The following is a 69505-nucleotide window of genomic DNA, read 5'->3' as shown; positions in this document are numbered from 1 at the left end:
CCTAAAAGCACGAAACAACACTCAATCAAACAAAAAGCCTGGTGATCCAAAAAACCGACTCATCTAGCAAACTTCTTTCTTCCTTCCTGTCTATTTCCTACTTTATCATTTTGGATTCGGGGATGCACAGCTGCGCTCCTCCCACAGTGATACTTTCACCTGCCCTGGCTCTTTGTCATGCACATGCACACACGCAAATATCCTTCAGAGAGCTCATTAAGCAAAATAATTAGGTTTCTCCAGCAGGAACCTTTTGTGTTAACCAGGTTTCTCCTTTGCCCTAAACCTGCATACAGAGTGAAACCGGTTTCTCATTGTCGTGCTTGTGTTAAGGTCACAACTCTCTGTTCCTGAGTTATGGTGTTGAATAATGGCCAGAAAAGTGTTTTTAAAGAATCCAATGAGACATTTGTGTGACGTTTTGTCACAGCATATGAATTCTTGTGTTGTGTGAGGTCACACTGACCTTTGACCACCAACATCCAATCACTTTATCCTTCAGTTGAAGTGAACGTTTGAAGAAATTACCTCAAGGCGCTCCTGAGATACCAGACGAGCCATACATGGCATAAGCGTCATGTTGCTGCCAAATGTTGGAGAAGATGAATAATAAGAATTCCCATTACAGGACTAATCAGATTTCTTAAGTGCGTGTTGAGACAACCTATGCATGTGTGGGTGGTTTACTGTGCAGGTGGTGCAGTGTTTGTGTACCACCCAAGAATACTGCCCTTCACACCCTAACCCTTACCTGAACTCTCCAGTGCAGAACTGCCTGTAAGAGATTAAGAAACGGTCAGGGACATCTTTGAAAACTCACCAAAATCATGTTAACTGTGATATATTTTGTGATCCAACGATCTGTGAGGCAGACTTCCTCCTTACCGGAAATTCTCCGCCGTCTTTGGAACCACATCAGCAAACAGCTCGATCTTCATCCGTCCGACATCCTGACAAGCAGTTGAGAAATGTGTGTAAACAGCTGAACACACAAACATTTCAAAAAAAAAAAAAAGAAAAAAAAAAGAAAGAAAGAAAGAAACGCATTTACACCTAAAAAGACGGGACAAACCATGTTGCCTCAGGCAAAACGGGTGAGAGGGAACAGAGACAGGTCACTCTACCTGACACAGACGGCCTGATCTGGACTAAGCAGTTACACACAGAGACCTGGCCACATCATTTAGCGGCTGAATAACTGGTATAGGATATCTTCTTGTCTTTCTTGCGTCTTCTTCTGGCCTTGAATACAATGGCGCGTTTGCTTATTCCTTTCCCATCATTCAGTTCTCTGAAAACACCAAGTGCACTCTGTTTCATCTCAACAATGAAAGCTATTTTGTCGCAGTTCTGGCCATGTTTCCCAGTGGTCAAAGCATACATAATAGAAAGATATGAATGACAAGAACACAATAACTTGATGTAGCACATTGCTGGACATTAAATCCTCTATGAGCTGTGTGTTCATGTGTGCGTTTGGCAGCGTGGGCGTCCGTCCACCCAGGACTCCCTGCCACGACCCTGAGGGGCCGATTGTTACAACAATGGCCGCCTGCCTGTATCTGTGTGTGAAACCAATCTGTGTGCTGGTGTAAAAAGACTGGTTTGTCCCCATGACATCACTGCACAACTCTCCCTTTACTCCACGCAGTAAGACAAACAGCCATTCGATCTGGTCTTTCATGGTTTACACAATACAGTACATGTATGGTTTCCAGGCAATTAAATGAAATGCAGAGGCTAAGGGTTGGCAGTGAACAAACAAACACAGGACGTCTGCTGAGGGTGAAGTCCACTGAAGTCAGGTAACAGGTAAGACAGCTTCTCACAGGCATAAGAAGGGCCTCTCTTACGAGTCTAGTCTCTTTATCTTGATGAATGTACACTGCTGAACCACTTGTGCTGTGATGCTTTTCATCCATGAAAAACAACTTTAAAAAAATGCAATAAAGATAAGAAAAGGTATGAAGTGCACTGAGGTGATTTCGATTGTCTTCAGTCAGTGTGACAGCCACACCTTTTTTACCCAACCTGTAGCTGCCTGTACCTTAAAGTATGTGGATGTTAATATTCACACCGAGAGCAAACCGTCACACAGCAAATGAATGTTTGACTAAACACTAAGAAGAACCATATCACCCGTAGAGGCACATGTGGGACATTTCTAACTATTAAAAAAAGCTCATTATTTAACTATCTTACAGGCTGATAGTTTTGTTTAAAATGTTAGGCCATTAAAACAAGTGCTTCAACGCTACGTTTTAAGCTAATTTATGTTGTAAGACGCAAATTACTTTTACTCACTAAAGAACTGTTACACTTTTCAACTTGTACCCTTGTTTTCTGCATATGTAATTAACCCTGTTAAGTAAAGAGGTCAAGTACACTCTAGCCGCTCAAACACCGTTGACTGTGCTAGCTTTTCACCAGTCGGAGGATTTCATTAAAAGTGTTACTGAACAGCTGTTTTTAATCACAGTCAGGTATGTGAGTATTTCTAGTAACCAACCCGAGGCCTCCAACCTTCAACACTTGATGCTGTTTGGGTTTCTGGTTATAGTGCAGGTGAACAAAAGGAGTCACCAGATTCAGTTTCAGCTGACAGGCATTGTTATCCAGCTGCGTGTCCAACCTGGTTATCTGTTATAAGATGCAAATCAGCATAACAGGAGGACGTCACCTCATGGACGTACAGGAAAGAAAAAAGGCAGGTCTTCTTGAGGGCGTGGCCAATAAGTTCACAGCATTCACAATGTGAAGGTGGAGCCATAAAGAGCTGCCTAAAGGGGAACACCTCCACCCAACAACATTCACAGATGAGTCCCGCAAGAGTACGGCAAGAGTTTAGCAGCTGAAACCCACAGGACCTGAACAAGCCTGGGCAGAGAGGTACACACTTCTTAGGGTTAGCCTTTGTTTTATTCTTTATTTTAACCTCCTGAGTAAAGGCTACTTGTTTCAAATAACATCTGTTTTACCCGTGCTCAATGACACAAATCACGTGAGAATGCAATCCTGGACATTCAGGTTGATGCATGTGCTGCTTGAATGAAAACTACGGCTGTAAGGTGTAAACACGGAAGTGACTGCATGTGCAAAGAAAGGGGAAGTTTGACTTGAAATAACGACGCGTTTTTGTTTGAACACAACCCCCGTTGAAGAAGTGGCAGCGAGCAACATTAGAATTAGCCTCGTAGACATGCCTCAAATGCAAAGTTTGATTTGTTTGATGTGGAAGACAAACATGGGGGAGGAACAATCCTGTCCACTGGTGACAGACCTGTTTAACTTTTAACTGCAAAAAGGTTGAGGTGTGATAAGAGGCAGGGCTATTAGTTGAGGGATAAATGACGTCTGCTGATAACACGTAACCAGATCCAAACGTGACCTCTCAGTGCTAAACCTGCACATCTGTGACCGACACTTCAGTTTCAAGTTTTATGAAATGAAAACAATGGCTGAATTTTGTCTGTGAAGCCAAAAGAATGCGATTTAATGTTTAGAAATTACACCAGGAAAAGCCTGGTGCTGACTTAACCATCTCCACTACTTCATGCCTGACCAACTGAAAGTTGCTGACTCATGCATCCATACGTTTTTTGTAATCTCTTCAAATTATTAATTGCAGTATATTGTTCATACAGCCAATGTTCCTAACTGATATTATCTTGTCTTTCACAGCCTTTCCCCGAAAACTTTGATACGGAGGTGAGAACTGCCACAGTGACATCAATGTTGCCCGAGTCGGCAGCATCTCACACCGTCAAAATGCTGGCTATCATCGAGGAATGGGACGTGGGCTCTGACTGTCACACAGACAGCACTGTGAAGTATCTGTTACTTGTGCTTTTCAAGCTGGGACTGGACGCAGCGGTCTTTTACTTATGCTGCCGGAAGGTGCACACGTCTTTTTTAAGCATGTGCAGCCTGTCCATCGTCCTGGCTGACCTGGTGATGGCGGCTTTTTTGGCAACTGTGTGGTTTCTTGGGACTGAAAGGTCTCCTGTGTCACCCTGCTCCATCTTAGCTAATGCCTCAGCGACATATGGAGCACTGCCGCTGCCCATCATGTTCCTGGGTTTACTGGACTACTGTTTAGAAGACACCTTCCTCTGCAACCAGAGCACCTCATGCAAATTCTTACGAAACTCAGCCCTGACATTACTCGGGTGGATGCTAGCTGTCATTTACTCCTTTGCTTCTGTCAAAGCTGAGCCGATGGAACTGAAGCACACGACATGGAAAAAGGTCAAAGTGTGTGAAGTGCAGGAATCTCTCGTGATTACCTACTCCACTTTGGTGCTTTTCACAGCAGTACTTTGTGCAATGCTGCCCTTTTGGTCAAGTATTCCCCAGTGGCTGAAAGAGGCTGACACGTTGGCTAAAATGAGAGAAGAACAACAGAACCAGAGGAGCGACTTGTTGTTCATCTCAACCAACTGCACAGATGCAAAAATCAAGGACAATTATGAGGAGGTGACCACCTCACCGCGACCGCCTCTGTGGCTCAGCCTAACAATGGCCTTTAGTGTGTTTTGGATATCTTATCTCGCTACATGTGTGACCTGTCTGGCCTTTGGCTTTGGAGTACCTTCCTATATCTCTATAAACAGTCTGTGGTTGGAGTGCACCAACAGTTTTTTGATGGGTGTGGTGTTCTGGGCAAAGAGCAACACGCTCGGGCCATATAGCAATCTACCAGAAAATGTGTGCTTATGGCATGTTTACTGGCATTTGACCAAAGCGACAGGCCAGCAGCAACACCCTATAGCTGTGCTCAACCCATCCAAAGGGAAGACAACCACACTCCTCTTTGTGTAATACAAGGTAGAAGAATAAGACTTCATGGAAACAGCCGAGCATCGATGCATGGTGGGTTCACCAAGTGACTCATGCCTCATGACGGTTAAAAAGCCTGGACACTGAAACACATCTCTCACCTCTCTATCAGAAGATGCAGAAGTGCCTTCAAACAAAGGATTTGACTACAAAATGCTGCAGTTGGCAAGAGACTGTGACTCCACTTCCAAACGTAACTCTGTGAAGAGTTGTGGAGCAAAGTGCTGCTGAAAAATGTGGTCATTAAGTTAAGCTTTGGGAAATATTTACAGAAATCAACATAAATTTTCTATTTTCTACACCGGTTGTCAGAAATATACACAACTTCACTACCGCAGTCAAAGTATAGATACTCAACATCAAATATTACTCAAATGTACGCACTTTAGTAAATTTCCTTTTTAATGTCAGTGCATTGATGTATTGTGGCCACGATGCATTTTGAACATAATGATTCAAACAACATGTGACTTTCTTGTAGAACCTGTAGAACAAAAAGCTTGTAGAGTCTGATGTATGCTGACTTCACTGTGTGTGTTTGTGTGAATGTTTTTTTTTCCTACTAATAGTCCTGTTAATAGAAAAAATACCTATGGATGCTGTTCTCAGAACTTTATGGACATTGGATGACGAGTTGAGATCTTCCATGTTTCAAAGGGACATCAGGTCAGACTGAAGCCTTTACTGCAGGTAAAGAAACAAGGTCACCGAGCTAAATTACATCAAAAAGAAAAAAGAAAGATATTAAAAAATTGCCACTCCGTAAATGATCATTAAAAAAATCATGGCAAACTTTGAATGAAAGAAAATCTAAGAAGTGAGGAATTCTCAAAAATATGTGAATCGTGCAGGTCAGTTTGTCATCAGGCCATATGATGTTGCTCATTATTTTGACAAACTGTTTATCAACAAGGTGGACAGTGTGAAATATTGCATGCCACTGCACGATGTCACCTTAACTTGAAACCATGTTAACACCTAATGAGTGATAAAAAATAGAGTTTTGCATTTGACGAAGTTAGCCAGGCCAAAGTTGAGGAAATGTTGTCTCTTTCAGATGATGCACCTCCTGGTACACATAATATGGATGGATTTTATTTTATTTTATTTTTTTTGCCTACTCAGTGGAACCTTTCCAGAGCTTTGTAAAGAGTCTAAGATCATATCTTTACCCAAAGATGGACGAGCAGGTCTCATTGGCTCAAATACCCCCTGTGCTGAGTAAAATACTTCAGAATATAATATTCAATTACATGCTAAAATTGTTTAGTAGAAATCGACTACTTACATCAGCACAGCATGCTGGTAGACCAGAGCACTGTATGAGCACTACATTAGTACACATGACTCAGTCACTCAATGGTTAACACACACAGAGGTCAGGATGCCGTTCAGTCACTTGTTCCGTGACACCTGGAGTTCTGCTAGTCACCTGCTCAAATACTGCTTAGAAACATCTAAAAAACCTTCAGATGATGCAGAACAGTACTGCCAGATTAGTACTTCACTGTTCTTAACATACGAATGTGTGTGTGATGCATAAACGACCATCTTTGCTAACGATGTGGGCCAAATTAAAATCAAGCCTGTTGTTATTGAGTCAAACTATCATATGGAATAATATACACCACACTTCTTCTGTGAAAAACGAATAGATAGCGGTCTTGTCAAGGGTAAGGGACACAACAAGTGAGTCCTTGTCACTTGTCATTTGTTTCAGCTGTGGGTTACTATAGTTGGTTGCCTTATGTGTACAGTTATTTCATGTGTTTTCTGATTTTTACACCAGGTTCACACAGCATTTTTGGTTTTCAGTGGACGGATTCAGTGCAATTTCAATTTGTATTTTTTTGTTGACATACCATTAAGGACCTCTGGCAGACGAGGGGGGTCCTATAAAGAATAAAGGCAATCCAAACTTCTTTCCTCCACATATCTTTTCACCAGTCATCAGTCACTCCACCAGCACCACCTGCTTTCCCCCTGGAGCAACAACAACTTTCCTTCTGTGAGTCATATTAAATCTGTCAGACTGGATCGGAAGATATAAATGAATATTTATCGTACATGTGGGAAGATTTGGGAAAAACACCTGCAGGGCTTGAAAAGTGTATTTGACTGTGGGTTCAGGTTTACTTGGAGGATCTCACCGTACTTGATGTAACTTTCTAATGCCTGAGATGGCCTTTGAGACAATATCTTCAAATAATATACTAATGCGTTTTCAATGACGTGTTGGGTTCAGGTTCAGAGGGCAAGTGAATGTCTTCATTTCACTTGTGAATAGCCACTTATGTTTCAAAAAAAGGTAAGATTATCAAATTTGCTGCAATGGGAAAGCTTTACCTGTTGCATGAAAAGGCTTTTGAACGCAACTTGAACGATATCTTGATATCTTACATTGACACCTGAACAAATCTAAGAGGCATTTTCAGTCAACTCAAAATGTCTAACCACGTAAAGCTGGACGGCCCTGGTGTCATCTCATCTTATAAATCGCAAACCGAGTTAAATTTGCAGTAATACAACATCACTGACCGAAATCATGAACGATTCAACACCACAAACACCGCGAGCACCGTTTCCACACTGAACGTTCAACCGTGACGTGCATTAGCTTAGCGGTGCAGTTAAACACGCTACAAAGAGCAAAGGATCGAAGACAGAATCTGCATATTGTTCATTGTTTAGAGTAGCTGATGTGTGTTAAAATGAAGCCGTTTACACAGCGCAGATTTAGTTAACTAGATCTCAACTTTTAATCCAAAATATATCATGGCGGCATTGTGAGGTATGTTGCGTTAGCTGCGAACTTAAGTCAGCGCTAGCTTAACTGTTTGTACTCACCTGCCCAGCGATGGTGATGTCGAAGAACACGATCGGGTTGTTGGGGTTTGATGGTTGAACAGACATTGCTTCACTTTTCTCGCTTTTGAAGACTAAAACATGCTATTTGACCGATTACATGTGACTTTATTTGAATGTCCAGCATATGCACTGTTAGGACCTACGGTGGCTCAGGAGAGACGTGCTACGGCTCGCAGTTGGAGACAAAATAGTTCCGACGGGCAAAAGCGCGATAGCGAAGGGCTGGATAGATTCAACGGAGCATTTATTGCTCATATGTAATGTAACAACAAACCTTTACATTTGTCCTTCCTACTATGTAACCAATCACCTACACCTGATGTATTATCTCACAGACATGAAGGTTTTTGGTAATGGATTTATTTCCACAATAAAACGCAATTTACAGTTTAACACAAAGCAATATTGGCTCCACAAAAAAAAAAAAAAAAAAAAAAAGGCAAACAGACTATAATAATTTGTCAAAGCTGTACTAAAGCACCATGAGCAAAAAAAAAAAAAAAACATTCAGCAATACAATCTAGTGGGTCAGCAGAGAGAGGAGATACAACTAGCAAAAGCAAAAAGCCTTAAATAAAGACAGTTCTATGTAAAGTAATATGGTTTCTTGACATTGATGCCATATTCTGTGAGGGCAGGAGTCAGGTCCTCCATAGTAAGAGTGTACTTTTTATCCTATGCAGAGAGAAGAACAAAACAAATAGAAACACATTGATCAGAGCACTTTAAAGCAGTACCTCTGTCTCCATCTTCAAACAAGACTCTTCTTTTCTCACATACAGCACTGTCAAAATATTGTACAGCGGTATTACATTTAAAGAACATGCTAAAAATGAGAGAAGCACTGACCTTTGTCTTGCTCCTTGAGCTTCCTGAAGCAGTACCCTTCATTTTACAGTACTGCAGCGCATCATTGGCAATGTCAGAGATAAACTTTTGAGAAGCAAGAGAGATCAGACGGATTCTAAAGAAATGAAAAAAACAAACAAATTATTAGTTTTCACAGTCTGTACACAGTCAGCTTGTGTCTATTGGTGTATCATGAAAAAAAACAAACCTAATAGTTCAGTTATGTATACTGCTATATAACCCTGATTCCAAAAAGTTTGGACACTGTGTAAATTGTAAATAAGAACTGGATGCAATCATTTGCAAACAAACTACTGACTACAGTTTTACAAAGTGTTCCTGAGTTCATGTACTAATATCCTTTATGTGTGTTCACAAAGTGAACCTCTCTCCATCCTTGCTTGTGAACGACTGAGCCTTTCCAGGATGCCCCTTTCATACCCAATCATGATACTATCACCTGTTACCAATGAACCTGTTTACATGTGGAATGTTCCAAACAGGTGTTTTTGGAGCATTCCACAACTTTCCCAGTCTTTAGCTGCTCCTGTCCCAAATGATCATATTCTGTTGAACTCATGTTTTACACAGCAACCAACTTTTTTGATCTTCAGGGTTGTACAACAGCTCTGTGTCTTTAGAAAAAAAAAACAAAAAACCTTAAAACCTCATATGATATGAAGTCAGACAGGAACAGCAGTCAATTTTTCTTAGTTTGCAAAACAAAGTTTACATTAGGATTTTCACTCAGCAAACCACATTCTCACATAATTATATAACCTGACTGAAAGCTGTTCACCTAATTTCACACAACACTGCCGTCATCATGAGCCATAATTAAAACTATTTATCCAAACTTCTTTAGCTCATGAAGCTGATTTTGTTGCCCTAACCCATAAGCAGAAGGAAACACTGATCAAGTTAAAAATGTGGTAAGGATGCAATACTGCAAATATTAGTTTATCAGTTTTACCAGATGAATTACTGACAGACTGCCTTTATTATCTCATCTTGTCAAACATAATTCTAACTCTCCTGTCTCAGTTGACCAGATGGTTAAACTCCTAAAAATTATGTTAGTGAAATCATGACTGAATAAGATAAAAAGTCTGGTAAATTGTGCCTGCCCCGTAAGTTGGTGGTTAGGACGCTAAAATTGTAACGAATAATAAAACTAATAACTGCACTGTCATTTGTGTCATTTGGCTCTGTGTGGTATGAGGCAGACCCACTCACAGTGAAACCTGAGGGTAGTTTATACTTCAGAGTCATTGTAGAACTTACATTCTTGGATCAGAAGCCTCAAAGCCAGCCCGGTTGAGGTAATAACCTGTAACTGCATCAGGAATCTGAAAGGGGAAAAAAGAAGAGAGAAAAGAGCAGATCAACATCCGCATAGCCTGACATCACTGCTACTGGCATTTAGTAGTAGTAACTGCAAGTCTGCTAGTCAGTGATGATCAGCCATGTGAACTGTAGCAAGAAGACTGCTGCAGCCTCTGACCACTGACAGAAACTAACAGCACTGACTTTCAATAAGGGTAGGGAATATGAAGTTGCTATGAAGGTCAACTGAATGCTGACCTCTATTTTATGATTTTATTAAACTTAACCAAAGCAAATTATTCAGCAACACTGTCTTATGGCAATACTGGACTTACAGGATTCTTGCATGAATGAGATCGAGCAACATGATTTTTTCAGTTATTTAATTTACTGGATAAGTGAACTGGACAAGAATTTAGCTGTTAATAACTTGAACATATGTAGTTTTTTGACCTTCTGGTCTTTATGACAAGGTTTCTCTTTCTGAAAATACAGCATATAGTAAGCTGACTGGCAAAACTAGACTCACTGTGGGAGTGTACTCTTCCAGCTGCATGAGGAAATCTGCCAAGGGTGTGGTGGAAATGGCAGGCTTTACATCTCCATTGGTGATGCCACCAGGAACATAGACGCCATTGGAAACAGATGTGTCTGCTGACGGTGTCACCATGGCCACTGAAGCTGAAGCTGTAATACAAATATTTGGGATGACTTCATGTTGAAGAAACAAAATTGTACACCGATCTCCTTTCTGCTTTTGCTGTCTTTCCTACACTTCGGTTGTGCAAAGTTCACAAAGCTGTTGCACAAAATGCCAGGTCCACACCCGATGGTACATCAACAGTGTTTACTGTACTGGCACTCATAAGCAATCTCCACTTGAACGTGGCGTGGTAGTTGGTGCCAGATGGGCTGGTCTGAATACGTCAGAAAATACTGGTGTTTGACCACCATAATGTACCCATCGTCTAATGTCTACTTCCAGCAGGATAATGTGCCATTCACGAGCTCATTCCATTTCAAATTGGTTTCTTGAACATGTGAACGAGTTTCCTGTACTCAAATGGCACCCACAGCACCAGCTCTCACACACAGATAACCTTGGGGATGTGCAGCCGACAAATGTACAGCAGCTGCGTGATACTATCATGTCAGCATGGACCGAAATCTCTGAGTAATTGTTGTTGAATCATTGCCACGAGGAATAACGGCAGTTCTGAAGGCCAGGTGCCCGGTAGTAGCAAGGAATACCTACTAAAGTGGTCGGTGTCTACTGTGACAGGCAAACAAATCATCCGTCTTCATTGGAAAAAGCTAGCAATCCCCCCCAGAACTATGCTGAGTGTTGAGCACAACAACATGGACAATGGCATGAACTTCTAACCAAAGTCATATAACGTTACCATTACTCGTCACCGACGGAATGCTGCTGACGTTAGTTGTGGCACTATCATTTGCGATGCAGTTGTTTGAAGTTGAAGATGTCGTGGATGGCACTCCAGTTGTGACAGACTGATTAACGTTGTCAATATTCATGGTGTTAGCTAACGCGCTAACCTCGGCTAGCTAGCACAGAGAAATGCCCAAATGTGTCCAAAAGAGCGAGTCCGTGCTATACAGCTCCAAAAACCGTCTTCTACAAAATACTGTGTTGTGAAGTAAAGCTACTTTTGTAACTCAAATGATATTAAAAGCAAAAAATCAGGCGCTAGTTGATATCAGAAATGTCCGTACAGCAAAAGGCTGAGCTCACACTGCAGAGCTAATCGCGTCATGTGACCGAGCTGTATGTATGGATCGGATTCGTCGAAAGTAGCCGAAGATTTTCGAGGACTCCCCACACATACGATAGAGTCGATACAGATAGGTGTAACTTCGTATGTCGTTTGTTTGTTGAATTGTAGCCTCTCTTGATTTAGTTGTGTCAGCAGCTGACAAGGCTGGTGACTGTATCGCTAGGAGATAACGAGTAATCCTCTTTAAGATGTCTCTGCTAGCTGCCAATTGTGATACTCTGAACAGGTAGCGAAATGTTGCATCGGGGTGCTGCTGGAAATAGTTTGTAATCTCTTTCGGACGGCGTGTGGTAAATGAGAATTCGCTGGGCTGGCCGGTTTGGTAACCAAATAACAAAAGACACTGAGCAGAGCACTTTTTGGATTGCGAGGGAGATCCTCGGCTGAACCATGTTTTATTTATATCACTATAGGACTAATATTCGGCCTCCGTGGCCATTATATGACATCGACGTGTCCCTACCCAAAGAGGTATAAATCCCCCCGCTTAACCAATTTAGTGGTTAAGCGTATTGAAGGAATGATGGAGTCTTTAAAGCAACAGACTCAAACGTGAGTTATGTATTACAGTGCATTTTTCTCTTTAACCCAGCAACAAGGTTTTCAAACGCGGAAAAAACACATTACGAGCAGGCAGTGAATGCCGCATCCGCAGTACCGCGAGCACACTGTAGGGGGCGTCAGACTCGTTTCTGGCTGCTTTGCGTTTGGCTGCCTTATTCGAAGAAGTGAAACACTTGAGCTGTTGTAACCAGTCGCCCACCAGACGTTTTTGTTGTCGTGTCTGGACAATAGTGGACTAATGCGGAAGCAGGACAGACGGTTTTGACACTCGTGTGGGACGAGACAGGTATGGAGCCAAATAACTACAAAAAACTATATTTTACCACAAACTCTGTTTACACATTTTAATGGGGTACCGACGCTTATATGCTGTGTTGGGGTCTCTATTCTATGACATTGGGAAGGATGAGATGTTTACATTTTTCACTTAGTCCACATTCAAATGTTGGCTAATCTATAACCAGAGAGCTGTAGATGTAGTGAGCATTAACCCAGATTATATGATGTCCCCGATTTGTGTCAAAGTTCACAGGTTCACAATTCAAGAATGACTTCCCCAGTCCGTGTGATCGTGGTGGGAGCTGGCTGTCGAGGGGAGATTTACGCCCAGTTTGCATCCATCCACCCTGAACGAGTGAAGGTCAGCAGGTATTGCCCTGCAGGATGATGATGTCAACCAGGGGACAGTCATTTTTGTGCATTTGATTATTTAGTGATGTATATTTTAAGTCACAGTGCAAGTGGATCCTCAAATCCATATTTTCTGTAACAATGTAAAGGTTTAAAAAGTGAATTGAGTTCATTTTGCTGATACTTTTTAAAGTTAATATGGAACTTTAACTTGTAATGGAGTATTTTTCCCTGCTGTATTGCGACTTCACTTCAGTAGATAGTTTGAATACTTTTCCCACCACCGCCCAGGCACTAAGCTCTAATGTCTAACTCAGCACTTCCTTTACTCACCATTTCAGGTCGTTGGAGTTGCTGATCCAAGGAAATTTGCTCGCACTAAGCTTCAGCAGCAGCACAAAATTGTAGATGAAAACATATTTGAAGGTGAGCATCAAAATAAAAAATAAAAAACATTTAATTGTTGATAATTATCTGCCTCATTCTAAATGGCTCTGTGTTTCAGACTGGCATGGTATACTTGAAAGAGAAAAGTTTGCAGATGCAGCCTTAATTTGCACTCCGGACCGCCTTCACAAGGTAAACGTGCAGTTTACTGTGTGTTTATATTCTGTTTGCATGTGTCGCTCAATTGTTAGTCTTCTGTGCACACACCTCATTAATGGTCGGCTGTGTTCCCCAGGAACCTGCGGTGGCTTTTGCTAAGAAGGGCTACCATGTTCTGCTGGAGAAACCCATGGCAGTGAGTGTTCTGTTAATAAACACGAACCAACTAACCAGCTGTGGGTTTTTACTGTCACATTGAGCATTTTAGTTTGGTATTCTGCATTGTGTTTAAAAAAAATCATGCACACTGTATTTTTCCCTCATATTTCAGTGTGATTTCATTTATACAGCATAAAGATTTAAAGAATATTGTACATTTTTTGGGGAAAAAAAACTTTTTTGACTTTGAGGGTCATTTTCTGAAATGCAAAACTTTTCCTCTCCCTCTTTTCCTTTCTTTGACTGCATTCGTGTGACGGTCATGCCCTCCTCGCACACTAATGTGTTCACATGACTTTTAGACATCTGCTGAGGACTGCACAGCGATTGTGGAGGCCTGCACTCAGAGTGGTGTGATGCTGTCAGTGGGTCATGTCCTCCGCTATGATCCCGTCATCCACAAGATAAAGGTGAACGCTTTGACTCACACTTTGTCTTTATGAAAATGTTTCAGTTTTCTTACAGTTTTGTGTTTAAAGTTATCAATTTCGTTGCTTCAACCTGCTGATTTTCATAAAATATTAATGAGATTTGTGCTTGTTTTAGTTAAAAAATGAAATGACTTTTTGTAGGAACTGATAGATGCTGGAGTCATCGGTGATGTGATCCACATTCAGCACTTTGAGCCAGTAAGAAAATGATCCTGGAAAACACTCAGGGTTCCTCTTTAACAGCATTTTTTTTAAAATTGAGGCCCAACTGTTAACTTTTACAGATTAGTCTTATAATCTCTTGTTCCAGGTTGGGTTTTACCACTTTGCTCATTCATTTGTTCGGGGGAACTGGAGAAATGAAGCAGAGAGCTCGTTTGCTCTTTTGGCCAAGTCTTGCCATGACATTGACCTAATGCATCACTGGGCTGGAGCACGCAGGTAAACCAACAGACAGCAGTCAATAATCAACTCAAAGCTCATCTGATGTTCACAAATAAGATTTAGTTAACACTAAAATAAACAGGTCGGTGTGGTCAGTGCGTCAGTTTGTCAAACGGTACTAACAGGAACTGGCGGTTTTGTTGGACCACCGTCTGTTTTCAGGGCGATGAGTTGTTTTCTGTGAGTTCGTTCTGTTTTTCTTAAAATTAATCATTTACTTTGCTGTTTGTACATGGCAGGTGTGTGAAAGTGTCGTCTTTTGGATCCGTCAGCCACTTCAGCAAAGAAAACAAGGTGTGTGTTCTGTTTACAGTGTGTGGCCTGATACAAAGAAAACACCACGATCACAAAGGAAACCAGAGGAAACCGCCGATATGAACACGCTGTTGTTTTTGCCTGTATTTTGTTCTGTGGTTGTAGAAATGAATCCTTCTTACTGTCGATCCATGAACGCTATGTGAAGAAGCACGTAACATTACAGCACTGAAACACTGCTGAGCTGTGTTTTTGCTCTCCACTCTATTACCAACAGAAATCTCTTTACATAGCATGAACAGAAAATATGACATTGCTCGTTTTTTCCTCAGCCAACAGGTGCTGCAAGTCGCTGCCTGGATTGTTCAGTAGAAGCAGGCTGTCCATACTCAGCATGCAAAATCTACCTGGATAGAGTGAAGCAGGTGAACCATTTCAACACAGGAATTTCAGTGATTATCTTCTACACTTTACCATCTGTGAATATCATACTGAAATTGCTATACAGAGTTTTATATGTACTGTATGTGTGTATGTAGGGTCACACCGGCTGGCCTGTATCAGTCATATGTCAGAGCTCGTTACCAGACATCGAGTCGGTAACTGAGGCGCTGAGGACTGGACCGTACGGCCGCTGTGTCTACGAGTGTGACAATGATGTCTGCAGTAACCAGGTTAGAAAAGACTGGCTTTATGACACACTCAGGCCTGGCTGTTCATCTCTGTGTCTCACCTGTCTGCTCCTCACTATTGTTCACACTGCCTCTGTCTGTCTGTCTGTATTTTTTTGCATTCTTTCCTGTTTCCAGAATTTGTGTTGTTTACTTGCAGTATGTAACATTTGTCTTTTTTGTAACTCTTGTCTAATATCTTTGAGATTTTCCTCCTGTTCAAGCATAGTTATTTAAACAGGAAATTCATCATTTACTTTCTTCAAAAGTAAAAAGGTTATTATTTTCATTTTGTATCTCTTGTTTATGTGTTCTGTTTTCCAGGTAGTTAACATGGAGTTTGAAGGGGGTGTGACAGCAGCCTTTTGCATGGTTGCATTTACTGAAGAGATATGCAACCGAAAAACGACCATCTACGGCAGCAAGGTAGGTCATGTCACTGAGTGGTACAGCCTCAGACCTGAAGGACACAGAGTATGTGGGATATACTACTATTGGCCGTACGCAGAGCGTACCTTCATGTTAATGTGTAATTATCAATCCAGTGTGGCACAATTTTAGGAATAACTGATGTTTACACACCTGAAAGTTTCAAGAAAGAAGGTTGTCAGTGTGTAGATATGACAGCCAGAGAAATTCATTATTAATTTAAGATCATCTTAACTGCAATGCTGCCTTTAAGACCAGGAAAAAAAAACACTAATTGAAGCTCCTGTGTCACGGTGGAGCCGGACAAAATCATATTCTTATGAGCTGCCTAGCTCTGACTGTGCTTCTATGATGAATGCATCAGTTAAGTGGTACCTGTGTAATGAAGCGTGTCTTCACAGGGGGAGCTGTCATATGACGGCCATGAGGTACGCGTCTTTGATTTTCTGACCCAGAGATCCACAAAGCACACAGCACACAAGAATGTTCCCAGGCTCTTTGGCATGCATGGGCATGGGGGAGCAGACTACCACCTTATGGATGCCTTTATTTCTGCTGTTGAGGTGAGTGCTGAGTACTTATAAATAATAGAATTTTGAATTTAGTATTTTCGCATTAAGGAATGAGGACATATTAAGAACGTTGACTGTATTTACATGTTTGTACCTGTAGAGGAGGCAGTGACACTGAAGTTTCTTGTGTGGGTGTGTCTGTGTGTGTGTGTGTGTGTGTGTGTTTTTGTGAGTGCAGAACAATGATCCATCCCTGATCCGCTCGGGTCCTGAGGAGACGCTGCTGAGCCATTTGCTGGTGTTTGAAGCTGAGCGTTCGCGGGTGGAGAGCAGGGTGGTGTACTGTGGAGACACCAACCAGAGCTAGACGATGAACAACACGGATATGAAGGGATCTCACCTTAAAAATCAACACAACCTGCCTGATGAATGGCTAAAACTTAGAACAGAATCTTGATTATATAGATAATATTGCTCAGGGATTTTAATAGTGTGTGTGTGTGTGTGTGTGTGTGTGTGTGAGAGAGTGAGAGAGAGACAGAGACTAACTGACTGAGTCAGTGTACCTGCTTAATTTTTAAATTACATAAGTACTGTGCCAAAAACTTGATCGTTCATAATTCACCATAATGTGATAAGGTTAGAATTGAAGTATTCACTGAATTGGTACTTACATGGTGAAAATCTGTGTAATTTAAATTGTCTTTGAATCGCTGTTTGTTTTTAATGTGCATCTTAATGTCATCACACACACACAATTGTCAGTGTGCACACATACTGTATGTTGATCTGTCATTCCAAACGGCTTCTTTAAATACATTTGTAAAATTAAATTCATTCAGATATTTTTATTGAATTCATAAGTACCTTTTAACATACACAAATACACACTTACTTTCAATCCAAGGAAAGTTTTATTTAAAGCAGGTTGGAAAACAAATACACTGAAGCTTCACAGCATATAATGTCTATCTAAATACTGACTAAAAAAGCGTACAGTATAACGTGGCTTCTGGAAATTTGAAAAGCTCAGCACAGACCAGCTTCCAGTGGCTCAGTGTGCGATTACTCATGGCAGCTCAAAGGAGCGGCGTCGTCTGCAAACATCAGGTCAGTCTGTCGTCTTTCTCCGCTGAATCTAAGGGATAAATAATAGAAAACCTACTTTCTGTCTTCTCTGCCCATAAACCCAATGAAATTAGCTATTGGCTGATAGATTTAACATGGAAACTATAAAGTAAATGCAGTTGTTTCATCTTCAGCTTCATGTAAGCACTGCAAATGTTCTGCATATAAGACAATACACATTTTAGGAAAGTGCTGTGCTATGACTACACATTTACATAAATCCTACATTTATATATGACATGCATGTTTTCTCAGTCTCTAATCAGAGCTCAGAAAGGTCTAAGAATAAATAACAAGCAGCAGTAGTAAAACCTTCTCTTTTTATCCTCTTCAACCTGATGATTCTCAGTCAAGAAGTAACATCTTTTGAACACAAGGTGTCACAAGTGTGTTTGATTAGAGGTCTACACTCCACCAGCATGGAAAGATTGGAGCTCTCATGGAACAGACTGATGTTGTTCCTCTGAGTCTTTCTCTGTCACATTTTAATAATACAAAGCTGCCTGTATGGAAACATCTGAAAGAAAGTCTCACACAATCTTTAAGTTAACTCCAGGTTTAATATTTGAAACACATATACTCAAAGCATTCAGCCAGTTCACTCAGCAGCAATTAGTGCAAACATTTGAAACCGCTTTGAGCAGTACTACTTGTATTATGTACAAGTCCAAATGTTCTCTCTTTACGTTCTTTGTTAATATAAAGCTATATACATGTTGAAATGGCTGTGAAGCCTCTGTTTGCGTAACTAAGTATAATGGACCTAGAGAGACTTGCAAATGGTCGATATTTTATTTGACAATAATCAGCAAATATTTGACCCATCAGTGCTAAATAAGCAGTGGAATCTGAGAATACATTTCTGCTGCGATATGTGTTTTAGGTGATTAATATAGAAGCTTGCTCAAAGATCTGTGGAGCGGTGACGTCTCCAGTTTGTGCTGATATTAAAAGTGTGTTGCGGACTCTTTCATCGCATGTGGTGTTTTCTATGTCACTGTGATCTCCTCCAGCAGATCAGCAGGGAAGTAGCCCAGCTTGCGTCCAGTGCTGACCTTCAAGTAGCCGCCTTTCTCATCCCCCTTCTTCACCACAATCTGAGGCACAGAGGCACAACAGCATAACTAAGCATCTGTTCACACTGGACACATTCTCACTGAGGTATCTTCAGACTGTTTGATGCACATGCACCATTTTTATGCTGACACTGAGGGTGCAACAGTGTTGTAAAACATTAACATATTTTTGCAATATTTGGGCAGCAGATGTAATGATCTTATCTGTCCGTTGCTTCAAAATGTTAGATTTTACATGTTCAGTTAAGCACACACTCACACACGTCAGTGCAGTTACCTGATCTTTCTTCAGTGTGATTTGTCCCATCTCTCTGTTCCCTACAAAGGAGCGCGTCACCTTGAAGACCCTCTCTGATGCACGCACTTTTATGAGGTAGTTGGTGGGGAAGTAGCCTGTTTTCTCCCCCATCTTTCCCTGAAAACAGAGGGAGAGCAGACTTTGAGTTCATCCTCCACAGAAGTAAAAAGGGCACAGCTGAAACTGGTTTACTGCAAACTGAAACAGCACTAATGAAAAGTTAAAGAATCAAAGACATGATGAGGTTAAACTCACCCTCCACCACTCCTCGTTGGAGTCATCCAGAACTGTGATCCGGTCACCAGGGCTGATACACAAACACGTACACAATATATGTTTTATTAATGAAAAAGAAAAGAGTGTTCACTTTGTGAAAATTAAGGTAGGTTTAATTGAATGAATAAAAGGAGAAATGTTTGCATCTTTAGAACGTACTGGAAGTCAAGGTCGTCTTTCTCTATGGCCTTGAAGCGGTACAGAGCCAGGTAATAGTGGGAATGGGAGAATGTACCCTTATTCTGTTGACAGAACAGCACAGATTTGATCAGAATCAGCTGCATTATATCAGAAACAAGCACACAGTACAATATTATAGCTGGTGGTTTGAGGCAGGGCTTCCAGTGGCTGCTTGAGAGTAAAACATTAATGTCAGTAAACATTTCCTACCTTGTCATCTGCTTTGTCTCCTCCTTTCTCCTTTTTATCATCAGGCTTCCCTGTATGAACATCAGACGTCAGAGTCATCATCAAATTCCTCGCTTTTGATGAAGCTCAGCTTAAAAATGAACGAATCATTTCATGTTATCTTCACTATTTCAGGTATGCGGCATCCCTGTTGAATTTATCGCTTGTTTATGTATTTTTTTCTGCACATTTAATAAAACACATCTTGTCAAGTGTTTTAAATTTTTTTGTAATGATCACAGCTAGCCTAGTATATACGACAGGGAACAACACAGAACATCTAAGCATCATTATAGCTTCTGTGCACCTTCTGCTCCCTCCTCATTCTCTTTGGGCTGTTGGTTCTCCTCTTCTTCTTCCTCCATCATCATCATCATCTGGACGAGAAACATTGTTGATCAGAACTGTGCACAGATATCATATTTCATTTCTTTTGGCTTTCATATCGTTATTTCGGGAACAATTTCCTCTACTACTCTAGTACGACTTTAATGAATGAGTGTACACGTTTTGTTTGTTGTTGTTATTTCACAGTTTGATTAAAAGTATGTTGCACACTCACGTTTTTCTTGTCATTTTCGTTCTTTTTGCGCTCCTTATTAGCCATGATGACACCGACCCGCAGGGTGTCAAAGACGGGGTCGTTCCGGTTTGGGTTGTCTGGTTGAGGACCGAGCAGTCAGCCACATAATTACATATTAGTAGAGATAATTCAATTATGCACTTTGACAAATAGGCTGGACTCACTTCACTCACAATAAATTGATGGATAAAAAGACTTAGAAACCAAAATACATGTTGTCATTCAGTGGACTCACTTGGATCTGGTTGGTCACTGCCGTACAGGGGGGAGCTGTAGGCCCTCCTGAAGCCAGGTGGCTAAAGGAAACATCGTGTTTCAGTATTTTCAGCCATTTTGGTTATGGACATCTGCCACAACGTGGGTGAAGCCATTGTATCTATACATTTTAGTAGCCTGCTGTACTGTAGACACAGTGTACTGTTTGAGCATGAGAGCAGAAGGAACAGGACTTACAATTTTACCAAAGCACCTCTGGAACTCGACATAGGACTGACATGAATGGTGGATGTTGGTCTTGCAGTTTTTACACCTCAGAGCAAACTTGTTGTTCACTGAAAAATGAACAAAGGAAGAGCAGAGAGGTGAGTCAGAAACCAAGATGCAGCATTACATGTACTGTAGTAGTGTTGTTGATGTTTGTGTATGTTTTCCTGACATGACTTCGGATACATACAGACTATCATGCGAGCGCAGACGTCACAGAACTTGGGTTTCTTGCAGTAGTGGTCCTTGAACTTGTGGGGTTTGTCATTGACCCGGACGACAGGCTCTGGAGGTTCTGGTTCCTTCTCCTCCACCTCAACCTCCTCCTCATATATGAAATAGACCTGAGTGCACAAAGGTCATATCCCAGTCATTTCATAAGTACAGTATATGCTTCTAGGGAGGCACTGGCTGCAGGGGGGAAACAGTTTGATAATGAAGGCTAAGTTCATGTGAATGATATTATGTGTAGCGTGCAGATAAAAGTACTGTTAAAATGAACTAACATTGGCCCAAATTGCCTATATTTTATCATGGTCATGAGAAAGCTGCACTGATTGTCAAATTTCTATGAAATATGTTTGGACAAGTCACTGTTGCCTGCTTTTTTCATGTCCCTCTTGTGTAAAATCATGACACACGTTTTGCATTTTGTAGAGTTTTTGTTCTGTAAAAAGTGTTGGTTTGAAAAGTCATGTTTAATTCAAAGATTGTGCTCACCCACCTGAAATTGGGTGAGCACAATCTTTGAATTGAACACCCTTTTTTATTGGATTTTACCATCACAGCACTAGGATTGTAAGGATGTGCACACACAGCCGTCTAAAGGGTCACTTTTCTAAACCTGAAGTGATCGTACCTCACAGACTTTATTGCACGAAGTACAAAAGACATAAACACTAAAGTCAAGGTTCATGTTTTTCCAACTGGCACTGCACTGCGTTCCTGCCCCAGCTGGTGGCTATTTTAAACTGCCCGGGAATGGCACTGCTAACAGAAGGGGGGTTGACATGGTCCTGTCACTCACAGTGTCTCCGTCCTCTTTCACCACGTTGTCAGGAGCTGGAGGGTTGTCATGGATATCCACAGAGTTTTTGTCATCCTCCCTGACACACAAACACACACAACAGTAAGATCGAATCAATCATCAAATCTTTTTAAACCTGACTTCTTGTTTGTCAGGTGAACATGTAATCTTCAATCCGGACACATGAACATAAAAACGTCCAAATTTGGGGTCATGAGGTTTTCATAGGATAAACTCATGGAGTGACCTGATGTTACCGATGTGATTCACAATGATCAAATTGCCATTCCACCTCAGAATAGCTGAGTTATTTATTCCAGGAGACTCCTATGATGCATTTTCTCAAATGACCATGGAGCTGCTTTATCATTATTGCATTTGAATATACTGTAGAAAGACATGGATGAAAACTACAGTGGTTACTCTTTTCAGTCTGGACTGTTGCACCACGTAGCTGGAGATGGCAAAGAGGTGCAAGCAGGCAAAGTAGGACAAGCAACATATCTGGAAATATACTCACTGGTCCATGGTGTTGGATAATGTCAGTACTGTCCTTCCTACAAAGATATAAATATATTTGGGTTTTTTCTTTTAGATTTGCAACAAGCAGTGAAATTCTCATGATATAAGGGATAAATGGCAAGGATTTAGCAAAAATAGTGCATAAAAATGTCTTTTTTTGAACAGTTTTTGCTTATATTAACTGTTATTGTCACAAGTTGGTAAATCAACAAGCACCACAAGCCACATGTGCACATTTCTGAATCTTCATAGAAACAGAACATAATAAAATTAACCGATCTTTAGTATTTATATTTGTCAGGTATGAATGTTGGCCTTCACATGGCACCCAGTCAAAAAGCATCAGATAGATTTTGGCTCAGTGTTTTATCATCCTTCATCTTCTGTAAGAGGATGATAAATGAAAACGTACACAGCAGAATTACATGTGGTATTTGTGATGAGGAAACTATGGCACAAACACTGTTGTTTAAGGCACAACACGCACACAGCGAGTCCAACAGATACACATCTTGTGCCTGCATGAACACTTAACAAAGAAAGTTATCAATGCACTTGCATTCACACACAAAGACACGTCCTGTAGGAGTGCACCTGTCCACTTGACCCAAACTATTCAAGGGTTGTGAAATTCAATCTCATCACAGCTAAATTTGGGCTCTTCTGCCAGTCAGGAAAAGAGAAGCAAAATTCTAGAAAGTATGGCCGCAGTAAAAAACAATCTTTGTGAACCAGCAAAAAAATTCTCTCTATCTCCACTTATTCAGCTCATATTTGAAAGCTTTAAGTAACTGTCTCGCTGAAATTAAATTGAATAGACTGACTTACATGCTTTTATCATGCAAACACATTTTGCAGTGGAATCAATGGAAACTTCAAAATTATACCAGGTCGTACCTCTTGTCAAAATTCACTCAGCTCAGAGATCAAAATCCAGCGTGTGAGTGAATCTCTGTGAATGAGTCCGTCACCTGCTGCCGTTGACTGGAGTGCTGTACGGCCAGTAGAGAACCTTCTTCGGCCAACCTTCCTGCTCACCTCAGGCCCTCAGGATTCAGTGTCCACACTCTCACAGTCCGGGCCCTTTCTTTATTCCCTGAATTGTCTCTTTAGGTGATTTCCAAAGTGCTCGGGTGTGACCATATGTCTGTGTTTATGTACTTACATACGATTTTGTATGTGTGTGTGTGTGTGTGTGTGTGTGTGTGTGTGTGTGTGTCTCTATGTGTGTTTGTGTGCGTGCCAAGCTGAGCACTCATGTGTCAAGTTGACTGTTTGGGACAGCTGGGGACCTCAGGCCGAGCAAAGATGACGAGGGGAAATCAGATACTTTTTCTCCCTCTGTCCTTGCACATAGACGCACCTCTTTCTCTTGTCCCACTTGTTCACAGACAACAGAAACACAGACACACATAGGCCTTCATACTGTTCACTGTCCTGTTATCACTTGGAGAGCAAAGACAACGCACAATGCACCTGTGTGTCACCTTTTTATTAAACATTGTATCTGATAATTCATGTCAGTGCTGGATTAAATGTGTGTAAATGAATTATGATGAATGTTCGATGATGATTCAAAGCACTGAGATGATATGCTCACTATTCAGTAACGTATCTGGTAATTTGGGGGGGGGGGGTTAAAGATCTGAGGCTGAGCTTACACAGAATTACACACATATTTGACAAGTTAAGCTCACTGAAACATGTTAATCACAGACAACACCAAACACACACAAACTAGGCAATGACTTTACTGCCTTGGCATAGACTACATCTATATAATGTAACACAGTGTAATTGAAGTATAATGTAACGTATGCATCATGCATTGTCTTTGTCAATATAAATCCTGCATTCTACACATAAAGTATATAAATATGTATACATGTATATCATCCAGTCCACTTACACATATACATTAAATATTTATTTCTTTGCACTATTTGTAGTGTTTGCAACTAAGAATGCTTGACTTTGCTATGTTATGGTTTTAGCTATAGTGCTAATTCCTTTAGCTATTGTGCTAATTCCAACACATTTACATTGTTGCCTAGTGCTGATATGTTGATTAATGTGCACTGTCCCAAATCAATAAATAAATAAATGAAATGAAATGACTTTTATTTATGTTGGTGATCACTGGTGATTTTCATACATACACATCTTTTTTACATAATAGAGTACATTACAGTCCTGACCATTTATCCTCTACTCATCTTTACCTTTAATCGCTCAGTATTTGCTGTCTCTGCTCTTAGCTGTATGGCTATTCCTGTGTTACCAAGATGAATTGACAGTGATGGGAAACTGGAGTCAACATATATTTGGCCTGTAAAGCCAACTCTGAGATCAAATTAAGCATGGAATAATTATTTGAGGCAAACAGGGCATGAAATAGTGCCCTGAGCAGCAATATGGCATGTGATATACATTTATAAATTGTACACTTAAAAAAACACATAAGTGGATATGTGTTATGTTTCATTTCTGTGTATTGTTAAACGATGTGGCCTCAAATTCAGTGTAGAAAACTGCTCATGAATCTATTATTGTGAACTGCCGACATGTGTCCCAGGCCTTTTACTATTCTGTCATTATCATGTCCTCTATCAAGCAGCTCCGCACTGATGTCTGTCTGGAACACTACAAAGGTCCCGTTGCATGTCGGGTACAATACTCCCTGGGCGGTAAGTGCGCATGCGCGACAGAAAACTCCATTATTTTTTTTTGCTCGGAATCTGTAAGAAAAAAAACAGTGGGAAACTGTGAATTTGGGATTACATGGGTCGTAATGGTTGTCGGAATACATTTGAATGCCAGACGGTTTAGCGGAGCAGAGACCAAAGCAACGGCTGGATAACTGTGCACCGGGAGCGGGACATCCTTCAGTCTTGGGACACTCCAGAATCAAGTAAATTTCAGTCAGTTAGCTCTGCTAGCCTAGCTGGTAGCGTTAGCCCCGAGATCCCAGGCGCAGTAAAATGAAGCGTTATTGCCCTTTGTTTTTAAACCGGACTGGCAGACGTTGCATAAACGCTGAGAGCTGATTGATCGCGCTAATGCGTGGTTAGGGTGACGGAATTATTTATTTTACGGCCATTTATTAAAGTATCAGCCGTTTTCAAAACATTATCTGGCTAGTCCGTTAGCTAGCCAGCTAACTCTTGATTCTCCCGCGAGCCAGAAAAGCGAAGACTCCAAAACTTCGCCAACACTGAGAGCCTGACGCAGAGAAAGGTTGATAGGTCCTGCTAACATAAACGTTTGCTAACGGCAGTCACTAAGTAAGTGAAATCAGGTGATCGAGTTTTTTTGGGAAGCAGTATTGTGCCTGACTGGCTTCTTGTTACCATAGCTAACACGCAAGAGTTTTGCATCGGAGTGTTTTGTGCGCCTGACAGCTGTCACGACAACATAGTACAAAGTAGGGTAGCTTGCTAGCTTAGCTGTTAGCCTAGCTGTTAGCCTGCCGTCTATCAGTCGTGTAGTTTGTAAGATATTGTTCCATGCCTGCACACTGCTGAGATGTCGACTGTAGTTCAACTACGAATTCCATTAATATTTTATTTTATGCTCCTTTCAAGTTGTTAGCTTGTTTGTTGGAAAGGTAGCTGCTTATGTTGTGGCTAAACAGTCAGTCAACCCCGGGCCTATCTAAACACACCCTCCCACTTCAAAGTCGCCACAGCTTGCTCTGAAGTTGTATTCTTTTTCAGAGAGTAATGCATCTCATGTAATCATTTGTACGCTTTACGCTTGGATCACATTAATTGCAGGAAATGGCTTATTACATCAGTTATTTACCCTGGTTCGCCCTGTCAGATTACATAATCCACCTCCCCCATTCTTTGCAGGCTCACCATCTTCATCCAAGACCCTATTCTCATGTGAACTGAACAAATAAATCTGCAGGAGTCATCCTCTAAGTTGAGGATCTGCCTCAGAGCTGAGGAAAGTCCAGGTGTTTGAGCATCAAGTCAGGTTTTACTGGCAGTCTGTGCGCTTCTCACCCACCAGCATGTACACTGGACAGTGGATACCTTAGCCAAAACAGATCCTGGCTTCCCAAAGATGACAAGGTAGGCAAAATGTGCTTCAGTCATTCCTTTTTTTTCCCTTTTCTTTTCTTTTTCTTTTCTTTTTTTTTTTTTTTTTACTGTACATCCAAAACTTTTTTTTCTTTTGGCATGGCCACACCCTGTAATTTTAAGTTTACATCATATTTTTGGTATTAAATGTTGGAGAAAACATTCAGTAGGGGCTTGAATTGTCAGGGGCACATACATTAGGAAAGTAAATGTTGGGCTCTTTGCCAGACCTTTTTGGAGATGTAGAGGACAGCTAAGAAGTACATTCTGACATTGATATCATGCAATTTATTTACAACCCCAATTCCAAAAAGTTGCGATGCTGTCAAAATATGAATAAAGCAATGCAATAATTTGCTAACCCATTCAGACATGTATTCGATTGATAAATAATGCAAATATAATACTTTAAAATTTCCGTCATCAGCGTCATTGATTTTTGTAATTATATGCTTGTTCTGAACTTGAAGTTAGGACAGGAGCAGCGAAAGACTGGGAAAGTTGTGGAATGGGGGGGGGGGGGGGGGGGGGGGGGGGTAGTAACCAGAGTCTGGGTGCCGAGCAGGTGAAGGCTTGAGCACCCATGGTACTCAGGCATGACGTGGGGATGGTTAGCAGTCCAGCAGAGGTTGAACGGAGGGTGCGGGAAGGGGTGTGTTCATGAAGGAGGTCACAGAGGTAAGTGGGGGCTAGGTTATGCAGAGCTTTATAGGTGAGTAGAAGGTTTTTATAGTGGATGCGGTATTGCACAGGGAGCCAGTGAAGGACAAACAGGTTCATTGTGGTTCAGTAGTTCAAAAGCCCGGATCAGACGAGGTTGAAATACTGCATGGGCATGTAGTCCAGCAGTTTAAGAACAGCATTTCTCAACACACAGTTGCAAGAAATTGAGGGATTACACCATCTACGGTCCATAATATCATCAAAATATTCTGAAAATTTGGAGAAACCTCTGCATAGAAGGGGCAAGGCCAAAAACCACTGCTGAAAGCTACATACAGGTTTTGGAGCAACATATGCTGCCATCCCGATGACATCATTTTCAGGGACGTTCCTGCTTATTCCAGCAAGACAGTGCCAAGCCACATTCTGCACCATTTACAGCAACGTGGCTTCGTAGTAAAAGAGCACGGGTACTACACTGGACTGCCTGCAGTCCATGCCTGTCTCCCACTGAAAATGGGTGGTACGTTATGAAGCGCAGAGTCCAACAATGGAGACCCTGGACTGTTGAGCAACTGATGTTGTGTATCAAGCAAGAATGGGAAAGAATTTCACTTTCAAAACTTCAACAATTCGTGTCCTCAGTTCCCAAACGTTACTGAGAAAATATGATGTAACAGTGGTAAACGTGCCCCTGTCCCAACTTTTTTGGAACATATTGCGGACATCAAATTCAGAATGAGTGTTTATTTAAAAAAACAAACAAACAATGCACTTAATCAGTTTGACTATTAAATGTGTTGTCTTTGAACTGTTTTCAGTTTAATATACGTCAAAGAGGATTTGCAAGTCATTGCGTTCTGTTTTTATTCCATTTTACACAGCATCCCAACTTTTTTGGAATCTGTGTTGTAACGAGCAGCCCTCATTGTCTGCATTCTCTGTGATTCTGTTAAGCCTAGGCTGATTTGATCATGGTGCCGTTTTATGTTTGACATTGACATTTGGTGTTGTGTCATCCGATGAATGTGGCTCACACATTTTGCATGCAGGTTCCTTTAATTAGAACATTGATACCCCGAAGACTTCACTGCAGAGACATTTGTTCATCCATTTTATGCATGCATGTGTTTACTCATTCAGTGACTCACAGTGAGGCACAATAAATGCATGGAACAAAATAGATGCATGCATATGTGCATTTTTAGCAGAGGTTCAGCTGTGTTGGCAGCCTTTTCCGAATTTGGATCATAAAAATAAGCTTGACTATTTCACAGCTCTGGTAAATTGTCATTCCAAATTGACATTCAGGTATGATACTATAGAGACTATAGATTTAGAGATTGCAAAAGTAAAATTCATGATTGAATACTAGTCATGATGTAAGATGTTTTTAGCCCAGAACTTAAAAAAATTAAAACCCTAGAAATATTTTAGACAATAAGTTGACTTCAGCAAAATGACTCTCCAATAATTTAAAGCAAAACCAGTGGGTCTTTAAACACATTAAACTTCATTTTATGGCATTAAAGAAAACATGTATTTATTCCCTGCTCCTTTTCCAAGGTGCTGGCAGGCCGCAACTACAAAATGATGGGAGGCAGTGAGACTGTAAGTGGGGACAAGGATGGCGTCCACACCACTGCAATACACGTCCCTATTGGCTGGCAGAGGAGAGTGGAGGGCGGGCAGGTGATCTATGTCAGGTGGGTAGTTTCAGTTGAACAAAAAGCATACGCAGACTTGTCACTGATGTTTATTCATATTTTGGACAAAGGATTTTGATGTTAAGGCAGACGAATGTGTACATGTGTGAGCTATATGATTTATTGTGGAGAAATGACAATGCTGGTTTTGCCAACATATTTGGAAGGATATTACCCAGAAAGATGACTGTAGCTTCTTTGGATTTGTTTTAGAAAATTTACATTAAAATGCAAGATTTCCCTTTTCCTTGTTTTCCTTGGCACACTCAGGGCAGAGTTTATTTCAGTTTTTATGCACATAGATCATTGAACAGTGGTTTGAATCTTGCATGAAATGAATGTGTGTAAAATATGACATTTAGTTATGAAATTGCTTTGTACCCAAGGCTATCAGGACAAAGTTCTTTTTTAAGAATAATTTTCATGTTATAAGCAGCCATGGCCTTGATAATATAATGTAACAGCACCTTATGCATATGTAGGCGATAACATAGATTTGTGATCAGTTATTCATTAATGTTACCTAGCAAGCCAGGGAACCACAGTTTCTTCAAAAACACATAAAAGCAGATGGCAAGGAGACAGTAAGCTGAGACCACATTGAAATGAAGTCCAAAGGTGTATAATAAGGTTTATTTTCAGTGTCTCTAATACAGCAGGACTGTCTAAAGCAGCTATGTAAAACACACCATCCTTCAGTCTGTATATGCAGCCCTGTAGATGGCTATAAGTACTTCAAATAAGGGGATCTTGATGTGTGTTCAGCTTTGCAACCTGAACATTGCTGGACTTTGAACATATCTTTTAAGCACATATTTTCAGTCAGCCTTGAGTTTGCCCTTACAGTTTGTCCTTGTCTTCTTTCTGTAGTCCCAGTGGCACTGCCCTGTCCTCTCTGGACGAGGTCAAGACCTATCTGTTGAGTGATGGCACCTGCAAATGTGGTCTTGAGTGTCCACTCATCATCCATAAGGTAAAGCCAGTCAAAATTTGAAATTTGTTCGTGTAGCATGTGTGGGCGTGGGTGTGTGCGCGCACAAGGGTCGGCTTGTTTTATGAACAAGGAGATGCAGGCATGTTACATCCCCACACGGTTGCGTTGGATATCTATGACTTTTGAATTTTTGAATGAAGTTTGTCTATCATGGCTAACCTTTGATTCATAAAAAGTTGAGTGCACAATTATCTGTGTGTGACTATGACTACTATGAGTGTAATATACCCACAGGGATACCCTTAACTGTCCTAAATTTGATGAAATGTTATGCAAAGTGGTCTCTCTGAATTCTGTCTAATCCTCTTTGTTTATCTGGTACCCTACAGGTTTTCAGCTTCACTGTGGGAGTGAAGGTGGAGCAGCACAGCCAGCCATTAGGCAAAGCAGAGCAGGACATGACCAAACTGTGTAACCACCGCAGGAAAGTGGTAGCGATGGCTGCTCTGTGTCGGAGTATGCAGGCCTCACAGCTGCCCTTTGCCAACCTTCATCACCAAGGTAAATTTTGAAGCATTGAAGCAGGCTACTCGCGTACTGTAGAGATTATCTAACAAACATTTTAAGTTTGATGTAAATGTAGTCTCTCCGTAAGGTATCTCCAGTTCAAGTCTGTCAAACTTAAGCAAAATCTGTACTTGTCCCCCAGATCTTTTGATATTGGGTTTGGGTCTGCTGATTAATGGGACTATTAATGGGCCTTTAATGGGACTATTATCACGCAGGCCCTGCAGGACCCAAATGCACTGCAATGTTTGCATTAACGCTTTGTCAGTGTCCACATGGTGACATGAATTAGAGATCAAAAATTTCATTTCTCAAAGAATGAGAGGCTGTTATCGGACTTAACCCTGCATGTAAATACTCTGTCTTACTCCAAACCATATGCCTCAAAAACACAGAAACAGATGTTTCCGTTTAGTTTCTCCCTCGCTCTCTTGTTCCCACAACATTAGCTATCAGAAACTGGGGCATGATCCATATCCTTATTTCCATATACACTTCAAGTTCCTGCTGCCTACAGCAAAATCCGTAACGCAGCTAAATGCGTCTTGTTTTGACTGTGGGAAGGGCCAGACAGATTTTCACTAGAAAACATTTTTGATGGTGTGTGATCAGAAGCACGGATCATCGGAGTGGGCGGGAGTGGGAAGGAGTATCTGTTAGAGAAGGCAGTGATGGTTGGAAATCCTGCAGGAGCAGGTGGTTGGAAGACTGAAAAAACGAGTGCTGGTCTGTGCAGCAGCTGTCAGACTCCAAGAATTTAAGATAGTGATATTGTAGTTGCTATAATATACTTCCACACTAGGAACAGAAGACATTCAGCAAAGACCATGATGAGTGGTTTGTGGATACTTTGTTTGCTCAGATGTCTTGCTGCAGTTTATATCCATCAATACATTCAGACACAAGTGCAAAGTCTTACCGTTGGCAGCAAGATAGTTCCATCATTGTGGTCCTGCGGATTAGTCGCAGTCTTTTTTTTTATAAGTGCGTTTAGATTTTGACGAGATGTGTGTCACCTCCCTTTAATTTATTTGCTTCTTTTCTCCCGTTATCTTCTCTCTTGTTAATGTGCATTCAGTTAATACAGGTCCACCATAGTGCACATACAGTATTGGGAGAATAACAAGCATGTTAACACTTTGAACATGTGCAGGGTTAGATCTCACTCTTTTATAGATTTCTTCATCACACAGACATGCATGAAGTGCCCAATAACTGTTGATTCAAACCCATTTCTTTCATGGCCCCCCATGACCATTTACAAAGCTTGTAAGACCATATGCAACGACATACTATTGAAAAAGTACACGGGCTCCTGGAGAAGGGATCTGTGTTGCATTCTTTGACACCCATTCTTCTTCCACAGACACGTGATGTTTTCTTAAACTAATAGCTAATGAAAGTGGAAGGTTTGTGCTTCTTCTGTTTGTGATCAGCAGTATCTCCAAGGCAGACTGAGCATGGCCTCAGGATTGCTCACCTCCTCACCTGTTACCTCAAATATGGCAGAATTTTCATTCTCAGTAATTAGTTTATAGACTGTATACAAGACCTTGTATTTATGAAAGCAAACAATGCTGTCACATTGAGGTAACAACAACAATTTAGTAATATTGTGTGTGTTTTCACTTTCAGATATGAGCAGTGGAGCGGACAGCCGCGATCCAAAGCGAGCACTTGTGGAGCGGGAAGAAGAGGACCACGGAATTTACCATCCCAAACTCTATCCAGTTCCAGCTCGACCCCACAGCAACCTCCACCCAAATCCCTGCGCCAGCCCCAAATCCTCCCACCATTTTATCTACCCTTACAATGGGTCTTCCCCTGTCCTTCACATGGGCACAAACTCACACCATCCCCTAGATGCTTTAAGAAGACTTCATCATCCTCCTCCTCTCCTTGTCTCCTCCAGCTCTCCCTCTAGCTCCTCATTCCCAGGTTACAGCGCTGCCCAGAAATCACCCCGTACCCCCACCCCTCAGAACATCAGTCAAGGTCAAAGAACACCCAAATCCCCGGAGACTCCAGGTTCTCCTCGTCTAGGGCCCCTCTCTTCACCTCCTCCCTCTTCCCCTTTGACCATAAGTGGAGGAGGAAGAGGAGCACAGACTCACGCTCATCATCCTCATGGTGTCATTGTGGGAGGCTCCCCCCTCTCTCCATCTCCCTCCCTCTCTCCCTCTGTCCAGAACATGAACTGTGTGTCTCCTCACCAGCGGTCCCGCCACCCTTCAGCTTCTCCTTCCCCTCTCTCTGATCAGGGAGGAGGCTCAACAGCAGCAGCAGGAGGAGGACTGATGGGAAGTAACTTGTCTCAGAGGAGGAAATCCACCTCTTCCTCTCCGCACTCCCCTCTCTCTGGTGGCTCCCCCTCCCCCCACTTCCCCAAGTACAAGCTTGAAGACATATTGGAGCAGTTTAAGAACTCAGGCAACAGCAGCACTAATAACCACCATCTCCTTATCCCTACTAACCCCTCTTTACTGACCAACCAAAGCAGTAGCAACCCTCATGCTCTCTCATCAAAGCCCTCAAAGAGTACCACAAGTCCGACTTCCAGCTCAGGACCACCAAGTTTTGAGTTGAGCTCTGCAGGGCCTTCTAGTTTATCTCTGGGGCCATTCCTGAACCACCACCACAGCCATCAGAGCAAGCCGCCACACCCGACTTCTTTCCCTGCGAGTAGCCTGCTCTCTGCAGCTGCCAAGGCTCAGCTGGCTAGTCAGATAACCCAGGGCCAGAGCTCAAATGTGTCCAGCATCCCGGTGAGCTTGCCCTCTTCTCTGGAGGTCTTAAAAGAGACACAGCAGCAACTGTCATCAAAGGTAACAAACAGCACTTTACATAACAGCCACCCTCCCTCCTCCATCGCTTGTACCAGGCCTCCCCATCCCTCCCTTGCATCGGCCTCCTGCGTCCTCTTTCCTCCATCCCAGTCTCTGGCCCAGTCCCTGGCCTCTTCCTTGCCCCACCTGCCTCCTGCAGCAGATCGTAATGCATCGCACAGGAAGAGGCAAAGGCGATCTCCCACCGTGCTCAGCATGCTAAGAGACACCCAGCAGCTGACTAATGGGCCACGGAAGACCCCACCAGTAGACGCTGTTTCTGCTACTGCTATCAACCTTTCCTCCTCTTCCCCTTCCTTCCCCTCCTCCTCACAATCCTCCTCTACCTCAGCTGTGCATAACCAGAATGCTGTCACGTTAGAAAACCATCAACATGTTCTCCCGGGGCAGACACCGAGGCTTCCTGCTCCCCGACAAATAGCACACCTTTCCCGGCCTCCCCGGCAAAATGAGGCTCTGGATTTCACTACACACCTGACACCTACACCTCTTGGCTTGGATCCTCCAACCCAGCCTCTCTCTGCTCTGTTACACCTGCTCAGTGTTCAGAATGCACAGGCCACAGCCTCAGCATCCAACTCTTCTTCAGCTCAGCCAGGATCTGTGTCTATAGAAGGAGGTGGACACACTAATAAACAAAGCCCCAGACTGTCGCCCTCTTCTTCTGCCCCTCATTCTAATGTCAGGCACCGACAGACACAGTCACCGTGCCGAGCCAGTAACACTACTCCTTTACCCTCTGTGTCACAGCCGCTTTCTCCCCCTCCACCTTCCTCTCAGTTAAAATCAGTGCAGTCTCCATCACATCCGCAGTCTCCTAAATCCAGTCCTCTACATAGACATTCTCTGTCTTCTACAGTGCTGCCCAACTCAAATTTAGCTTTACACAACAGCAGCAGCCCTTCTCAGCACACGTCCCCAACTCCCTCAGACAAGCATCAACCAACTGAGAGTAACATTCCTACAATAGACTCTGTTTCCCAGGCACCATTGCAAGAGGCCTTGCCACAGGGCACTGTGGCAAGGGAGACTGGTGGTAACAACATTTCGACATCAGTGGACCTGAGTCATTCTCAAGGCAGTGTTTCTGTGGCGATATCCAGCTCCCCGAAGCCTCTTGATCTTAGCAACCATGTCCTGGCCCTTCTTGCAGCATCTTCCACCGTGCCCCAGGGAGAGGGCTGCTCCTCCGACCGTACCACTGATGTTGTGATGTCTTCCCAAGGAAATCCCACTGCAGGTGAGGATATTTTTCAGTCTTAAGTGTGTCTTTAGTCATGAAGATATAACCTTAACTTTTTAATGCATATTGAAATAATGTAGTTCGTAGCCCACATAAAGATTCTCTCACACATTTTACTTATTTTTTATTTTTACTTATATTCACATTAAATCAGCATTTACAGATGATTGTATCTCTTAGGATGGTTTGGGGAAAGTGGTAAAAATGTTTTGTAATGGTAGCGCCCTTTGGTCTTGGTAGGGTGTTGCTCTTAATCAATCTGTGTGCACATATTTATTGATTTATGTGTTGTGTTATTAGCAGCATGTAAATTTAATACTGTTTTGTAACTATCAAGTGTTCAATGCTGTACCAGAGACAGTTACCACAGTTGCGTGAAACATTGCATACTGCACAGCTCCAAACCCCTGGTATAATCTTTGTTTACTGATTAATAAGTTCACCAGAACAGATGTTAATGATTCATTTCTCTCCCACAGGGCAAGAGGAGCCTAGATGTGTGGAGCCAAAGGTCTCCATAGTGACCAAACCTCCACCAGCCACCAGCCCCAGTCCCACATTCTCCTCTCGTCTCGGGGACAGTCCTAATACACCTTCAGCTGTGGGCGACTCAACCACTCCCTTACCTCTGGCAGAGGCCTTCCCCTTCATGAATCAAGAGCAGCTGCTCCAGCTGCTGTCATCCACAGGAGGTCTCCCGTCTCTCCTGGACCCTACAGTCTTGGCTTCATTGCCCCTAGGGGGGCTTTGGTTAGGAGGACAACATGCACAGATACCCCCTGCCAGTGCTACACCACAGAATCTTGCAGAGCAGCAGCAGCAGCAGCAACAGCAGCAGCAGCAGCATTTACTGATACAGCAACAAGAGACACAGCAGCAAAACCAGGATCAGCAACAGAAGCAACAACAGATAAACAACAATCCTCTGTTTCCCTTGTTGCCCTTGTTGAGTGGTGCTCAAGGGGAGCTGCCTCTGAACCTTTTGGGCCTGCTGAACCCGCTCCCAGCCCCAGGTTCAACCCCTACTCCAGGACAGGAAGCTGATTTAGGCCTAACTGAAAAACCTAGCCTTCAGGCTCTGCTCATGGCGTCCTTGTTGCTCGGGCAACAGCAGGCCCCTTTATTACCTCTATCTGGGCTGGGTCAGCTGAGCCAGGTCAGCCTGGAAGTTCCTCTGCAGCAGCCACAGCAGATCCCCACCACACTGGAGGGTCTCACTCTGGATAAGACCTCTGGCCTGCTGGATCCATCAACCCTACCGGGCCCAGGGCTCTTGGAGGTTGCCCAGGGCCTCCTTTCCATTCCCCCTGGAGCTGAGGGCTCTATCCAAGCCCTGCAGTCTCTGCTCCTTCCTGCCACTCTTCCTCCTCCCCCTGCAGCCTTCCTGCCCCTCAGCCCTGCCTTGCTCACTGCTGCCCTGAGCTCTGCTGAGCTCCACCCACCTCCCCACACCCATTTAGCTCCTGCACAGCAAACCCAACATACCCAACCTCAGGTAGGCTCCCTTATCTCCTATAGCTATTTCCCCTGAGTTTCTTCTAGTTTCCTTACAAAAACCTGTAAGCACATTTCTTTAACTGCTCCCTTTTTTCCCTTGTTAGCAGCTCAATTCCTCGAAAATCTGCCAACCGTTTTCCTTTACTGCTAAAATATGAGTTTTCTCTAATTTTTTTTTTTCAAATTAACCTCTCGTCAAATTATGTGGTTTGTTTAAGTTGGTTGCAGTTTGTTCACCTTGTGTATTGTACTTCTGTACTACTGTGCATTTAAAATTTTTCATTTTAAAAGAGGTAAAACATTTTAATCTTGTCTCTATCTTCTACCTTTTTGCTTTCTTTGGTTCACTATTTTCGACTTTGTTTGCATGAAACACTAATCCTCGGATCTGCTACCTCTACCTCTATTGTCCAGGTATCTACTGATGCTGGTGTTGACACCCTCATCCCCCTATCTCTCCAAGGCAAGGACAACCCCATCCTTCAACAGTTACTGCCCACTTTGCTAAACCCTGCTGTATTAGGTGAGTTCCTGCCAACCCTCGGTAACACTTGTAGGCCTTTTCCATCTGTACTTTTGGCTACGCCGAGTCAGACCAGGCCGCCCTGATTTGCATTTCCATCATCAGTTTAATTGCGCTGAGTTGTGCCGAGCTGCACCCGAGATGGACCCTGTGTGGAGTCAGACCAAAGCGTGGCCAACCTGCCTCTGAACGGGTTGCGGCGGCGACGTCTCTCTCTAATATTTGGTTGTGGGGGACAAAAAGCAGCAACGCGATGGATGCATCGAAAGCACTGCATGATGGATAGAAGTTTACCAGAAAAACACATTTAAATCTCTCCCATCATAATGTCCAATGAAAATAATTTTAGATAGTTAGATGCAAAAATATTCTGGCCCCCTCTCCTTCACTCCTCTCCTGATTCAGTAAAAAAGAGTTTGGTTTTGTCACATTTGAATCGAGTGTGTTTTATGATGATAAAATTACTGTTTCTGTAAATTGAACCTGGTGGCTTTGGCAAAAGTGACATAGTGGTTGTTTCTTGTTAACTGAAAGGATCTTACTTTTTTCTTTTTAACCAAAAGATTCTTTCCATAATAACAGTCTGAGCCTGTCGGTGGCAAAAACAAAGACTTTAAGTGAACGTACATTGATGGTATGCAAATGCCCGAAGGGATTACATTGCAGCTTGTGTCATGGCTGCAACGTTCTCATGAAATGCTGGAAAAACTTCATTATTCTGCATTAGACACTTGGACACAAAAAATAGGCCCCCTAATCAGGTAATATGTGACTGGAATTTCTCCAGTTCGTCTTGAACATTGAAATTTTCCAGGACAAGCAGACTGGCACCAATTGGAAAATCTCATTGATATGTAAATCAAGCTGAAATGATCCAATAATTCAGCAACACTTTGTCTTGTCATACTTGTTTTCCCTCTTATGGACAAAAAGCAGAAAATAACATAGTAGAAAAAAAGTGAAATGTTAGATGAAGAGACAACAGACTCTTACTGCACCCCTGCAAACAGCTCACCTGCAAGTAAACATTTTCTTTTACCTGCTGTGCTGTGTGATGGAAAAACATTTGCAGCAAAGATAATGGGGGACTTTTAGTGTGGAGAATTTACAGGAAATTAAATGTTTATCCAGCGATTTACAGCCGCTTCTTCAACCAGTAGTCACAGTCACGGATGAGCCTGCTGCTTTTGAACATCAGCGACTCAAGACAGGAACGTCATCAGTTAAAGATACACCTTCAAGTGGGTCACCTTGTTCCAATGGACATGCAAATCCCAAGCCAAGGTTGCCCAAGTGTATGGAAAAGGACGATTCTTTCTCAAGATTAAATTCAAACTGTTAAGAATAAATGAAATGATACCAGCAAAAATTAAAAAAAAAAAAAAAGTTTTAACACTGCAGACATTCTGTAGTAAGCCAATATATGAGCATCTCTGAACTGTGTCTTTGTAGGAGATCTTTCTGCCATTGCAGGCCTCCATAACATGTTGGGGATTGGAGCAGGTTCCATCCTCCTTCCCCCAGTCCAGACCTCTGCTTTGGGCATGCCTCTGCTGCAGGGTCCTGATGGAGCCATCAACTTGCTCAACAACATACAGGTAGGCAACTGGCATGTAGCTTAATGGATAAAGCAAGATGTTACCACCTAAAAAGGGGCTGTTATTTAAGATTTATGTGCTCAGTTGTTCAACAATGCTTGTCCCGAGCTAATCCTAAAGATCCTTATCAGGGCTGATCAGGGCATACTTTAAAGGATTGGTATTGGCAAAAATAAATCAGGACAAAATCCGATCCTTTCTTGACTGTACTCTGCTGTGTTTTGTCCACCTCAGCCTGCCAGTGTTGCAGCACTGCTCCCCTGTAAGACAGCCGGGCTCTACACTGTAAGCATTTCGCTGCATACTGTAGAATGGCAAAATAAATTTACAAAGATTCACTAAACTCTGACTCTAAATCTCTTTTTCATCAGCAAAGAGCCACGTGATGACAGGCATATATTAAAGTTGGCTATTGTCAGAATAAACTCCACAAGCTAGTGTTTGTGCTCAGTAGATGATCTTGTGAGGGAAGAACCTCCTCTCTGTAACATCACTTTGTGTTTGCAGATCAAACAACTTGACATCGCTTCTCTAGTGGATCAGTCGTCGTCACATTCTCCAAATAATTCCCTTATGAATATTGTGTCTATAATTTAAACTTGAAAACTTGGTAGTTTTGAACCAGGAACTTCTGTGTTTGGATCAAGTAGCTTGTGAAAAAGGGTTCACACGATTTGTATGTATGTCAGGATATGTGAATCATTTGCTGTTGTATGCATTTGTATCACTGATTGTCTAAACTTCTTTCCTTTTTTCCTCCAGCTAAACCTTGCACCACCCTCAGAAGGAGAGAAGCCAGTCTCATTGCAGGAGACACAAAGCCCGGTCCCGCAGGAAGACATTCCAGCCAGTCAGATTGCTTGTGAGGTAGTTCCTAGTCCTGCTCCAGCTCCAGCCCCAGCCTCCACCCAAGAGCCCAGCCCACCCCCACCCCCACAGCGAGTATCAGAGGGAAGGTCCGTTATCGATCCTTACACCTCTTTCATGGACACGATTTATACCTCCTTCCTTCAAGTCAGTGCTAAAGAGCAAGAAGACAGGGCCCACTTGGGGCCATCTGACCCCACTTCACCCTTCTGTGCCTTACCGCCAGTTTCGTTCCCTGTGGAGCACCATACCCCGTCCACCCCTGTCCCAACTCTGCCCCAGGCAAGCGCCCCAGTCTCCCTTAGCCCACGTCGGGCTTGTTCCCTCCGCAACCCAGACTTATCCCGACTCAACCTGGAAGCAGCAGCCCATTCCCCAGCCCAAGGGACCCCCAAACCCACTGAGGACGGTTCTACGCCACCCTTGCAAAGGAAACCGGTCATGGTAGAGGGACATACTCACCCAGAGCCTCCTCTGCCACCCATATACTTGGAGGAGGCTAAGACAGACTGTACGGGGCCCGCTGCGGCTGTGTGCCCCTATGTGGAGGCAGGGGTGGATAGGCAGGGGCATCTTCCCCATGCGGGGTACCTCAGTCCCAGGGATGGATGCAGTGGGAGGCCCAGTGAGGAGACAGCTGGGACATTGCTGCACACTGAACAGGGAAGGGTGAGTGCCTGGGCTCCTGTTTCCTTCAAACTTCTAGGCAAGATTTGATATCACATAGTAGGATAATAATCATCATGCAGAGACACCAGAATTCAGTTTTTGTAGGAACCAAGGAATGTCAAAAATGAGAAATATAGCATCATCATTGATTTGAATGGCTACATTTTTATGCCACTGATACCTGTAGATGGTTTCATCAATGTGCTTTGGTAATGTGATTTCTGATTCCACCTCCCAAGGATCAAGCAGGAGCAGTGGGTGGAACCAGAAGAGGAAGGAAAAGGAAACAAACGTAAGTTGTCTTGTTAATGACTTCAAAGAGGGTCCGGTTGCAAGACCTTGATCTGTCGACGTCAGCGTTACATTAAGAGCTCAGTGTTCCCCCCGCAATTGCCTTGGAGAGGCAGGTGAAGTGAAGAAGGCCTGTTTATTTGGTTATAATGTGCACTATTGAATACTAATGTGCTTCTTGCTTTATGTATCAGGCTACAGAATGTGTTAGAAGACTTCAGAGACATGGATGCTACAGCACTAGAGGAAACCAAGGCTACGGTAAGATCCAGCTCCCCCCTCATCACACAGATCTATTGGTTTGATTATCAGCAGCACTGTTTAGAGTCAGACTACTTCCAAGCCTTTAAAGCACAGCCTGTTTTACTCCTAATTGTTGTTAATGAATATGCTGCTGTTCCTTTTCAACAATTTGGAATTTTTTTTTGGCTTATTTGCAACTGATCCTCGAGCTTTTCCTCTAGCGCCACTGAGAGGTTCACATTTGTAGTTTTCAGTATTGTATTGCATGGATTATCATGAAATATGGTGCAGATGTTCCTGTTCTCCTCGGGGTGAATTATAATCACTTTGGTGATCATTAACTTTTCATCTAGCACCATCGTTGGGTCAACGTATTCATTTGTCATTTACTTTAATTTGACAAAATATCTGCAAAACAAAGGACATTTCCACCAGCCTCAGCTGTACTTTGGTTTTAGTACTAATTAGCAAATATTAACATAGTAACACACCAAGATGCTGTCTCAGATGTGAACATGGTAAACATACCTGTAAGTATGCTGACATTTGTATTTAGCCCAGTTTAGCCGCATAGAGCTGCAAGCATGGGTACCAAGCACCAAGAGCTACAAGATAATATAATCCTGTGTGATAGTTTCAAATCATCACCACTTTTCTTTTCTGATTCATGTCTGTAAGTAACAGTGAGAAGCAGTGTTTCAATTTGCTTGTACCTCAATGCAGAAACACCACAAAATCACAGCCTAGCACAAAGAAATGTCAGAGATCTTTGCAGAAGATAAAGCAGCATTTGAGAGACCAATGTCACCACAAGGACCATTTAGCTGAGTGCTGTTTTCAAAGCTTTCAATCATACCACGTGATCATCAGCAGACTGAGTCGACCCGTTGAGAAAGTACTTTGGACCACAAAAGGCAATGTTTCATGTTTTTGTTCACATTTCTAAAAACAGCAAAACCAAGACACTGAATCGGGGCAAACGTCAGGGCAGTGCTCTCTCTCTTAGACCGCGCTGTAGGAAGTGAAGGATGGAAATCACGTGGTAGATGAAGGTTTGCTGGAGAGAAAGAGTTTTTTATCCTCTGCTGGGAATCTGAGAATGATTATCCAACACTGACATACTGGGAAGTGATAAGGCTGATGTGACAGTAAGTTCTCTCTTTCTTGCTCCAGACAGCACTGCTGAAGCCTGAGAGGTCAGTCCGCGGCAGGAGGCGACGAGGCGCCAGGTCACAGAGGCAGTGATTGATTGGTGGAGGGACCTGTAAGTCAGAGCTGTTCACCAATGAAAGGCGGCCAGACGCCTCTCTTTCCCCCTCCATCTCTCCACCATCGTCACCACTGTTTAGACCTTTTTTTTTTTTTTAATTCAGCTGCACTAATACTATGCTGTTGTCATGTCAACCGGTGTAATGGCAACCACTATGAAAAAACACATAGGAGAGAGATCTAGTCTGAAACATTAATTTATAAAAAGTGAAAAAAAATGAAGATAAATTTTGTCCATACTTTTTCACTTAGGTCTTCTCTTAGCTCTAGTTCACGAATAATGGTTGCTTGACATTGTGATCAGAGATCTGTTAATTATGGTTGGTGTTAGAATGATATCAATGAGAAAACATGGAAAAAAAAAAAAAACAACAAAGAAGAGTACTGTTGTCTTCTCATCAGCGTGTAACTGTGAGTCAGGATAAAGCCCATCTACTTGAACGATGCTCTCCGGTGAAAGTTTGTCTGTACGTGTGTGGATGTGTGTGTCCTTTTATGTGTCTGAGCATGTGTTGGACAGCAGTGCTACTGCTGAGCCCCTCAGTGTCCGAACATTAGTTGAATTTATTTCCATTTTAGTAAACGGGACCCTGTCTGTCTGGAAGATAAAGGGCTCTTTGCAGAGACACAAAGCAGTTGTATTTCAACAACATATTCTGAAAGGTTTTCAGAGGTGATGGCAGGGAGTATAAGAAGGAACAGACTTGATTTTTTTTTTTTTTCCCCATTCACAGTATATAACAACCTTTATATGGGATAAGCAAAGGAAATAATGTGGTTCACTGTATCAGGTTTCTTCACTAACAGTTCAGAAAAACTGAAAAAAACATACATTTCACATGCTGTGTCATTTGGTGCTGTGAAGAATTACATGTAGCTGTGGTGTGATGGAGACTATTTAATATCTTTTCACCTGACACCCACCAAAACCTCCACCCTCCTCCAGCCATGAGATGCATTAAGTGTCTGGAAAAAGTACTGAATTATGAAATGGAACATTTGCAGGAATCCAGAGTTTATACCAAGTACAGTGCGGCGTGTCCTTTGATTGGTGGAACGAATGGCTGGAAAACTTAAACGCAGAGAGTGATTATGTCTTACGTGGATCTGTTGAGTCCGTGTGTTACTGTGGATTTGGAGTTAATATCCCCTCTCTGTCTCCTCATATCACTGCTCTCCTCCACACTCTGCCCTGCCCCAAGAGTACTGGCATCTCTAGCTGTATTTAAAAAAAAAAAAAAGAATAATAAAAAAAAGAATAAAGAAAAGTGAAAAAGAAAGCAGATTATGCAATTTCTACACTTGGAGATTTGTACATATGTACAGTTAATGTGTTTTATTTTGATTTTATATTGTTAGAGAAAGACAAGAGAAAACAATGAATTGTGAATTTTTCTGGGAATTGTAATTAAGTATTTTTCTCATTCTACCCCTTGCTTTCAATACTTATGTTTAAAAAGACGATTAAATTGTGGACTGTAGCTTTCTTTTTTATATGGGAGTCTTTTTTATTTAATATTAAACTATTTACAGAAAATATACAGTGTGTTGGTTTCTCTTCTGAAAAGGATGTGAGGAACTTGACATAGGTATGGAAAGTTTGCCTTTAACTGTCACATGTGGTTAAATGAGGAGTACAGTACATTGAAGGTTGATCAGTATAACATTGTTGGCTGAAGAGGTCTCATACCTGCACTTTTGCTTGTTTCTCCTTGTTTAACTGGCTTTTATTGGGATATCTTAAAAGTTATTAATGTAAAAGAAGCCATTAGTTCATTGCTGATCCAACACTGCTTCATATAGTAAAAAAAGGACATATTTGTGTGCACTGAAGCAGGTAAATATCCAAATTTTTCTAAGTATTTATGGGATTGTGCAGCCTTGTTATAAGTATGTATATGACCTCGGTGAGTGCTTCCTGAAGTGTATTTGTAATTTTCAGTCTTAAATGAGTATGCAAAGTGTTTTTTGAAATGTGCATGGTAAGGTTTTTTGTTTTTTGTTTTTTTTAATCACTTTTGACATTGTGCTGTATCATCCTAGTCTCACAAGACACTGTTATGATCCATCAAGGTGAGGTTTAAAGTCAACTGTTAATCAATAATCTCCACTACCTTCCCATAATGGTTTCTTATGCCTTCCAAGAAATACAGTCAGGCATCGGAGAGGGGCCAAAATATGGCTGTGGTGATTAGTCACTGCATCAGCGGGCCTGCCTGCCGCCTTACAGGGAATAATGGAGTTACTGCTCTGGCCGGATGTGACGCCGCAGGAAGGGGCTCTGGTTTCCGCCTGCCTGGGAGGATGCTGAGCTGACGATGCTGGAGCTGTAGCGGGTACCACTTAAAAGAGACGGATGCAGACCACGCCCTTCCGTTTCCCGCCGATAGAGGGCGCTGTGTCGACCAAAGCCGGCCCGTCAGCAGCAGCAGCCTCATCTCACTGCCCTTCCAGCAGCATCTCACCTTCAATCGGCCAGACGCACATCCGCCGCCGCACCCGAGACGGAAAATAAAAAACGCACAAGAGGGAAAGACAGCGTCAAATAAAGCAAGAATTGGAATCGAGCAACATCAGGGACGGTTGTTTTAATAATGTAGGGGATCGATTTGCGGTTTGACATCTAATTTAGCCCGCCTCACTGCGACAAGAAAACACCATCCAGCTGCGCATTAATAAATTGCCGCCTGTCTCAGCTCGTCAGGATAAAACCGTCCGACCTCTCCACCGTCCTCAGAGTCCTCTCGACGAAGAAGGACGAAGACACTGCGCAGCCCTCGTCGTTTATTTTGACGGTCAGATCAGGCCCCGATCAGCGACTGATCGCCTCCAGCCTCAGCAGCATCTTTCCTCCCAGCAGAAAGCAGCATCCCTCCTCCTCCTCCTCCTCCTCCTCCTTCAATCTGCGCAATGGCCGATGTCCCAGCGGAGTGCAACATAAAAGTGCTGTGTCGCTTTCGCCCTCTGAACCAGTCGGAGATTCTGCGAGGGGACCTGTTTCTCCCCAAATTCCAAGGAGACGACACTGTCGTCGTCGGGGTGAGTAAAACGAGGCGCTTTGTTGTGCATCCAGGCCCTTCATCAATAAATCATCAGCTCGACCCAAACCCTCTGTTTGGATTGTGGACTGGCAGCCAAACATGATGATGGGTGCAGCACGGGCAAATACCACACCTTTCCCCGAAAATCAGTCTTTTTCTTGACAAGACAAGACATAAATATGTATTGTTGTTAAAGTGCGCAAACTGGCCTCGTGCATCAGCTGACTAAGGTCTGCACCGTGCAGCCTATGAATGAAACCTTAGCCAGCCTATCACCTTATTAGCATTAAGCGTATGTTGTATGACACCTTTGTAAAGAGATAGAGACGCTAACATGACACAACTGAAAATTGTTGTTTTTTTCCTGCTAGCCTGTATCATTCAGTTATGGCTCTATATGAGTAATCCTGATTCATAACACACACATCTAATGCAGTTATCATTGAATGTAACGTGCTTGTACTGGAAACAAACTGAAATAATCTGTCCCTCCTTTTTTAATACTGTTAGGTAGTTTTAGTATTTTAATTATGGATAAAAATTAGGTTTGATATAAATGGGGATTTTGTTGCATAAATGTCTTTGAGACTAGTGATTTGATCATTGCGATGAGCGTCACATTTATGTTTGAACTTCAGGGACGTGAATTTGAATTAATCCCATCACAGGAAGCCAAAACCACTCCAGATTCCTCCAGTTTAAAGGCAAAATGAAATGCCATAGACTTCAGTTCAGTTGAATTAAATCATTGTCTGCACATCAGCCTGTGAAGGTACTATGAACTGTGGCTTCCCGAGATTCCAACATAAATGTTATGAAATTCAGTTGCATTTTTGCTCTTTCGTGTTGCTGGTTGCACCTCTGTAGGTATTTTATTCTTGGCCAAGCCCCTCGTGTCTGAGGAAGGTTAAAAGAAACATAAACAGAGTCCATGAGGACGACGTGGAGAGCTGAAAGGAGAGGAATAGGGAGGACTCATGCTCAAACTTTCTCCAGTTGCAAAGGAAACGTCTTGACCTTCCTCTCTCCCCTCAGCATGACGATGGACAGTGGAGTCAGAAAGTGATCTCACTAATTGCTTGCAGAGAGGATCAATAATCATCCAGTGAGCTCAGCATCACTGACTGACCTGCTTTCTCTTGTCTCTGCCTCCATCTGTCTGTCTGTCTCTTTCTGGCTTTGAGATATTCAACATTTTTTGCCTCATTCACTCTCTCTCTCTCTACTGTGTGGCTGCCTCTTTGGTCTCGTCCTTGTCTCGCCTTTGCTCATCCATTTCCATTTTTATGTCTCTTTCTGTGCCTCCTCCCTCGTCCTGGGACTGAGTGTCTCTGGTAAATCACTCTGTCATGGGGGCGGTCTGCAGATGAGTCAATTTGTTAATGACATTTAATACGGCTCATGTTCTGGCAGCTCACGTTATTGTGTTGCATTGTGGCCTCTGTATCAGATGGGACGGTGTCATTCAGGGCTTTAATAGCCTGGTTTCTGCAGCGAGGCTTGTCAGGGCTGAGTCACTCGTCTGCGTGTGTCACACAAAGGTTGCTTGATTTTTTTTGGGGGGGGGGCAAATTTTGAGATAGAATAGTTTCTTGTGGATATATCCTCCAACGTTTGTACTGGTTCAAAATATGATTGTACTGTATTAAGGGAGATTCTTTCTGAGAAGTCCTGCCCTCTCTTCTGTTCAACTAGCATCTGTAACTCAGCGTATTGTCTTACAGAGACGTTATTTAATCTGATTTTCTGAAAAGCTGAAACAAAGTTTACAAGTTTGTATTCTTTATGAATGTCTATTTAGGGCTTTACTAGGCAGTATAGTATGAGCATTTCTCATTTATAGGAATAGAGGTAGAGCGGTCGTCCATCGATCAGGCGGTCGGTGGTTCGATCTGGCCTCGGCAGTCCACATGCCAAAGTATCCTTAGGCAAGATACTCAACCCCAGAACTGCCCCCGATGCTGTGCCATCGGTATGTGTATGTACGTCGCTTTGGATAAAAGCGTCTGCCAAAAGACTAATTGTAATTGTAGATAAGATTGATGCCTCTTTCATACTTTCATTTAACATGAGGCTACAGCCAGGACATGTTAGCTAGCTAACAAGGTTGGTTAGAGTTGTTGTCTTCATTGTTAAATAGCCGCCATTGCAGATGAAAGTCTATCAGACATGACTGACGTGCAGACATGGTGCTGAATAACCACACTCCATCACGAGTGAGCCATACAAACAGGAGTAAACAATTCTAGCAAGTCGAGGAGATGAACAGGATGCGACTCCAGGAACATGTTTCCATTGTTCAGAAAGCCTGATGATTGAAACCCCTGACATCTGTCAGAGTGACAGAGGCTACACCTGAGGGCACTGCAGAGAAGCTACTGACAGCACCTCACTTCATACGTTAATGAACGGTTCGTACTGTCTTTCACAAGACTGCGTTCCCGAGTGGTTGTTGTGTAAAAGAGCGTTTTGTTTAATGACCTTGGACTGTTATCTGAAGTTGCCAGGTCCTGGATGAAATATGACTCTGACTCGCTGGGAGAAAGCAGCACTGCAGAGCTTTCTCACTCTGCTGATATCATCTTCTTTTGTTGTGCACTTGCTGTTGGGAAGATAACAGCAGCATCGTGCAAACCATCCACAAACATGGCAGCGAGACGAAAGCATTATCAGCACACCTGCGTGTCCAGATTGGGATCATATTGCTTTTTTAATATCTATGTCATCATATGTACTGTGTGTTGATATGCTTTAAGTTACCACACTGTAATTAAAAAAAAAAAAAAGATCTCTAAAGTTTTCACATGATAACAGTGATATGTTGTGCTGGACTGTAGCATTAATGTGTGTTTTCCTACAAGAGATGACATTTAAAGACTTCAAAATGACACCCATGTTATGAGCTGTCAGTCAGTTTCACCCACCTCATGACATCATTTCCCAAAGCTTGGACCGATGCCTCGCTGCTACAAACGAGATTAAAGTCTTATTTTAATCAATGTTTTAAATAAATTGTGTGTCAGATGATTCTCCTTAATCAGCACAGCGTCATTCTTTTGCCCGTGTCTAATTCCAGTATCTAAGATGAAATGCTGAACCTTTGTTCAAGTTATTTGACTGCACCAAAAAATGTGATCATAATTTGGAGATTAGCAGCTTTATATGTTTTAGTGTTTAACTGTTTGTTGTTGGTCATGGTCTCTGCAGGGGAGGTCCTACTCGTTCGATCGAGTGTTTCCGACTAACACCACCCAGGAGCAGGTGTACAACACCTGTGCCAAGCAGATCGTCAAAGGTAGGGAGGAGCGGCCATGTCGAAACATGTCAGGTGTTTGAAATACACATGCTGTGGTCTCATTTGTCCTTCTGGTTTTCTCATAGATGTTCTGTGTGGATACAATGGCACTATCTTCGCATATGGACAAACCTCCTCCGGGAAGACTCACACCATGGAGGTACAGTATTCAGAGCAGTGAAATAAACCAGGTTACTCAAGTGGACGTTAGTATCACCCAACCAGTCAGATCTAAAGCTGCGTACCATTGGAAGGTTTTTCTTGTTTTTCACTTCGGATTGATTACAAATTTAAATTACTGAGATTAAGTTCAGCGTCACTAGAAACGGGTGGCACATCTCATCAGTCTTTCATGAGGCTTTCTTTTGTTTTTTAGTGACACTACTTGGTCTGTATTTTGTTGACTTTTGTTGTTCTACCAGCATAGCATTTTCTCTTGTCTCTACCAAGCCTTTTGCCGTCCTTCGCTTTGATTTAACTGACATTTTATGAGACTTGAGAGGTATTATTGCGTGACGTCTCCATTAATCTTTGACCCAGGATAGCTATCACAATCTCACTTGTAATTATGGCTTTTTCATGACTTCCTGTATCAGGGCAAGCTGCATGACCCTCACCAGATGGGTATCATTCCTCGCATTGCTGAGGACATTTTCAACCACATCTTTGCCATGGATGAAAACCTTGAGTTCCACATCAAGGTAGCCCCTTTATGTCTTATGTCCTGTTATGTTTCTGATGTTACAATGTGTTGGCATGTGTTCGGACACAACAACAAAAAGCTTATATGCACTTTTTCTAAATCTTGACTTGGTGATTAAATTTGGTTCCTGATTTTTGTTTCTTGCCCAACAGGTTTCATACTTTGAAATCTACATGGACAAAATCCGCGACCTTCTGGACGGTGAGTGCTAATGGGCTCATCATGAATCACCTGCAACAGTATTTTGACGCACCGGTTTAACTACTGCATGTATGTGTCGCACTTTGTCCTAAAATACTTCAAAACACTCATCATTGTAAATGTTCTCTACTTTCAGTGACAAAGACCAACCTGTCTGTCCACGAGGATAAGAATAGGGTGCCATATGTCAAGGTTTGTGCTTTCTATGTCGTCGTTTCAGGCGGAAATCCGTGTGTGCTGCATCACATCCATGATATTAAGCCTGCCTCTCTTTTCTGTCCTCCTCTCCTCCCTCAGGGATGCACTGAGCGTTTTGTCTCCAGCCCCGATGAGGTGATGGATGTGATCGATGAGGGCAAAGCCAACCGCCATGTTGCTGTGACCAGTGAGTCTTTATGTTGTTTGAACTAAAAAAAACCTGCCCAAAAGACAATTGCTTACAGTAAAAACATTTTAGGCAGCCATCTTGAGAGTATAATAAGTCCTCTTGTTCCTCCGCTTCCGTATCAGAGCACGAGGTCGAGTTTCTCGTCTGTGCCAGCAGTAAAGCTCACAACTAGTTACTGATGCGCGATGTGACAGCTGAGTTCGCGCAGCCTGTTATTGTGTCTTGTTATGTAATCTTCGCGTTGCGGCCCGCTGTGATTTTCAAGCTTCATTCATTCTCATAAAAAGAAATAAGATCCTGTCAGATGGACTTCACTGTAACGTAATTGGCAGCAATTGACAAAGCAGAGCAACATCTCTGCCCGGAGCCATCATCTCAGCAAAATCTTACCGAGTAAGAGGCAGAAGCAGCCCTCGCTCTTTTTGCTCATTCACTAAACTGGATTCACTCTGCGGTTTACTGCAGTATTCACTATTTTATCTTTAATTGATGTCGCAAAAAAATAGAAGAAATGAAAGCCCTCTGATCTGTAAATCCTGCACCTGGTTTTGGCCTCCGTGTTGCTGACTCACTCCTCTGAGTTCCAGGACCAATATCTGACTAATGGCTCCAATGCTGCAGGTTTACAGGTCAGAGTGGTGCTCCAGCTCCATCATTTCATTACAGTGTAAAAAAAAAAAAGCAGCTAAAAATAACATGTGACCTAATTACCAGATTGTACTTCATGAGATCTATGAAGATGTTCCAGCAGTGTAAGCATTCGTCTTACTGTCGGTGGGATCGCTCAGATGTGTGGGAGCTACGCTGAAAAACAAAACCAAGCTTCACTTTTTATATTTCTTTTTTGCTTTTCGAAAAAGAGCAAGATTTTCCAACTGTAAAAAGTTTCAGTTACTCCTGTTAAGACATATTTTTTATTGCAGTGGAGGCATTACAGAGGGTGAAAATACAATAAAGAAACTCCTCTGAGAATTGTCTGAGCAACAAGCCAGTGCAGCATATTCATTTATTTCCTCTGTGCTGGAGCGGTGCTGACTCACAGGGCTGAAGCCGACTGAAGTGATCAAGGATCAGAGGAGCTTTAGGATTCAGCGCTCAACAAAAACACCAGCACCGCTTCGCTGTAGTAAATCCCAACCTGTGCACGTCTCCTTTGTTCAGAGTTAATGCTTTTTGGGCCTTGGTGTTCAATTTGTTTGTTCCTCCTCACATCAGACTCTCTGTGACATTTTCAAGAAATTAGTCATTTGATTTTGTCCTTTTGTGAAAAGTGGTTGACAGGATTAGAGCTGCGTGCATCTGTTTGACTGACACTGTCAAAGTGTTGCCTGAACAAGAGATAAACTGAGCAACACGTTACAGTGCGAGAAACTCTAATGGTTATCTAGTTGAAATTAAATATTCAGTTAATGCAAACAAGGAAGACTTAATTTCTATAAAAATATGAATCCAGAAAGTTCCTCAATAAAAAAAGAGGTTAAGGAAGTCAATTTCCGCCTAAAAACATTAAGTCATGCTACATTAGTTCATTCGCTTCTTATGATTAACCACAAACACCGCAGGATTCAACACAGCGTACCGAGAAGTTAATTTAGCTATGGACTAATCAAGTACTATTTGTCTGCTACATCTCAATTATCGTGTCACGTCGGTAGAACATTTTGTAAAGTACGTTTTGAGCCGCAGCTCCAGACATTTAATGGTTCGTACATTACCATTCCTGCTTCCCAGCGCGAGTCCCTAATCACCTTAAGCTGAATCACTGCAGCTTCCTGACAATGATAATCGGAGCCAGGGAGATGAATCACGGGTCAGAGTGAGACTCTCCTTCAAAATGAAGTAAATTGAATAGACCAATCATGATGAAAAAACAGAGTAAAATTGAAATCACTTTTATCTAATATAAATGAACGGGTCTCTCAGATCAAAGACAACAAATTAATTTCACATGTAATTTTCCTGTGCTGTTCAGAAAATGTTTGAATCAGTAATACTCGTGAATAGCAATAATAAGCCCTCTGTATGAAACTATGATGAGCTGAGCAGCACAAAAACACTGAATCTTTGTTTAAAAAGCAAGTTTTTCATTTGCAAATGGTAAACTGTTGGAAGACAGTAAGCACCCTACGTAAGGAGACAAATCTGAAAGTTTTATAATGAATAGTAATAGATATTTTTGTACAGGAGAGTCTGAATAGAACGATTACTCAGCTACAGACTGTTACTGCCTTTGAGAATCGTTTGTGCATCGTTTGTCTGTGAGATGAAAGCGCAGACTGCTCGTCGACCACAGGCTGCTGTGAAAGAACACGGGCTTCATAAATCATCCATCCGCTGAGCTGATCCCTGAGCAAGCCAATAAAAACACCGTCTGACCCAACTTACGCTCTTCACACTGAGCTGCAGCTTGTGCTCTGGCAGACGATGCAGAGTCCCTCGGTGTGTGCTAGATCTCTGTGAATATTCATTTTGGTCTGTGTGGTAAGGCTTTAAGTCAACAGTGTCTTTGTAATGGGGTCTACAGCAGCCATAAATAGAATGTATGAACTCGAGGATTGTGTGGGCTTTTTTCGTTACTTGGATTTTATGTAGTTGTGAGATGATGGAGGTGTAGATCTTATGTCTTTAAAAAAATTTTAGAAATAACCCATAATCAAAGTAAGTCTGCTCAGTAGAACTGAAATAATACAAAACCTTTCTAATGGTAATAATGTGATAACAAGCAAATCCCACAACAATCCAGGTCTGAGAACGGACTTTGGGATTTGTGTCAGGCAGCGCTCCCGAGCAGGACAGTCTTCTCTGTTTCCTGGTTGATGTCTGCTGACTCACGGTGCTGCAGAGCGGTGTGCTGACAGCAGACTAATGGAGCCACACTCTACAGACACTGAGCTGATGCCCTCAGATATCATCTGCAGAGAAACCTGAACTTACCGTCTGAGAGGAGCTCCGATGAAGAGACAGACATTCAGACCAGTACTGTTTGTTATCTGCACTCTGCGAAACGATATGATGGTATCACTCTGCTGCAGCAGAGAAAAGACGTGGAAGATTTCAAACGCACAAATACATTACTTCAGATTATTCTGCACTCAACAGGAGAGGCATGCAAATCATACTTTGTATGTTTCGCACAACAAGGCTCACATTTACATCTATGAAAATCACCTTGTTTGGAAGAAAAAAGACATAAATGAAAGAAACAATGTTTCCACTGATGGCGCTTAAGAGGCTTTAAGGCTGAAATTGATCAGATCTTCATTTGTGAATTCTTAATCCTTAACAAAACAATAGCAAAAAAAACCAATTTAACACCAATTTAGGAAGAAATTTGTATGTGAAGTTATGACGCTTTGACTTTTGCTCTCCCAACTGTTGTGTTGCTTCTGTCTTTGTGCAGACATGAATGAGCACAGTTCTCGCAGCCACAGCATCTTCCTGATCAACATCAAGCAGGAGCATGTGGAGACCGAGCAGAAACTGTGTGGAAAACTGTACCTGGTGGATCTGGCTGGCAGCGAGAAGGTATGAGACACTCCGGGGGAAAGATTGTTTAGAAACCAACAGCTCCCAACCTGCAATTCAGTTGCTTCAAATGACTTCATAATGACTGTTGCCGTGCTTCTCTTCACTCGCTTTGTCTCCTCTTTTATTCCAGGTCAGTAAGACGGGAGCTGCAGGTGCCGTCCTGGATGAGGCTAAAAACATCAACAAGTCTCTTTCTGCTCTGGGAAATGTCATCTCTGCCTTGGCTGAGGGCACGGTGAGCCATTTTCACCCTGCCTCCCCCTATTTGTATAGACAGTGAGGCTGTGTGCCTCCAGATTTACAGTAAAATAGACTGGCAGAAACCCAAAGTGGATTCAAATAAAATAGCATTTGGGAATTTTAAATAAACTAAAACACATTTAATTTCCATTTCTAACCCTCCTCTCTAATTTCTAACACTGCTGTACATTAGCTGACAGTCCCTCCTTTCCACTTGTTAATGAAATGCATCCTGTCCAGTATCCACAGCCTTCCTTCCTTTCTGCCAACTCAACAAGTTTGGCCGTCAAATGCCAAACCTTTCCCCGCCAATTATAACATTAGTTGGATGCGACACAATCAATCACTTCTGACAGCAGTTTTGGGTTTTGTTAGAATCCAAAATAGAGAAATCAACTGCAATGGGAACATTTTGCTGAGTATAATCTGCTGATGAATCACTGCAGAAGAACAAAAGCAGGACTTAAAGGCATTTCTTTCGCTCTTTTGCTTCCAAATTGATCTTTTTTTCTCTCTCTCTTTTCTGTTCTTTCATCTGTCCTCCCTTCTTTCTCTATCTTTCTTCTCTCTTGCTTCTTCTGTCATCATCTTCCCTCTCTCCTCCTCTCTCCCTGCAGAAAAGTCACGTGCCGTACCGTGACAGCAAAATGACCCGCATCCTGCAGGACTCCCTGGGCGGGAACTGTCGCACCACCATGTTCATCTGCTGCTCTCCCTCCAGCTACAACGACGCCGAGACCAAGTCCACTCTGATGTTCGGACAACGGTAGATACACCTGTGGATACAGTCGATGCATCTTTGGACAGAAATGATAGTGAATGAGATGTGAACTCAGTTTCACGTGCTGCCATCTTTATCAGTGAGGACTCCAACAGATTTTACCCTTCAAAAGGAAGGCAATGAGCTATTCTTGCCGTGACCTAAAATCTAAATAAGGCAGATGCTAGTTGGCACTGCCCACTTGACGTTACACTTCTTATATTGTTATTTTGAGGGAATAGTCATCAGGGAGGTATGGATCTCTTAGTTAGAAGGCCTAAAGGACAGAATTTTACCTGATATTAGAAATGATAATCAGGCATCATAACTGTCTTATCTCTGTCATAGTTTCCTCATACTTGATCTTGGAGCCTTAGCACCAACATAAAGCTGAATTTGGGTGAATTATCCAGTAGGACTGTTAGTTAACGCTGATCATCCATCGTTTCCTTGATTAAAAAAAAAAGCTGATTCACATTTCTCCCCTTTGTCCCCTTGTCTTTGTCCTCCTCTGTCACAGTGCCAAGACCATCAGAAACACCGCCTCCATCAACCTGGAGCTGACGGCTGAGCAGTGGAAGAGGAAGTACGAGAAGGAGAAGGAGAAGAACAAGACTCTGAAAGACACCATCCAGAAGCTGGAGGCTGAGCTCAACCGCTGGAGAAATGGTGGGATTGGAGCGTTTTTCTGCCTTGTTTCAGCTGGATATCTTGTCTGCTGACATTGTACACAAAACTCCATTATTCTCATGTGTTTGTTCCTTCTTCCTCTTTGTCCCTTCATCCCTTCCCTCAGGAGAGGAGGTGCCTGAGACCGAGCGCACCACATCGGATGTGGTGAATCGTTTCGAGCCTGTGGAGGAGCGCCCCACCATTCTGGACAATGACACCTCCTCCATTGTGGTCCGCATTTCCGAGGAGGAGCGGCAGAAATACGAGGAGGAGATCCGCAAGCTGTACAAGCAGCTGGATGACAAGGTTCAAACGCAAATGAACATGAACATACGAACTACAACAGTTACTTATTTCTGTCTCCTTCATTAATTTGTAAATGGAAAACAATCATGGACAAAGGAACTGAAAACCTATAAACTTTTTGTTTCACATATACCCATACATCCATTTACAAACTGAATGAGGTTTGTGTTATGATAATATCATGTTCATGTAGGATGATGAGATCAACCTGCAGTGCCAGTTGGTGGAGAAACTGAAGCAGCAGATGCTGGATCAGGATGAGGTCAGTGCACAGAAACTCACACACATACATACATACTGTGTTACACTTGTGCATGCAGGGTGCAGGATAACAAGGGGTGCAGACCACAGAGAGAGGAGGATATCAAGGGACAGGTGCAACCAGTCAGGGCTGGGCAGACAATCAAACAGGTGGGAAACACACAAAGACAGGAAGTGAATTTACTGAAATCAAAAGAAAGGAGAGGTACGCATTTCAAAATAACACGGTAAGCAATGAATGACATGAAACAAAGAGAAATAGAAGTATTGGAGACACCGTATGCACACACAGGCTATGTTTCAGAGGATGTTTACTAATTCCAAACTTGAGTTTAAATCCAAGCTTCAGCTTTCAAAGAGTCCCTGAAAGAATTGAAGACTCGACAAAATGTCTTAGCTGAAGGTCTTCATCTGTCTGCCTCCCCCTGTCTTTTTCCTCTCTCCCTCCAGCTCCTGGCCTCATCCAAGGGCGATGGAGACAAGGTCCAGGCTGAACTCGGCAGGCTGCAGGTGGAGAGCGACTGCGCCAAGGCTGAGGTGAAGGAGGTGCTGCAGGCTCTGGAGGAGCTGGCTATCAACTACGACCAGAAGAGCCAGGAGGTGGAGGAGAAGGGCCTGCAGAACCAGCTGCTGGCTGACCAGCTGTCCCAGAAAATGGTACATTTTCAGAGGAATGGTGTGAATATGAGATTGGCAGAAGGAGAGCTACAATCAGACAGCAGCAGGAGGAACAGAAGGAATCGGTCAGTTGCTGCACTGCAGAGACAAACACCTGCAGAGCAGCTCCTTTTAGTGGAAAATACTGCAGGAATTATATGACAGTCAAGTACTAGAGAAGGTGTTTTTCATCAGGCTTAATGTATTGCAGTCCCATCATGCACATAAACGCTGGGATGACTTGAGAAAAATGTAACTTTTGCAACGCAGAGCTGTTTTCTGGTTGCTGATTGTCATTTTTTTCTCTGTGTAGTCTGATATAAACTGACATAACACTTTAACAGTGTGCAATCACGTTTAAATGACAGGTTCACACATCTAATCTGAGCAATCCCACAAAATTTGATGGCATTTCTCCAACAGATGGAGCTAGCATCCTTATATTTTATGGTCTCCATCACTCAGTTAGAGTAATCTTCATCACTATTATATCATATCATACTCAGTGGATCTCCTGCTTTCTGGATGTGGATGTACATTACACATTTTCTGATGGAGGTATGTGGCCTCTGGGTGCTTTCAGATGGACCAAGTTAGTGCTTCACTAATGCTCACTGTGTCTCTCTTCCTCTCTTTTTCCTCTGTAACAGGCCAGCCTGATGGAGCTGGAGGCAGAGCTGTCCCGTATGCAGGAAGTGAGCGGTCAGCAGAGGAAACGCATCGCTGACGTCCTCAATGGTCTGATGAGGGACCTCAGCGAGTTCAGCACCATCGTGGGCAACGGGGAGATCAAGCTGGTGAGTATGATCACAGTGTAAAAAGAGGTTTAGATTAGAGTTCAAAATGCACATATACTGTTGGTACACTATACAACACATTATAGAGTGAGTGTCTTATTGTCTTATTGTCCCCTGTTTGTCCTGTTCTGTCCTCAGCCCGTGGAGATTAGCGGTGCAATCGAGGAAGAGTTCACGGTGGCTCGCCTCTACATCAGCAAGATCAAATCAGAGGTGAAGAGCATGGTGAAGCGCTGCCGCCAGCTGGAGAACATGCAGCTGGAGTGCCACCGCAAGATGGAGGAAACCGGGAGGGAGCTCTCCTCGTGCCAGCTCCTCATCTCTCAGGTGAGGGACGGAGGGAGACGGGCAGGACTGGAGGGGAAGGGATGGAGCTGATGAAAGGCTGCGTGAATGAATCATACATTATTAGTCATGACTGAGTTTTTTGGACTTTCTGTAAAAATTTCCTTTGTGTGCGTTTGTGTTCGTACAGCATGAAGCTAAGATCCGCTCTCTGACTGAGTACATGCAGAGCGTGGAGCAGAAGAAGAGGCTGCTGGAGGAGAGCCACGACTCGCTGAGCGAAGAGCTGGCCAAGCTGCAAGACCAGGGTAACATGCACACGCACACACACACACACACACACACACACACACACACACACACACACACACACTCAAATACTGCAGAAATACACACACAGCTACAGAATTCATGTGCAAGCGAAATAGTCCAGCTATCCTCTGCTTACTGTACTTTCAACACAGATTCCCCATTGTACACTGTGATGAATGCTTACTGTCTCATTTTCTGCCACCAGATAACTCTCTGCTTGAGGAGAAGGAAGGAGAGAAGGGAGAGACTGAGGATGGAAATGTGAAGGTAAGAAACATTGTAAGGAACCTTGAAACCTGAGAATATTGAATAAAATGGATTGAAATTCTGACATGGGCATCCTCTCACCCCAGAACAGGAAACAGGTAAAGCAGTTGTTCAGATCTGACTCTTCCTGCCACATTTTGCTCCAAAGAATAATCTCAAGCACATTGTGTGGCTTTTTATTTTGTTTGCTTTCAAGTTTTCTCCCGTGAAGCCAGTATCTTTGAAGTGACGTTTGCTCTTTTCATTTGCAGAAGATTCCTCGTCATCAGGGGGAGTCTCACCGTGGCCTCCATCACAAACAGCTGGCCCGCCTGCGGGATGAGATCAACGAGAAGCAGAGGGTCATTGACGAGCTCACTGAGTACGTCAACATCTTAATTAGTTCTCTCTATTTACACAAAGATGCTGTAGATGTCATAATCTCTTATTATTAACCATTGTATGCCATTTTATTACCACTAACAATGTTACATCTTTTCATACCGCACACACAGGCATTAGCTAACTATTAGCTTGCTGTATATTCATTTTAGTCTAACGTCTTCCATGTGTGCTGCTATTTCACTCCTCCAGTCGTAACTCCAAGCTGGAGCTGGAGCTGGCTCAGGTTCGTGCTGACTTTGAGCGCCTGAAGAGTCAGGACAGCACCAAGAGCGAGCGCCTGGAGGAGCTCTCGTAAGTGCTGGGCACGTCCATTTTCTCACACACATCAGTGTAAATGGGAAATGGGAAAAAATGACATCCCAACAATAAGAGTCAGCATGTTGTATGATTTCTGGTGACATTTTCGTCATGATTTCAGTAGAGGATGTAAAAACATTCATGGATAGAATTGACGCATTTCAGTCTCCTTCCTTTTTAATTCCAGCAGAGGGCGCTCTGAGCTACACGTGGATATTACATTGTCCTGAACTACATGGAAATATTGTCTTTTCTCTAATGATGGTTTTGCTCTTTCTGTCAGATTCCTGCATGAGCGCCACGAGCAGACTAAACAGGACTTGAAGGGTCTGGAGGAGACTGTCGTGAGTAAAATACACGCTGCTCTCTGTCCACCTCTGTCTTTCCGTAGCATTGTCCCCTGCTGCATCTCTCTCTTTCCTCAGTCCGCTCTTGTGTCTTCTGTATAACCTTTCTTACATCACAGCGTCCAGAGTTGTCTTCCTAACCTCCCCTCCATCTGTCTGTCCTCCAGGCCCGCGAACTCCAGACCCTCCACAACCTGCGCAAGCTGTTCGTTCAAGACCTCACGTCGCGGGTTAAAAAAGTAAGCAGCTCAAAGATGATAAGAGAAGGCAGCGACTGGGGAAATTTTGTTTTGTAATCATGCTTAGTGGGTTTTAAGAAATCTGTGACCTCAATAATACCTGATAAACCTCAGTAGGAATAGCAGCAACATCCTCTATCTCTCTAATCTCCTTGACTTTTGGACATCATGTATGTGACACAAGAAATTTACTCTTTGTGTCGATCAGTGGATTAAAGATCCAACAGAAAGCTTTCTACTGCAGTGAGGTCACATGTCAAAATGCAAAATGCTGGATGACTACCTCATCTTGTTGTTGGCCTAAAAGGGGCTTGTTTGGCACATTTTATTGTATATACTGTATGTATTGATAATTGAGAGCTTGTTCCTCAGTGGAAAGTCTTCTCACAGTCATCAGGGAGTCACTGATATTCTTTATTTTTAACAGTCCAGGTGTTACAGTCATTTTCTGATACAGGACAATAGAAAACATCTTCCTCTACTTTGCTTTCTATTTATTTTTCTCATCTTCCTCCTTCATCGTCCTCTCTGCAGAGTTCCGAAATGGAACCTGATGATAGCGGGGGGTCTTGCACCCAGAAGCAGAAGATTTCCTTTCTTGAGAATAACCTGGACCAACTTACAAAGGTTCACAAACAGGTGAGGAACACACAGACAGGATGAGAGGAACAGCAGCTTTCAGTCATATGAACACAGTCTGCAGTTTGGATTGTATTAGACCAGAGATTTTATTCCAATCGATACAGCCTTTTGGGTAGATCATTTGCTTGCAACTTGCACAAACTACACACCCACAAGCTTAACCTCAGTGGGTGCACATCACAAAAAATATCTGCTCCCATTTTGAACACACAAATTGTTTGTGACATAAATAAATTTTGCAGTTCTCAACCTTCGATATCCTTTTCTTGGTGACCAGTGGAGGTGAAGTGCAAGTTAGAAGTGAACTTAATTATATTTTAAACTATAATTCAATTTAGCTGCTTAAACTGTGAGTGTTGTACATGGACACGTATTTTCATTCCTTGCACTTCCTCTGATTTTCCTCTTCCTTCCTCTTTCTTTAATATTCCAATTTTCCTCACCATGTCATCTCTCACCCCTCCTTCCCCCTCTCTCGCCCTCCCCCTCCAGCTGGTTCGTGACAATGCAGATCTGCGTTGTGAGCTTCCAAAGCTGGAGAAACGTCTTCGGTCTACTGCTGAGAGAGTTAAGGCCCTGGAGACTGCACTGAGGGATGCCAAGGAGGGCGCCATGATGGACCGCAGGCGCTACCAGCAGGAGGTCGACCGCATCAAGGATGCCATGAGGGCAAAGAGCGCCCTGAGGCGCCCCCATGCAGCACAGATTGGTACTGCGCTGTTCTAGTTTGGCTTTGGGAATTGCCTTTCGTGAGGTGTCTGAAACGCATGCTATTTTGAACTGACTTTCTTTAGTTAAACCTATTTGGTGAGCAGTTTCACCCAGTTTCATAACAGTTGTACCGTACCTTACATGGCTCTATCATCCTGACAGCCAAGCCAGTGAGACCAAAGCAGCTGCCCGTCTGCTCTCCCACCAACCCGTTCTACACTTACATCCGTGCCACCGAACAAGCCAACACCTACAGCAACGCCCTCTTCCAGGGCAACGCAACACAGCCGAGGTCCGCCAGCGTCAACTGCAACCCCAACTCTGTCCAGAGCAACGCGTGAGTTTAAATCGTTCCTCCGAGCCACGTTTGCTTGAAAGTCAGGTCTGTCCATAATGACGAAGAGTTTTTTACTGGTCTTTTTTGAGGACAAGAACTGATGAGTCATACAGTTATTGACAATAACCTGCACCTGGCAGGCGTCTCTTTTCGATATCATATATATTGTGTTTCTTTCTACTGTGTCTGTCTTCAGATTTTTCCAATTATGGGATGAGTCTCCTTCACTTGTTACGTCACACACTGCACTTGTGTTTGACTGTTTGTTCTTCTCTGTGATGTTTGTCAGAGTTTCCACAGCATTGGGCTACAGAGCAGGCAGATATAATGGAGACATACTGGAGTCCTACCCACTCAACATTGACAATGGTAAGTAGAAGAGCGCACACATACCTGACTCCAAACTAATGGTCACATCTGTACAGTATATGTGTGTGTACATGAACACATATTTTGGCATCAACAGTTTTTATCAGGAGATCCTTGATAGTTATATTAAGCATATATTTACTGTCAGGAGCCCACTGTTCCTTATGTTTGTATAGTTGCATACGTGATCATTTTCATCAGTCAATGAAATCAAACTATTGTTTTGTTTCCAACAGGCAACAGCATCAGTGAAACGAGAGACATCAATGACAACAGGTGAGGATGTCAGTTACTGACAGTTTACAGTAAACAGAAAGTTTGAGCTGTTTGTTTCTGCTCACTTAAATAATTTAAGACGAGATTAGAATAAATCTGCTTAAACCTCATGCAGGATTTTAAGTTCTGTCATGTAAAGTAAGAATGGATGAATTTGCGTTGGAGCCTTTGAATCGAGATGAAATGAAAATTCAACATTTTTGTCAGTTTGATCTCCTGCACATCCTGGGACTGTTATTAAATGTCCAGTAGGAGTGATGAATGATTATGACATGATTGGTTCTGTCCAATGATTAACAGGAGTGATGTTCACTGCGGCAGCGAGGTGGATGATTCAAACAGGCACTACATCATTCAGCAGGAGACCGCTGCAAGTTAATGCCATGGTAATTAATAAAGGACACTGTCAACTCACTTGACTGAGAGCTTGAAGAGTCACACAGTGATGTTTACTGCATGTTTTCATATCATGTCAAAGTTTAGTTATCATTGCATTGTAATAATGCAGTTGTAAGAAGGGCTTATATTAAAAACTTTCCTTTGAAGCATTCATGGAAAGTCCTTCAGAAGAAAAATTTGAAAGTAGAACTTAAAACAGATTTCGGTGTTTCTCCAAACAATGACTTGTTTTTTTTCGTCTCTCTACAGATGACCAAACACTGTACCTGTCCAAGGACCCCCCCCCCCCCCCAACTGCATGCAGCCTGTCTCCCTCCACTGCATCTCTGATGAAGATGAAGATCTGTAGCCCCTGTAGTCTTCTAACTAGGTGAAGCCCCTCCTGCTCCTATGGTGACCTCTCTCACCCTCAGTTTTGGGGTCCAGTCTTTTCAGTCCAGGCAGTGCAGGAAGTGAATTAAATCAGAATTGTTTTTTTTTTTTTTTATAAAATACAGAACTTTCACATATCGGCGTATTCAGCCAATCAGTTTGTCACCAGACATCGCTGATGCTGATTTCCTCCTGAGGTGGCTGAACTGAAACTGGACTCTATCACTGATTACTTAGTACACTCATGTTGTAAATAATAGTGCTGTATACTCCAGTAGAGGTTTTTGACCAGCAACTGTTTGTGTGATTGCACAGCCTCCACCGTCCCCTGCACACATCTCCTTAAGGGCATCATGTGGATGACATACTGTAGGCAGACATGACCTTTTTCTCTGTCAAAAATAAGAGCATAGTGTGTAACGCCAGCTTGTAACAGAAGATCCACACTCTGCATGCATGTCGCTTAGCGGGTTAGCTTTCAAATCTTTGCATGTGTCCTGATTCCAGTCAGGAGCTGGTATGCTGCGAGTGAAGCGTCTGATCGACTTTGACAGATGTCACACACATACACACACAGAGCTGGTTTCCCTTAATCCTGATCCTGGTCTCAATGCTTTAGATTCTAGAGGACAGAGCACATAAGATGGGACATGCTTCAGGGAAACCCAGCCTAGACTTCTGCAATCTGTATCGAGGAAACTTTTTGTAACTGCTTTGATACTGTGATGTTGCAGCTGTATGATGCCGTTGTACATTTCAGGTAATGCTGCCCACATCTATTTAATGTGGCTCCTTCCCTGCATTGCACCCACACCTTGTGAGTCTTCATACGAGCCTTAACAAGAGCTGATTTCTCATGATCAAACTAACACGCCATCACATGCATACATTTGTAATTACTACCTCTAGAGCAACTCATAATACACTTATTACAGTATACAAAGATATCATCCTTTTAAACTAAAGTTGCAACTTTAGGACATCAGTAGCTGTACGTAGATTTAAATGCTCTCATCGGAGCGGTAGTTACATTCTCCTGAAGGTCATTCAGACATAGACTCCTTGTCCATCACATAACAGGATCAGAGCTGGGCTGAAAGCATGCTTAGAAAGTTGGAGTTCACCTCGTCAGGCCAGGTCACACAAAAGAAGAGTATACTACACTGATATTCAGATATTTTCCTAAACTCTCTGGTGCCTGATGCATTTCCCTGTTTGGCACCTCTGAGGTAGAAATGATCATGTCTGAATCCTAATGTACAGTTACACTATTGACATTAATTCCTCTGTGTTATCAAAATTTTAAAACAAAAGTGAAGTAGCATCTCAAACCCCTTTAAGACAATATGGAAGTTACTCAGTGATTCAGTGCTTTTTCAAAAGTCCAGTGATGAGGGAGTGTCCCAGCTGAGCAGCCACCAGTCTGGGATGAACAAACTGTTTGACGGGAGCTTGTTGTCTGTAGCTCAATTTGTGCTGTTACTCTTCTGATAGAAATCCTGACCAGCCAATCAGGATAGAAGAAAGCAGCATGTCTTAAGTGGGCGACAAAGAGATGGATGCGTTATAACTGAGCTGAGTCACTGATTGAAGGACAGATTAAACCTGAATCAGTCATTCTTAAAGGAAACCTGCATAAAAGCCAAACAGCTGTTTCATTTGTATTTCAGATTTGAGTTGATCAGATTTTTCAGAGCTCGATGATGAATTTCCTATTGAAAACTATTTCTCTCTGTAAAGCTCAGTGTACTTTATGGCGTGGCTGGACTTGTCCTGTGTGTCGTTTAGCTCCAATAGGTCATCCCTAGTTGCCTGATCCATAACAGCCTCATTCATGACGTCACCGCTCTGTCTCATGCTCTTACCGGCATTAACAACATCTCAGGGCTTCACATTCACAATCACAGCCACCGTGGGCCACCACCGCCGTCTTCCTCATAGACTTAAAACCATGTGACTGCTGGTGAACAATCAGGTCAGTGTGTGTTCTTCGAGGCTTAGCAGATGAAGGGGATAATAAATCTAATATTAAACAAATAACATCATTTTATACTTAGTCTGTAACATCTTCATTCTGGCACATGACATCTAAGATTTTAAAAATCCCTTCACCGACCCTGGTCAGACCCTACTGTACATGTCCAAGCAGACCCTCTATTTGATATCATGTTTTACGTATAATCAATAATTTGAAGGAGGGGGAAATGTGTACTATACTGTCACCCACTGTTCCATTGTCTGATTTCAACATATCTACAATACCTGTGCTATATATTGTTAATCTTGTAAGTAAAATAGTGTGCCATGACATAGTAAAATGCAAAAGAAAGGTACACGCTAACTTTGTTCAGAGAAATGTTTGTTTTATTTATTTCTGTATGCCTATACTGTAGCGTCAACATGATTATGTGAAGAATCACCGTGCGAACTTTCTGTATATATAGACTCATCACTATGCTGTATTGTATGTGAACCATTGTGTTGTAGTAAAAAGTTCAATAAACCTGTAGAAAGGAGTTTGTAGAAGGGAATCATTTGGGTCCAGATGATTGATTGAATATCATGAATGAGAAAAAGAGAGAAAGGGGAGAAGTGTGGAGTGCAAGAGGCAGCTGAAAATGGCTCCATCTAGTGGATGGAAAACAACTGTGTATTGACAGACATCTGAATGAAAAGCCACTTTATTGGCCCTTTCACCACATCTACTTTGAGAAGAAACAGCTGCCTTCAACTCAAACTACAGATGGAATGATCCTAATCAGTGCTGAACAATGAATCAAGATATTATAATAATGTGCAAATTGCCGAGTTGCAATTTTTTGATCAAGGTAAAATGTGTCACAACATACCATTTTAAAAGAAGCACTGTGGTGCCATAGAGATGCTCCAACCTACAAATCACACTCGCCAGATGTAAGGAGAAATGCTTATTTTGTTCAGACCCCAGCCAGAATCACATCATTACATTTTTTTCTTGAAAATGAAACGCAAACATCACCACTTGCACTAAAATCACAAATCATCTCACAATATCTGGGAAAATAACTGCAATTTGATATGACTGCAGTTTCAGCTCTATTTAGAGTTAAAGAGAGTCAAAAGACCTTGTTTTTATTTTATTAACTGCAACTCCACTGCAAACTATGATTTTACTGCTGTCAGAATTAGCTTGCATGTGCGTTGGGTGCTCTCTGCTGTTATTACAACCTCTGACCTAAACAGGAAGTGGATTCTCAAACTATGCTGTGAAAGGAACCTCTGCCAAAAATTGACATGAAAAGCAAGTTAGCTGCTGCTGCTGCTGCTGGAAAACAGAGATGAAATCCAGAACAAAATGAATCTAAGAGTCAACTGTACAGATACCGTCTTTCATTTTTACCCACTGAAATCATACTGGAGACGTCCAGGTGATGACATCACGGTACACTGAGGGAAAAAGACACCACTTGACTTAAAAGATAAGCACACAGTCCATACACAGTCTGTTTAACAGGTCTGTGTTCCACAGTCTGAAGCTCAGTCAGGCGAAACATAAATGCAATGTGTAATTTAGGGAATGACAAACTCTGAAAGTGTGAGACTGTTAAACATGAATGGTGATTATTCTCTGTATGACCGCTGTCACCACCCACATTTCTTAAATTCTGCTGAAATGATGAAGTTCTCATTCTGCGGGGGAACTTCCTTTGTGACCTCTTATAATAAGCTGCTCTTCATCGTTCCCACGAGAAAGGAAGCAGTGATGTAAACAGCAGTGGCATGTGAAGCATCGTCATACTGTAATGTGTGGTGTGTGTGAGTGTGTGTGTGAGTGATGCTGTATGTCCGTACAGTAGCGTAAATTACATTTGTAAGAAATGACTAGTATGGATCAGAAAGTTGAATCTCCACTGTCACAATGTTACGTGACAGACTGTGGAGATTTATTTTGGGGAATCAGAACATAATGTTACTTTTGTATTGTAAGAAAGCTTCAGGTCCTCTGACCAGGATCAATGTCCCTCAGATTTCATCTTAAACTTCACTGATGGAGTGATCGATCCTTCTTGTAAGTGCCTGAAATGATCCCAGGCTAATATCGAGAGGTCACGTGAAATGCGTTTTTACCTCCTGTTTGCCTCCATTGCTTGCCAACCACTCCAGAGGCAGCCCACTGATTTCCACTCACTCGGCGCGCGTCCCCGCTGCGCGCTCCTGACGGCCAGCGGATCAGAAGCTGGAGAATCTGCGACACCGGCAGCACGCTGCACCTCCGACCCGAACGACAGGACCGGCCCGGAGAACCCCCGCACCTCCAGGCTGGACACACAGACGCAGACAGACGGAGCTGGAAGCCTCCGGTAGCTGCGCCGCGTTTCTGCAGCGCGCTCACGCTTTTGAAGCTCACAGTCCGGACATGAGGAGCGACGCGTGAGGTGAAGAGCAGCCACATTCATTTCATTTCAGTCAGTGATGTGCTAATGATGGATGGCCTATGACCCTGTCAAAGGACACAACTGGTCTTTTATATGTTTCCTTTCATGTTAAAATGCTGAACCGCGCACTGAGTTGTTAAGCTTCAATGAAATGCTTTGTCTTTAAAGTTGGGACAGTTATGACAAGTTGACTTGCCGCATGATGGTGCCAACTTGGACCAACACAGGTTGCCCTTCGGCGACTCGCACAAATTAAGATTTTTATGTCAAAGTTTAGAGGATTTATAATGTCATGTGTTGTCTTGTCCATTGTCTCCAGGCACTTCAGTAGGTAAAGGCCAAGCGCTCTGCGTAAATATGCACACATCAAAAATAAATAAATAAGTAAGCCTATAGTGTCTATTTAGACACAGCACTGAAAGGTTCACTTCACTCACCCAGCTGCCTGCATTATAAATGCATGTGCTGCAGTATGTTATTGCTGGGGATCTCAGATCTGGCCTGACTGTGCGTAAAAGTCTTCTTCTGTTACTGAATATCACGCAGAATGTTCATGTAATGAGCTGCTGGATGAATTTTGGCATCATTTGAGTTTAAGAATTATTTTAAAATAACATGCAGATCTGCTCTGATAACTTAAGTGTGATGCTGTACAGCCAAATGTTATCATGACGTATCACACTGTCACTGCATCCTCTACAAGTCTGTATGCAGGAGGATATCTTAATAATGGCTAAGTTATTTCTTATTTTCAAACTTACATCAGCACCCAGACGATCAGCTTCACTCCAGCAGAATCAATATCAGGAGGATTAATTCATCCTTGCAGATATCCTTTTAATCAGAAGCCAAGGAGGAGGTGATAATCTTCCCAATTCTTTGCTCTGCTGGCGGTCACTTACATAGACTTAAGACGGATGATGTGATGACACACACATACTCACACTTGCAGGACAGTGTGTTCAAGTGTCACTTGTCTGAATCAGGGTGATTGAAGATTTGGCTCCTCTTCACAGGGCCGATACTTGATACTCAAATCAGAGAGTTTTGTTACTTAATGAGCTGTTTGTGAAAAAGCCACTGACCTGAACTTTTACACCCACACCTCTGCACCTCTGTTTTGGTTTGGGACACAATTACATGATTCATTGAATCATTCTACATATTTTTTTGCCTGGTGTATAAACATGAGCGTGTGATGCCAAAACACTGTAGTTGAACATATCAAGAATATGCAGTAATTTTGGCTTGAGACGAAACAGACCATGATGATCTGCATTAACAGCAACATGACATTCAAATTAGAAATTGCCGGTTTATTTAACTTGCAGTTAAACCAATACCGCTGGATTATCTTCAGCTTAATTTGTATTTTCTCTTTATCCATTCATAGATTTTTTTCAGTGCATAAATATCATAATCACTTTGAGCTGAAGGAGATAACTAGTCATGGAACAGTGAGTTGATCATTAGATGAAATGCAATTCTACGACATCTCTCTCTCCCCACGTTGGACACTTGTAGTGGACATTTCTTATTTTCAATATTTTAGGCTAAACAATAAGTCCAAATTAATTGATAGATCATCAGGAATGAAAAAAAAACTGTCTGCAGCTGCTTTCTCTGTGTTATTCTGTTATTCTAAACCTAATGTTCAGTGTTCCTCCTGTGTGACCTGAACCCTTTGGCTTCACTCCTGTAACCAGCTGTTACTGTCTGTCTGTGTGGCGGCGTCTTCTCTGCTCTGGGGCTTCTTCTCTGCTGTGTAGGCGAGGTTATAAATAAGAGGCTGGAGGTCTTTGCATGTGTGTGTTGTTTAACCAGCTGCCGGGGAGGTTTGTTTGTCTGCTCCGTGTGCAGCAGGTGTACTTGCTGGCCTGTAGATGCTGTTCTCAGGCCTGCTTCAACCCCCCCCCCCCCCCAAACCAGTGCTTCCCAACCTGCTCTTACTTCAAGGGTTTCAATCTATTTGTGTTGTATGTCTGCCCCCCCCCCCCCCCCCCATCTTGTTTTAGCAGCACATTTGATTATATTTTATTCTTTAAAGTAGATAGATTCATGTTGTAGATGCAGGAAACATGACTCAAATGTACTCTGATTGTTGATATACAGTATGAGTGACATCCGAGGGTTGTAGTTTGTTTATTTTCCTGAGATGACAAGGCTCCAAAATAATTTAGATGACCTCCAGAAAGCTCTGTTGAATTGAGAGTTTGGGAGAAAATTTGCTGAGAGTACTTACACAAGAGAGAAAGTTTAAGAACCTATATTTTGGGGTTTTTATGCTATTTCTGATCTTTGAACAGCTCCCCTAAGATAAATTATAGCCTTTCTGTGTCTGTGTGTGTGTGTCTGTGTGTGTGTGTGCGTGCATGTGTGTCTGTGTGTGTCTGTGTGTGTGTGTGTGTGTGTGTGTGTGTGTGTGTGTGTGTGTGTGTTCTTGTCTAGACAGAGAGGAGCATGGGAAAGTGGCCCGGACTTTGCATGGCAGACCACCAGCAGTGACAGTCACATATAGATCTAAATATTGACAACCTGATGTCCACAGTGTATAATAGGACCTGGGCTCAGCACTGGATCATGTGCAGTGCAGTACAGTACATGTATTATTTTTAGATAACGGTTACATATATGCACACGGAGACAGAAAAGCAAAAAAAATATATAAAAAAGAAAACATACCTAACACAAAATCAACAAGAAAAGAGTTGAAAATGCAGTCTTCTTGCAGGACAGATCTCATCAAAGCGATGAGGTTTACCTCTAAGTGAGGGTCTGATTTTCTCCAGTCCCACAGAAGTTAACAAATCTGTAACCCTGTGTCTAGAAGTGGCAGATGATTTCCAAGAACTATCCTTCTCTCTAGATGTTTAGCAAAGGCTGCCTGCGACTGGGATCTAGACTGGGGGAGTGTCTGTTGTCACACCTGTTTCACCATCTTGTTTAGTCAATTGAGTGTGCGATAAGAGTGAGATGAACTTCAGTTGTACCTCGTCTCACTGAATTTCCTGTTTCTTTGAGAGGTGTATTTTAGCTACAGTAGCAGTGTGGCTGTAGGGATGATGATATCCAGACTGAAACATCTCAACATCTGTAGTACTGGATGGATTGGCATGACATTCATGGTGCCTGGAGGGTGAATCCTACTGTCCTCTGTGATCCCATGACTCGTCCTTTAGCGTCACTAGTAAGTTGACACTTGAGTGAAGTATCTTGGCAACTATTGGATGGATTGTCATGGCATTTGGAACAGATATTCGTGGTGTCCAGAGGATGAATTTTTATGACCCCCTTACCTTTGGTTTTAAGTGAAATCTGTCAACAACTATTAGATGGATTGTCATGAAATTTGGTAGACACACGTCTCCCTCAGGATGAAATGTAATCACTCGATGGTCTGATTTTTCATGAAGCAAAATCATCAAGTCAACATTTTAATCTGTGCAAAATGTGATTTATGATCAAATATCTGCAAAACTAATGACACGCCTGTCAGCCTCAGCTGTATATAATAATATATAATGATATGTTAGCACACTAACAAACGAAGCTTTGGTCATTGTTAACATGTTAGCATGCTGTTAGCATGTTAACATTTAGCTCAAAGCACCGCTGTGCTTATATGGAAGGTGCTATACAAATAAAGTTTATTAATATTATTACTTACAGAAACTGCAGGGCAATGTGCATCCGCATGTGCAGTTTATTTGTGATGTGATCAACAGCTTTTTCTCCAGGGCCACTGTGACTTGACATTCAAGACCAGGGTTACATGTGACTCATATGGCAGTCATGGCATAAGAACCAGCCGAAGGAACAC

At 42.5% G+C, this 69505-nt stretch overlaps 7 protein-coding genes across 8 annotated transcripts in view; 4 read left to right on the top strand and 3 right to left on the bottom strand.

The window, feature by feature from the left end:
• ppih (peptidylprolyl isomerase H (cyclophilin H)) overlaps positions 1 to 7897 on the bottom strand; it is an 11583-nt gene extending 3686 nt beyond the window's left edge. The window contains exons 1-3 of the mRNA XM_076740770.1: positions 7687 to 7897; positions 886 to 950; positions 752 to 775 (exon numbers count right to left, since the gene is read on the bottom strand). Coding sequence (XP_076596885.1) covers positions 752 to 775; positions 886 to 950; positions 7687 to 7752 — 155 coding nt within the window. The 5' untranslated portion in view covers positions 7753 to 7897. The remainder of the gene's footprint in view (positions 1 to 751; positions 776 to 885; positions 951 to 7686) is intronic.
• LOC143326967 (uncharacterized) lies at positions 3689 to 4821 on the top strand. Its single transcript, XM_076741060.1, has one exon. The coding sequence runs from the start codon at positions 3733 to 3735 to the stop codon at positions 4819 to 4821; it is 1089 nt and encodes a 362-aa protein (XP_076597175.1). The 5' UTR covers positions 3689 to 3732.
• Positions 7898 to 8048: 151 nt separating the features above from the next.
• Positions 8049 to 11718, bottom strand: taf10 (TAF10 RNA polymerase II, TATA box binding protein (TBP)-associated factor). Its single transcript, XM_076740768.1, has 5 exons — positions 11286 to 11718; positions 10412 to 10569; positions 9841 to 9905; positions 8557 to 8671; positions 8049 to 8382 (listed from the first exon to the last, which is right to left on the bottom strand). The coding sequence occupies exons 1-5, from the start codon at positions 11416 to 11418 to the stop codon at positions 8293 to 8295; spliced, it is 561 nt and encodes a 186-aa protein (XP_076596883.1). The 5' UTR covers positions 11419 to 11718; the 3' UTR covers positions 8049 to 8292.
• A 144-nt stretch (positions 11719 to 11862) lies between these two features.
• Positions 11863 to 17212, top strand: LOC143326820 (putative oxidoreductase YteT). The gene is made up of 14 exons (XM_076740767.1): positions 11863 to 12528; positions 12768 to 12882; positions 13214 to 13298; positions 13378 to 13451; positions 13555 to 13614; positions 13940 to 14047; positions 14210 to 14266; positions 14379 to 14509; positions 14752 to 14806; positions 15100 to 15192; positions 15307 to 15441; positions 15763 to 15864; positions 16269 to 16430; positions 16618 to 17212. The coding sequence occupies exons 2-14, from the start codon at positions 12790 to 12792 to the stop codon at positions 16744 to 16746; spliced, it is 1284 nt and encodes a 427-aa protein (XP_076596882.1). The 5' UTR covers positions 11863 to 12528; positions 12768 to 12789; the 3' UTR covers positions 16747 to 17212.
• Positions 17213 to 18453: 1241 nt separating this feature from the next.
• LOC143327425 (SH3 and cysteine-rich domain-containing protein 3-like) lies at positions 18454 to 23190 on the bottom strand. The gene is made up of 13 exons (XM_076741741.1): positions 23078 to 23190; positions 22179 to 22215; positions 21659 to 21737; positions 20822 to 20975; positions 20602 to 20699; positions 20384 to 20444; positions 20128 to 20225; positions 19873 to 19942; positions 19548 to 19597; positions 19317 to 19399; positions 19137 to 19188; positions 18861 to 18998; positions 18454 to 18604 (listed from the first exon to the last, which is right to left on the bottom strand). The coding sequence occupies exons 2-13, from the start codon at positions 22184 to 22186 to the stop codon at positions 18497 to 18499; spliced, it is 999 nt and encodes a 332-aa protein (XP_076597856.1). The 5' UTR covers positions 22187 to 22215; positions 23078 to 23190; the 3' UTR covers positions 18454 to 18496.
• Positions 23191 to 26122: 2932 nt separating this feature from the next.
• On the top strand, positions 26123 to 42723 carry mbd6 (methyl-CpG binding domain protein 6). Of its 2 annotated transcripts, XM_076741578.1 has the most exons (12): positions 26123 to 26259; positions 28498 to 28637; positions 29508 to 29610; positions 29961 to 30132; positions 31774 to 34224; positions 34707 to 35722; positions 36139 to 36247; positions 37700 to 37845; positions 38608 to 39381; positions 39621 to 39673; positions 39867 to 39933; positions 41089 to 42723. In XM_076741578.1, exons 2-12 carry the CDS (start codon positions 28522 to 28524, stop codon positions 41158 to 41160), a joined length of 5079 nt encoding a protein of 1692 aa, XP_076597693.1. In that variant the 5' UTR covers positions 26123 to 26259; positions 28498 to 28521; the 3' UTR covers positions 41161 to 42723. The 2 variants fall into 2 exon arrangements, with proteins under 2 accessions (XP_076597693.1, XP_076597694.1); XM_076741579.1 differs by lacking the exons at positions 38608 to 39381; positions 39621 to 39673; positions 39867 to 39933; positions 41089 to 42723 and adding an exon at positions 38080 to 38219.
• Positions 42724 to 43591: 868 nt separating this feature from the next.
• kif5aa (kinesin family member 5A, a) lies at positions 43592 to 63786 on the top strand. The gene is made up of 29 exons (XM_076741580.1): positions 43592 to 44223; positions 47433 to 47520; positions 47607 to 47680; positions 48117 to 48221; positions 48376 to 48424; positions 48561 to 48616; positions 48722 to 48809; positions 52213 to 52337; positions 52471 to 52575; positions 53198 to 53346; positions 53861 to 54009; positions 54137 to 54318; positions 54512 to 54580; positions 55030 to 55236; positions 55887 to 56033; positions 56172 to 56360; positions 56509 to 56626; positions 56836 to 56897; positions 57149 to 57258; positions 57471 to 57572; positions 57862 to 57922; positions 58093 to 58164; positions 58699 to 58803; positions 59299 to 59515; positions 59680 to 59854; positions 60144 to 60223; positions 60460 to 60499; positions 60800 to 60885; positions 61148 to 63786. Exons 1-28 carry the CDS (start codon positions 44095 to 44097, stop codon positions 60876 to 60878), a joined length of 3132 nt encoding a protein of 1043 aa, XP_076597695.1. The 5' UTR covers positions 43592 to 44094; the 3' UTR covers positions 60879 to 60885; positions 61148 to 63786.
• The last annotated feature ends 5719 nt before the right edge of the window (positions 63787 to 69505 follow it).

This window comes from Chaetodon auriga, chromosome 10 (genome assembly GCF_051107435.1).
Source record: "Chaetodon auriga isolate fChaAug3 chromosome 10, fChaAug3.hap1, whole genome shotgun sequence".
Lineage (NCBI taxonomy): Eukaryota > Metazoa > Chordata > Actinopteri > Chaetodontiformes > Chaetodontidae > Chaetodon > Chaetodon auriga.
The sequence above is the reverse complement of the archived record's forward strand: the minus strand, read 5'-3'. Positions and strand labels throughout refer to the sequence as shown.

Bases quoted from the DNA above. Each gene is read 5' to 3' on its own strand.
- LOC143326967 (XM_076741060.1), top strand. From the start codon at position 3,733: ATGTTGCCCGAGTCGGCAGCATCTCACACCGTCAAAATGCTGGCTATC.
- taf10 (XM_076740768.1), bottom strand. From the start codon at position 11,418: ATGAATATTGACAACGTTAATCAGTCTGTCACAACTGGAGTGCCATCC. The intron at 10,570-11,285 runs GTAACGTTATAT...TTTGTATTACAG, and splicing joins TCCGTCGGTGACGAGTAATG to CTTCAGCTTCAGTGGCCATG. The intron at 8,672-9,840 runs GTAAGTTCTACA...TCATTTCTTTAG, and splicing joins GAGGCTTCTGATCCAAGAAT to AATCCGTCTGATCTCTCTTG.
- LOC143326820 (XM_076740767.1), top strand. From the start codon at position 12,790: ATGACTTCCCCAGTCCGTGTGATCGTGGTGGGAGCTGGCTGTCGAGGG. The intron at 13,615-13,939 runs GTGAGTGTTCTG...CATGACTTTTAG, and splicing joins TGCTGGAGAAACCCATGGCA to ACATCTGCTGAGGACTGCAC. The intron at 15,865-16,268 runs GTAGGTCATGTC...GTGTCTTCACAG, and splicing joins CGACCATCTACGGCAGCAAG to GGGGAGCTGTCATATGACGG.
- LOC143327425 (XM_076741741.1), bottom strand. The intron at 20,700-20,821 runs GTATGTATCCGA...TTCATTTTTCAG, and splicing joins CTGCGCTCGCATGATAGTCT to TGAACAACAAGTTTGCTCTG. The intron at 19,943-20,127 runs GTGAGTGTGCAA...TTTCTCGTCCAG, and splicing joins ACGAAAATGACAAGAAAAAC to ATGATGATGATGATGGAGGA.
- mbd6 (XM_076741578.1), top strand. From the start codon at position 28,522: ATGATGGGAGGCAGTGAGACTGTAAGTGGGGACAAGGATGGCGTCCAC. The intron at 34,225-34,706 runs GTGAGGATATTT...TCTCTCCCACAG, and splicing joins CCAAGGAAATCCCACTGCAG to GGCAAGAGGAGCCTAGATGT. The intron at 37,846-38,607 runs GTAGGCAACTGG...TTTTTCCTCCAG, and splicing joins ACTTGCTCAACAACATACAG to CTAAACCTTGCACCACCCTC.
- kif5aa (XM_076741580.1), top strand. From the start codon at position 44,095: ATGGCCGATGTCCCAGCGGAGTGCAACATAAAAGTGCTGTGTCGCTTT. The intron at 58,165-58,698 runs GTAAGCAGCTCA...TCCTCTCTGCAG, and splicing joins TCACGTCGCGGGTTAAAAAA to AGTTCCGAAATGGAACCTGA. The intron at 60,224-60,459 runs GTAAGTAGAAGA...TGTTTCCAACAG, and splicing joins CCCACTCAACATTGACAATG to GCAACAGCATCAGTGAAACG.